Source organism: Columba livia, chromosome 3 (assembly GCF_036013475.1).
Source record: "Columba livia isolate bColLiv1 breed racing homer chromosome 3, bColLiv1.pat.W.v2, whole genome shotgun sequence".
NCBI classification, from domain to species: Eukaryota; Metazoa; Chordata; class Aves; order Columbiformes; family Columbidae; genus Columba; species Columba livia.
Window position 1 is genome coordinate 35,094,207 of NC_088604.1, and position 72,089 is coordinate 35,166,295.

A 72,089-nucleotide genomic window follows, 5' to 3' on the forward strand; every position below is an offset into this window, starting at 1 on the left:
ACAACTTCTACAGTCTTTGCATTTTGTGGAAAGTGTTGATGGGATTATTTGGCTGTATTGGTAATTAAAACCAATCTACGTAGTTCAGTTTAAGTAGTTATCCACAAACAGGTATTTCTTTTGAGACCACAACAAACTGTTTGTGTCTTATGTTCTATCTTCTTCTCTGGCAAGGTCTGATTAATCCCTATTTCCTCTATGATTAGAAATAACAGGGACAACTTTCTCAACAATACTGATGAACAGTAATTACAATGTACCTCCAAAGAGTGCTCATGACATTAACATCAAGATGGTGCAACACAAAGCTGACCTATCTGTATGGTACTAGAATCTGTTGCTTCTGCATAATTTTAACTATCAGTCCAACTGAATATATGTATGATCCATTGTTACTTTTTGTCCAGCTTCACAAATAAAAATCATTCAATTTTGTCCCCTTGTCCTTTTTTACCAACTGCCTGAATTTTTAAATGTTTTTCTGAACTCTTTCCAATTTGTAAATAACTTTGTGGTAATGCAGTAATCAGAGCCACAGTGATGCTTCTGATGCAGTCTGTCCAGGGTTGTTAAAATAAGAGAAGATAGATAAGTCTGAATCTGATCTCTTTGCTAATTCTGGCAGCAAAGGTATTTGAATTAATGTCCCTGCCCTCCTGGCTGAAATGACAGACTTCTTTGTTAGCAGATCATTAATGTGTTATGTAGTTGTGGGTTGTGCATGCTCACAGTTCATCTAGCACATCAAATTCTTCTGTTGAAATAAGCAGTTGAATGCTGCATGTTGCTGGAGCCTTCCACTAAAGCTGAGTGCGAGACAAATGTCAAATGCTGCATGTTGTTAACATTTGAGTTGTTTTCTCATCATTATCAGCAAAAACTGTGAGAACTTTCATGGTAGGCATGAATTTACCCATTTCCAGGGGTTGGAGATGATTTTGAAAGTAATGGGCCTGGATGTTGTGATCATAAATGCTGAGAAAAGAGGTGAACCAGTCTGAGAGACTTCCTTCATCCCAGTGCCTGAGGTTACTTTCCCCGTAGCAGGGTGCATCAAAAGAAATATGCATTTCAGTTGCACTATTTCAGTCCAGCCTCCCACTTTAAAGGAATAAGCCACATTCTTTATCTGCATTGTGGAAGTAGTGACCTCCATCAAAAGAAGGACGAAATAGGTCAGAAGTGAAAAGCAAGATTCATGAGAACTCTCTCAGAGTCCTTAATTGCTTAAAATGGCAATTGCTTTTGGGGACGGCTATGACATACTTATGCCCTTGTGTAACATCATCTATACTTCCCTTGCAGCGTTACTGATTACCCACGTAGTCATTCTTTTTGAATGCTTATGGGTTTTTTTTCTGTCTTCTGTTCTGGTTCTAGTTTGCATTCTCCTAAGGCTGTTATATGTTACTTCCGTTCCAATTTCTCCCATTCACTTATCAATTCCACTGATATTTTATTTCCTTCCTTCTTAAGGTCATTAATAAAGATGGATCATAAGTGCAATCTCTGTGGCACAACAATACATTGTTTGGATACATTTGTAATTCAGAGGGCGGAGGATTAATGACTGGTTACTTAAATTAATTTTGAACTCCACTTCTTCTAGTCATGAAGGGACACTTCATTCCGGTACAAATGTATGGTTTTTTTTACACAATAATAACAATAACTGCATTTACATACTTATAATAGTATTTTCCACATGAGGAACTGCAATGATTACAAATCCATTATTATCAGCACTTTTCATAGATAAGGGAGAAGAAAAAAAGCAAAACCGTAAGCCTTAACTAAATGTCAGTAAGACAGTGGAAGACTCGTAACGAAAACACAAGTTCTTTTTCCTATTAGCTTTTCATCAGCTCAGTTTTACACAATTATTGGAAAAGGTTGCTGGGGAAAGAAGTAGCTGGCTAGTAACAGGTGGAGTAGATAAGGGGTCATAATTATTCCTGAGGAGCAGAGGAAGTGTTCCCATCTATTGGATTTAGTGTCTGAAGGCCTGACCCTGTCTAAGCTTGTTGGACCTTGATTGTGCCTTCTTGGATGTAGTCATCCTCAAAGACTTTCTATCTCTCTGGGCCTACTTTTGTTCCCAGCACGTGATTTCTGGAAAATCAACCCTGTTGTTCGGTGGCTTTTTTTTTCTGTTTGCTTGTTTGTTTTCCCTTTTTCTTTTTTCTGTACTAAATATCATAGTTACATGGGCTTATAGAAGCTGCATATGAAAGCTGTCTGATAAGTAATAAATAAATATTTAGAAGTCACTTCATGTTCTTCTGATTAAGAGTATCATTTAGACTATCCAACTCTAGATCTTGCCATCACTTTTTCAGGGCCAAATTCACAATTGTATGTGGTATCTTTTCTTGCTTTCACTGGGTGTGGTAAAAGAGCCATCAAAGGAGACTTTTAAGAAGTTGCGGTGATCTCAACAGTTATACTCTGTGGTGCAGCATGCCCAACATTAGATCTCCCAACCGTATAAAGATCCCACACAGTCACAGAGACTGGTGAATTGGCAGAAACAAATCCGTATCCTATTTTCTCTGCAGGGTCCTATGATCTGACAATAAACAAATACGGTTTGGTATTTATCTTTTTCTTTTTTTAGACACTGAAACAAGAAGTGTCTGATATCATAGCTATATGTCATATCACAGCTATAATGGTGATTGCTGTTTAATGTCTGCTACACCACTGTTGAAAGGTATATGTTAAAATGATGCACATTATTGCATTATGGCCACCTACTCTTTGAAATACTCTAATAATGCAGTGAACAATGGTAAAATGTCACAACAAGTTGAGGCCCTGATCTGGTATCGTGACCAAGTGCATCTTTCACCCATGCACTTTCTTGAATTTACTACTTTGAGCTGCTCAGTTAAAATTACTTTTACTTGGTTCTTTCTGATAGTGTACGTATTTTCTCTGAAACCTAACAATAGCAAAGTCTTGAGTCAGTCATTTAGGATGAAAGATGTCAAGAACAGATGTTGAGCAAGGTCAATTCTCAGATTTCTTAAACTGGAAGGCATTCACAGGCCGTGTCCCTGTCCACACCCCTTATTTTTGTGAAAAATTAAGCTGGAGTCTCTCAGAGCTTTCTGAGGGAGAGGTGAAAATAGATTCAAGATTCTCTGGCCAAGCTTAAGCTAGTCACATAGAACCCACATGCAGTCTAAGGGCTGTGCAGGGAACATTATGCACAAATTATCATGTGCTGCTTCTTGGGCAGGTTTCAGAAGACCATTCTAGTACAACCATGTCTTTTCTGAACTGGAGCAAGTCCAGGTCCAACTGGACAAGAAGGTGGGCAGAAACTATCGTAGTTTGGAGCTATCTGACTAATTGCCCTTAACTGACCACTTCTGCCAAAGCTTTAATGACAGAAGTAGTAGTAATCCAGCATGACCCGAAGTTGGGAACCTACATAACAGACTTTTCACATGATTTCTTAGCTGGTCTTTTCTAGTTGTTTCCAGCCCACATGAATCTGTAACTCAGTTTGCCCATATATGAAGGAAGCTGCTGGACAGCACCAGCAGGATCTGATGAAATTGATATGTGCAGCTGGGTATTATACTCCTACTGGAGGCAGTACAAGTCATATCATCATGGATTTCCTGTGTGGCCTAATACATACATTGTACTAGCCAGATAACAGAACAAAACACAGGACAACTGCAGCTGAAAAGTCATCCACAGGAGATTAGTAATTATCCAGTATGCAGGTGAGCAATCACCTACTATATGTTATACTCAGTGCCAGCCTGTAGAGGCTGGTCTATAATAGGTCTACAATTATGACTGTTTGAAATGGGTGTAAATAATGTTAAAGTTTTCCTCAAAGATCAGTGCAGCTATTGAGTATCAAAGAAATCCTCAAATGGGAAAGTTCTTAAGGTACAGGAACTGATATCGGGATCTCTGGGGTTGATCTCTAGAGCTGTTTTGGGCATCCTGTATGACTTATGGTATGCTGCTTACTTTCCCAGGCCTTAGTTTTCCAATACAAGATGTGAATATTTCTCAGTCTTACACTGGCGATGAAAACAAAATTTGCAGGTATTTTAAGGGTGTTCTGATGAGATGGGGATGCACAGAAAAGCATCTGGAATTGAAAAGGCACTGACAGAATGAAAATGCATGTTTGGATTGTGTAGCAATTCATCATTGAGATACACAGGCTGCCTTACTACTTCCAAGGGGAGTAATTTAAAATCTGTGAAGCAGATGGTCAGTTGAATCAAAGCCATTCAGTTTTAACTTTGAAACAACATTCAGATTGTCCATTTAAAAATTATATCCATGAAGGCAGTAAGTTAGTAATAAATTATGTTAGGGGACACAGCACAGAACAGGGTGAGTAGAAATGGCATTGCTTGTGAAAGGAAGCAGTTTAGAAAGAATTGACTTCAATTGACTGAGAGTTACACATTTAGACCAAGGTAGCTGCAGACATTTCCCCAATAATCAGCCGAGTGGAAAAAAGATACTTCCAAGAGAGTCTCTCACCTCATCTGCAGACTGAAATTACGTATGGTTAGACAGCCTCCCTACGCTGGCTGCAAAGAGAACGTGGATCACCAGCTTTGTCTGGTGACATTCAGATAGTACAGAGGAGGTAAAATTAACCCTACCCTTCTGTTTTTATTTTTTTTCAATATTAGCCAAAAGCTTAATGCTAGCAGTTATCTCAAACTGTAAGAATGAACAATCAGACATTGCACCACCACATAAGATGTGCTTTTATTATAAAAGAAGCATAATTAACCCTATCTTCTACATAGTGCTCTCTCGTGCAACTGCTAGCTGCTTTTTTGGCAAATAGTTTTTTTGGCAATGGTTTATATCCAGATTAAGCAGCTCTTGTTTGATAGATTTTGAATATTATTTGAGACCAGTTTTCCTTATGCAGCAAAGCAGAAAGAACAAAGAGCAGAATCTCTGATCTTTTCTGGTCTGTTCTCTCTGATGACTAATGACAGAACCTGAGGGAATGTCAGGAAGATGTGCCAGGAGAGGTTTAGATTGGACATTAGGAAAAGGTTCTTCACCCAGAGGGTGGTAGAGCCCTGGAACAGGCTCTCCAGGGAGGCAGTCATGGCCCCAAGCCTGACAGTGTTCAAGAAGCAACTGGACACCACCATCAGACACATGGTATGCATTTTGGGGTTGTCCTGTGCAGGGACAGGATTTGTAGCCTTTTGATCCTTGTGGGTCTCTTCCAACTCAGGACATTCTATGATTCTATGATTCAGAGAGTGGGAGAACAAGGAACATAAATTTATATAAGGGGTAAGAAGACTTATCAGAAGTGATTTCTCTGATTCCCAAGGAAGCAGATGCTGTGAAGAAACAAATCTGCAGGAAAGAAACTTTGTAAGATGAGACACATGCTTTCCAAGTCATAAAGAATGCTGATTAATTCTTGAACAACAAGGGTATGTCTCTCCTGAGTCCTGCGGATTTGTGGAGTTCAAGGTGGAAAGGACCATTGGATTATCCAGCCTGATCTCTTCTTAGCACAGTTTAGAAATTTTCATGCAGTAACCCTACTAATGATCAGAGTAAGTTATGCTTAAACATAATATATTGTACAGCAAGCCTTAGCTTAACTGTCAAAAGCAAGAAAATGTATGCATTTCTTTCCAGAGCTTTTCGCCTCTTCTCTCATTTCTCATCTCTTTTTTGCCAACCTCACACCTCTGTTTCTCCATCCCAGTCTTCTCCCAAACACAGGATCTGCCTCCAATTCATTTTTCTCCTCTGGTCCCAGTTTTGATAAGTCTCTATTCAAATCTGGTATGGCTGGTACCATTACCGAAGCGATCACACACTTCCGTGGTGGTGGTATTCCTGATGCAGTTATGTGGGTGCTTGTGGTGTTGTACACTTGTACTCCACAAAATATACCTTTTGCAAAATATTCCACTTAAAGTAGCTGTGAAGTCTGGCTATTCTTCACATAACTCCCCCATAACCACATGAGATCCAGCCATCTTTCACAGCTTCTCACGAAGTCCTGTTGAGCGATTTCTCGTCATGTTACCTAGATTGCCATGTCCCCTCAGTCCTCCTAACCTCAGGCCAGGATGTAGTCAACAGCCCGATCATTTGCCTGCAGCCTTAACACCATCTCTGCATCAAGCTTATCAGCAACCATTTTATATCACTAATATAATACTCAAAATACATCCTGGTTAGAGCCAATCCCTGAGGTGGTATTCTGAAATGAACAGCTTGAACTCTTCTTATTGACACTTCCTTTTTGAGATCTTCTGATTAGACAGTTTCTAAATCAGTCCTTTGTGTGTGTACATATCTGTGCATTTTACAGACTTTCAGCAAAAAATGGTATCAGACAACAAAAAGAAGCCCAGGTGCGATGGCTCTCATTATTTAAGTGACTGAATGTGTCCAATATGGAAAACAACATTTATTTTCTAAGTCCAGTCACAAAGAATGTATCAAATCCATAAAAGAATAAATGCCATGGGACAAGATCTAACGAAACAAATAATTATTGTTCTGTTAAAAACGAGAAATAATACACACAAATATCAAAGTAGTCAGCAGTGACAAACAAGTAGTATGTCATGGAAATGTAATAGCTAAGTGTGGGAATACTAGACACCTGGTGATTATTCTTGCTGCTAAAAATCTTAATAGTTATTTACCCACTTGTTTTCAGAACAACTTCTCAGTCATTGAGGTGGCTCTGCCATCTAGAACATTTGTTTGATTCTTCTTGTGGACATCTGTAGACTGTAGCAATGCATCAGCAGCCAGGAACAGTCCAGTATTTAGTCTAAGTAAATGGAGTCCATGAAATACTCCACAGAGCTTTCTTCAAATGCACTTTCCACCAAATCAGCTACACTGAACATCTGTCACTAGTTATAACCAATGAGGTACCATCTCTTTTCTTTTACATCAACCCATCATATCAGAGACATTAAACCTCAAACACCAACTCGAGAGGATGGGTTAGTGGTTGCCAAATTTTCAACTAAAAGAGGAAGGCCTTTCTCACATCCATTTACAGAAAACACCACAGGTGATATAAAGATTTTATCAGCATTTGAAAAATCCTTAATGACTCACCTGTGCCTTTACTACACTAGGATTTGCAATACCATTGTCCAGACTGATAAAATCAAATCTTACCATACGATCAGGTATTTAAAATAATAAACAGGATTCTCCTGCTGGTAACTCATTACAAACGATTGACCTCTCTTTCCTTTTGTTTGTCATCCAACATTGTCCTTGTTTTTGTGATTCACATGTCACTTTCGTCATTCAAACTGGAATCACCTTTAGGTGGAGACTTCAGTTCATGTAGTTCTTAAATTCTCTATAGATCTATGACTTCATAATGAATAAGCGTAAGCAAATACATGATGATTGTACCAACAAAACACACACATCTATTTTGTTGAATACTACTAAATGGAGGCTCCTGTATTTTTTTCTAAGGGTATTACAGCCTTTCTTTTTCTGCCCCTCCTCCTTGCTGCTTTTTTCTGGTCTACTTTGTCTTCTCCTGTTCATTTTGCTTTTGCGAGGATTCTATATGGTACCCCAATTTCTTGTCACAGCTGCAGAAATCAAATGACAACCTCTTACAGCATTATTGACTCACTACAACAATCTAATTCTCATCACCCGTAACTCCTATTCATAAAATAATTTATGACTATGTACCTCAAGTGAAGGCAGATGCAGAGCAGATTGATGCAACTTATGCTGCACCTTTCATTTTTTACTAGGTTTGGATTCTAGTGGAACACAAAAGCTCCAAAGCAACAACAAAATAATCAAATCCACCAAAAATGTGTACATGCAAGAAGGAATAAGGCTAAATATAAATATAAATCTTAGATACCTAAAAGTTCAAATTGCTCTATATTTAGTAGAGAAAAAATGAGACCTCCCTGCATGGGATGATCCATTACATTCTAAAATAGGTGTTTGGACTGAATTTCTCCCTTGGAACACCTCTTTTCCTTCACTGTAGAGCAAGCTTTTATGACTAGGTTAGACAAGATACTTAAATTCTAGAGGAATAAAGATAAATTTCAATGATATGGTGTTTTACGTATCTTATTAAGATATCATGCGTGGTGTCTACAGAAAGTTAACGGATTACTAATTTATCAAATTAATAAGCCATATATCTATATCTCACTGGCTTTTATAGCATGTTAACAATCTTGAAAATATTACAAGCAACAGAAGAACTATACCTACTATAAATATACTATTAATATGTACAGTCAGAATGTAAACTGAGAGAGGCTGAACTGTTCTAGTTAGTGCATTTGCATTGCTATAATCTAACTCCAAGAAGAAAGGGACAGCTCAGAGAAACAGCTGCTTCTAACAGCTCCAGGCATACTGCAGATCTAGGATCAGCTTACAAAGAATCCGTCTGAGCAAAAGGTAATGATGGAATCTTAGGGAGCTGGTCAGGACACACCATCCCATAGTTGTTACAGCTAAATGAACCTTCAAAAAAATAAAGTTATCCCTTACAGAGAAAAATATTTTTGGTTATATTTTATATAAGTTTGCAGAGGTGGTAGGTGCCCCATCCCTGGAAACATTTAAGGACAGGCTGGACGGGGCTCTGAGCAACCCAATCCAGCTGAAGATGCCCCTGCTCATTGCAGGGGGGTTGGACTAGATGAGCTTTGGAGGTCCTTCCAACCCAAACTATTCTATGATTCTATTATTATCTCGGTTTTGTGATCTGCATTTTGTACTCAAGAACGGCACCTGGGCAGCTCACACCTCCCTGTGGGAATCGGGAATAACTCCTGCAGCCGTGCCAGCGCCCCGGCCGGCGAGGAACCGACTGCGACCGCCCGTGACTGACTAGCTCTCGGGTAGGAGCCTCCCCTCACCGCGCCCCTCAGGGACGGGAGGCGGGCCGGCCCGCCGGGAAAACACCGCCACGGTCGCTGAGGGAAGCCGTTCCCGCGCTCCCATCACTCCAGATGACAGCGAGAACCCCCCGCTTCCGACAGAGCGGCGCAGCCGCCCTCTGCTCCCAGCTGCGCTCCGGGGCAGCGCGGCCGGGCGGGAGCGGCTGTGACCGTTGGTTGCTCCGCCCGCGCTGAAGCAGCGGCGCCGCGGGCGTTGGGGGTCCCTACGAGGCGGTGAAGGGGCGGGGCAAGGCACTGCTACTGCCGAAACCACTCCTCCCCAATCGGTAGGCGGGCTCTCCTGTTTTTCCCTCCTCTGACCAATCAACGTTCGCTTCCTTCCTTACCCCGTGAGCTGTTGTAGCCAATGGGAAGTGGGTTCTTTGGGCGTCAGTCATATTCAAACCTAGAGCGGCGCGGGCACCGTTGTCCGGTTGGAGCCTCCGTTCCAGCCCCGCAGCAGCAGGAGGGGGCAGCGAAGGTGAGTGCGGCCGGGCCGGGGGACAGCGGGGTGCCCGGCACAGGGGGTGGTGCTGTGTGGCGGCGGAACCCGCGGGGCTTCCTACCGCCGGCCCCGCCCTCCGCGGCCGGGGTCAGCGCTGCCCCGCGCCTCGGCGTAGGCCTGCGGGAGGCGGCGGTGCCTGGGGCGTTCTCACGGGTTCCCCCGTCCCGGCGCGGTGGGCTAGGGGAGCGCTCGGCGGCGGACGGGGCCTGGGGCTCCGGTGGCCTGCTGCCCATGCAGGTGAGGAAACCTGATGGCTCTGTCCTCTCTCTCGTCACCTTTTCTCACCGCCTTCCTCTTCTGTGGCTTTGTTTTTTAACATGACTTTGATGAGGGATTCCGAGAGTGGGGCTGTTTTTTTTTTTGTTTTGTTTTGTTTTGTTTGTCTTCAGTTAGGCTGAGGAGTAACGCTTCTAGAACTAGACATAAAGCAGAAATGTGCTTGGTATGATTTCGTGGAAATTGTTTGGGAAACGGGAAAATGTATGCGGGAAAGGAGAGGGAGAAGGAGAGAAAGATGTTGGAATGTGTACCCCAGCTCTGGCTGGCCCAGGTGATGAAGCAATAGTTATTCCTGAAATGATACCCTAAATTAAAGCTACTCTCAGTGGTGTCCTTTGTTACTGCTTGGCTATATCCTTAATTAAGTCTGCAGCACTCAAAGTTGTGTGTCAGTGGTTTTGTGTGCTGCTCTGTTCTCTGCGGCCTCTGGGTAACTTTCACATGCGGTGTAACCTCCAGTTTGTTTATCCTGCAGTAGCTCACTGCTCCTCTGCTGTTGAGCCTTTCTCTGATTGGCTCCATCTTTGAGTCTTTTTTTGTAGCTACTACTAGAGCTTCTATTTTTCCTATTTATATTCGTAGTTAATGTTGCTCTTTAAAATGGTTGGTTGCTTTGCTTTTTTGTTAGGTGATTTTGTTTCCCTTAAAAGAAAAATCCTGGGTTTTTTTTTTGGATAGCTAATTAATAATCTTTTAACTAGTCTTGTAATCAGGGTGTCATGTGGAACATGAGCTGAAGTTGGAGAGTATTTGAAGGGCTTTGCCACTTGTTTGAATTCAGATTTTGGTGACTGCTTATGGAACAATTTAGCCTGATGCTTCCTGGTACCAGCATTTTTAACATCTGTGTGGAGCAAGCAAAAGTTGCAGGATTTCCCTCACGTTCGTACCATTGCAATTTGCTTTTCAGACTTTAACCCAAAAGCTTGTATCATTTAGCAAGCAGATCTGCTTTCTGCTTTCCCATGGGTTTTGAAAAAACTCATGGGACGTGGTTTAGTGGTAGACTTGGCAGCGTCAGGTTTACTGTTGGACTTGATCTTAAAGGTCTCTTTTAACCTAAATGATTCTATGAAAGCTGGTATCTATTTCTTCAAAGGAGTAAGAAAGACTAGATTCTGCTGTAATATATGTAGAACAATAACTGATAACTGGATGAATGATAGATAATGCCGTGTGTTTCTGAAGATAGTTATGTGTGACATGTTTTTGTTCTTGTCTACCTTGAACCAAGGTGGCAAGGTCTTGAAGGTAGGAACTTCTGAACACTTAAATGTCTGTGTAATGCATCCCAACATTTAGGAAGGGTCTTTAGTAGTACTGCAATGTCTTTTGGCAATGTTGATGTAACTGCACTTGGAGATAGTTCTAATTCCTGTAACTGACAGCATTTGGTGTGCTATGTGCATGCATGTGCCTCTTTGCTCAAATAGTGCAACTATTAAATAATTATCACAGTATCACAGAATGTTTGGGATTGGAAGGGACCTCAGAAGATCATCTAGTCCAATCCCCCTGCCAGAGCAGGAATGCTTAGATGAGGTCACACAGGAACGTGTCCAGGCGGGTTTTGAATGTCTCCAGAAAAGGAGACTCCACAACCTCCCTGGGCAGCCTGTTCCAGTGCTCCGTCACCCTCACTGAGAAGAAGTTTTTTCTCAAAACGAAGCGGAACCTCTTGTGTTCCAGCTTGATCCCATTACCCCTTGTCCTGTCATTGTTTGCCACTGAAAAGAGCCTGGCTCCATCCTCATGGCACTCACCCTTTATATATTTATAGACATTAATAAGGTCCCCCCTTAGCCTCCTTTCTCCAAACTAAAGAGATCCAGCTCCTTCAGCCTTTCTTCATAAGGGAGATGCTCCACTCCCTTAATCATCTTTGTTGCCCTACACTGGACCCTCTCCAGCAGTTCCCTGTCCTTCTTGAACTGAGGGGCCCAGAACTGGACACAATACTCCAGATGTGGTCTCACCAGGGCAGAGTAGAGGGGAAGGAGAACCTCTCTCGATCTACTAACCACCCCCCTTGTAATACACCCCAGGATGCCATTGGCCTTCCTGGCCACAAGGGCACAGTGCTGGCTCATGGTCATCCTGCTGTCCACCAGGATCCCCAGCTCCCTTTCCCCTACACTGCTTTCTAATAGGTCATTCCCCAGCCTGTACTGGAACCTGGGGTTGTTCCTACCCAGATGCAGGACTCTACACTTTCCCTTGTTAAATTTAATCAGGTTATTCCCCACCCAACTCTCCAGCCTGTCCAGATCCTGCTGGATGGCAGCACAGCCTTCTGGTGTGTCAGCCACTCCTCCCAGCTTGGTGCCATCAGCAAACTTGCTGATAGTACACTCTATTCCCTCATCCAAATCACTGATGACTATATTGAATAATACTGACCCCTGAGGCACTCCACTAGATACTGGCCTCCAACTAGACTCTGCACCATTGACTACCACTCTTCTGGCTTCTCTCTTTAAGCCAGTTTGCAACCCACCTCACTACTCTATTGTCCAGACCACATCTCGTCAATTTAGTAACTAGGATGCTATGGGAGACTGTGTCAAACACTTTGCTAAGTCAACGTAGACCACATTCACTGCTCTGCCATCATCCATCTTGTTACATTCTCATAAAAGGCTATGAGGTTGGTCAAGCATGACTTACCCTTGGTAAAGCCATGCTGACTGCCCCTAAATTAACTGGATACATCAGTAGCATAGTGCAAATACTGTAAAAGATGAAGGCTACATTTAAGTTTCCCCTCTTGTTTGTGTGTGGTCTTTCTGCATAGGAAAGGAAGGCACCAGAAAACATACACATGGATAAAGTTTCTGATTTAGGGGTGGTGTTTTTACATCTTTTACACAGTGTAGAGGACTTAACTGAAACTTCTTAAATGTGTAGCCTTCTGACACTAGTAGACACTTTTAATCAGACCATAAGAAGATGGCTAAACAAATATTTAATGTAACAGTTTGTAGCCAAAATGGTCTGGGGGTATAAGGAAAGTATAAGTAATAGGATAACAAATATATTTTACTACGCTTGTCCATTCACTTGGAGGAATAATGCCAGGCAAGCTCTTGGGCACTTGCCTGAATTTTTTCACTGTTCTCTACACCTCCTTAGATAAACAGATGCAATATTTCAGTAGATTCCAGGGTAATAAGAGAATATACCTTTTTGTTCAGTAATTAAAAAGTATTTTCATACTTTCTCAAAAGTTTGAGGAAAAACTGCATTTGTCACCATTCAGAAACTGAACAGATACGTGATTTGCTGTGTTACACTGTTTGTCTTTGGTATCAATAAACGTTGTTGGGTATATTGCACCTGAAATCCTGTGGATAACCGGTACTGCCACTTCATCCATTTACAATATATACTGCTTTTTTTAGTCCCTTGGCTCCTGATGTAGTGGGTCTGTCTGAGGGGTTGAAGTTACCTCATTTATGCTTTTTTTTTAAAGGTTGTTCTCCATCTTCCTGATCTCTGCATACACATTCTCCCTGTTCTTTGCTTCCCTGTCTCTAACCTCACCTCCTGAATGGCTTTTCTAGATCTTAAATGTGCTGCCATGTAGTTGTTGTGGTTAGAAGCTCTGCTTCTATTAAATGCATGTAGAACAGCATGTTCCTATTTTAGGTCTTTGCTGTCTTGTTAGAATTTGAATGGATTTCGCACAGATAAATTTATGGCAAATGCTAACCGTACAATAGATAAAGCTAAAATGAGAGTCTGAATGCTTGCTTACGGTTGAACTTTGACAGGAATAGAAAGATTAGTTGCAAATGCTGACAATATGCAGATGATTATGCCGTGAGTGTATTTTGTATCTGTAAATGTCATAACAAGCTTACACATTTGGACGTGCTCAATCTCAGTAATAAAACAGTACAAAAAAGTTAAAAGACTAACTTGGACTAGTTTTATTGATTTAATGAAACTTTATTTCTGGAATGTCAGGAAGGTGAAGCAAGGTTACAGGGTATGCTGATATTCATTTACTTTTCAATGTCTAACCATTCCATTTTTGATACACAGGAACTTCCTCAGGATGCAGAGCTACATTTCTCGCCTTTCCTGTTTACTAGGGATCATCTGAGATAGTCTGACCCTCATCCACATTATCTTTTGACAAGGAAAGGTTTTCTCTATATAGTACTCGTTGAACCTTGGACAGTTAAGCAGCACACCAGCAATGTAAGTTTGACATGTATTGATGGGAGTTAAGATCAAATTTATGCATAAAATGATTTATTTTTTTTTTTTGGTCCACTACATTTGGCAAGCTATCACTATAAAAAGAAAAATTAAGCTTTTACATTGGTGAGGAAAATAAAAATATTGTGGGTTTGTGTGGTTTTTTTTTTTTTATTTTTTATTTTAATCTACCAGGGAATTTGTAGCAATTACAGTTGTAATGAGAGAGTATGGTATTACTAAGCCTCAGGTAAAATTTGCTTGATCTTCTTGGTACTTCAGGTTTTGGAGAAGCTGACCTCCTCCATACTCTGAGGAAATGAGTACAGTTCTAGGACAGATCTTTAAGGATGTTCTCACCCATAAAGAGGAGACTTGGAGTATTGAGTTCCTGTAGCCCCCCTACTGTATTTATCAAGGCAAAGCTGTAATAGGTACCAAAATCTTCCCTGGGAAGAAGTAAACGTGTTTTGTTCCCCTGTGGAGTAAACAGGTATCATCTTTAGAATGTCATGTGAACAGTCTTTGCTACTGTAATCACCTGTGTTTCACCAAAGCGATCTCTGAAAGATGGGACAGTTTACAGAGGCAGTCTCAGAACAGACTAAGATTTTTTTTTTTTTCCCCTATGCACTTTAGGCTCAATCAGATCTTAAAGGAAGTTCCAAATGAGCACTAAAATTAGAATTTATTCAATGTAAATTTTTTTTAACAAAAATTGGAGAATTCTTTTTTCTTGTCTCAGCTCAGTTAAACAAAAGTTGTTTTTCAGATAGCACTGATGTAGCATGCTGCCTGTAGCTTTCATAGTTTTTTTCTTCTGTATTGTTCTTGCTTACAGCTGTATTTGGGGGGATGCTTCCTTCTAATTTTATTAGACCACTGAAAATATTCCATTTTGTAAATGAAAGAAGGAACCATTTTCAGAGCTTATGAACTCATGTGTTGAACATTTCACCTGACTCCAAGAGTTGTTAAATTGATGTTAAGATCTTTTGATACTGGTAATGTATGTGGTGCTTTTGCCAGACTAAATCTTGGAGTTTAGAGGAAAAAACAAAACAAAACAAAAAAAACCACAACCCACCCGTGTGTTTTGAACCTACTAAATAATGCTTCTGTATAGACAAGAGCAGACTTAATATTCTTGGTGGGGCATTTGTAATACAGCAGAAGAATATTAAATATGCCTACTTCTGCTGTATAAGCAGGTTCTGTAAGCACAGAAGTCTTTCTGGTTTATGGTCTCTGGTTAGAGAAAGCTGATTGTAATATGGTAATTTGTTACACATCACTTACTGGTTAAACTGTATTCAGTGGTTTGTCTTTATTTGTGTAATCTCTTCTAATGAATCCTTTTAGAAAGACATCTAGGCAGTAAAATTTTGCAACAGCAAAGCTTAATGAGAACCAGGACAAGAAACTATTTCAAAGTGTTTGATTTAGAATCTCAGTAGTATAAATAAGTGCATAATACTTAAGTGCTGCTTTAGGGAAGAATAATGTTAAAATTAAGGTATAAATAATAAACTGATATTTTTCAGAGCATATCTCACTGTCTAACTATAAGTATGTTAAATTAAAAATACCATGCCTATTACAGAGAGGAAATAATGCTAAAAGATGGGTTGTAAGTATCTGTTATGTCTTGAAACTTACTATTTCTACTCTAAGTTATACCAGTGATGGAAAAAATTATATTGTTAAAACTTCAAGTGTATAGTATGAAGCTTTCTTTCCCTCTGAAAAATGTTTACGTTTAGAGGAGGTGTGCATGTGGGGTGACACATCTAACATAGTCTAACCCAGCCTTACAGGTGTCATCAAATGAAAGTCTCTCCTTGCCTTTCCTTTCTCTTGTCCATATGGTGATGCAGTTGAGAGAGCAGGAAAAGCATTAAGCAAAAGAGATAAAAGTTCTTGCCCTTTCATGTATTTTTCTGCTGGGGTTTGTCCCTGAGGCAGGTCACCCTGAAGTCTGACAAATGCTTGTTTCATTGCTGTTTATTCAAGAGAAGTGTTAGGAGTGTTTGGCCAGGAGAAGTATCTTAAGCACCTATTCCTGTTCATCTAAGCTGGCTTCTGCCAAGAAGTTTACTTGCATAACTACATTGACAAAGGCTTCATAAAATATTTGTTACATAATGTGGTTGAATCTCAAACTGCAAAATATACGAGAGGGTTTCCCATAGTAATTGCAATTAAGGTGAGCAGTAAGAGGGTTCTTGAGTACCTTCACTGGTTTTTAACCTTGTGTTTGCAGATGGAGGAGGAGGATCTAAGTGAAAGAGGGTTGCCACAAATTGCTTCAATCATGAATAAAGTTAGAGACTTGAAAAACAAATACAGGAATGAAGACAATATCACAGATGAACTTAACTGTACTAAATTTTCAGCTGATACAACAGGTATGTGGCTTTGTTCATCTCTTGTCACTTATGCAACTGATCTTAACTTAGACTAAGAGTGAAAGAAACATTAGCTGAAAGAATTTCTTCAGTATTAGTGATCACAAAATACGTTTTGCATTTCCTTGTATCTTTAGCTAACTGCATTGTTCTAATCTGGTGTAAAAAAAATATAAAAAAAAAAAATCAATCCAAATGACCAGTCCTTTTACATGAAAGCTTATGAAAAGTGCTTTCTTCTGTTCAAGTTTGCTGCAGTTTTAATGGATCTCCCTTCTTATTTTTCTGTCAGATAACTCTGGAACTGTTAATCAAATAATGATGACAACAAATAATCCAGAAGATTGGCTGTGTTTTCTACTTAGACTAGAGAAAAAGGGTATTCCTCAGACAGATGTTGGTCTACTGAACAGACTCATTGGTCGTTATAGTCAGGCAGTGACTGCATTGCCTGCAGAAAAGCATAGTCAAAATGAGAGCTATGCTCGCATCCTTGTGAGATTTGCTGAGTTGAAAGCGTAAGTATACATTTTCAATTTTCAGGATAAGAACTCATTCAGAATTATGAATTTGAATGATGATAAATAAGTTTGTTTTCATTAGTCATTTCTGCAACAAATTATCATTTTGAGTGGGGATGTTTTCATATTGGTTCCTTGAAACTCCGAGCAGCTTTGGCTAGTCATCTGTTGTCTGCACAGTACTTGCAATTTTTTGTATATGCTAAACAACATGATTGTTCAGAGTTATTTCATTTAGAGATGTTAACACACTTTTTTCCTGTGTTTCCTTGTTTCCTGTGTGTAAGGCACATGAGGAAATAGCATGAGACTTTTTTTTTTTTTACTTCAGCTCAGAAGAAGCTGCATAGGTGAAATCCGTTACAACTTTGGGTAACTATAATCTGTGTATTAAACTGTGTATTGTAAATTAGGGTTAGCTTCCTGTGGAGTTCTGTAACTGATTTGGCTGTGAGGTAGACATCTAATCAAACCATGGTGGTCTATCCTTGTCTAGTCTGCTTTCTTCCTTAGCGGGAAAGATGCATCCCAGCTACATTAAATAGCTACCTTATGGTAGGAAGGATGTCTCAGAACATCACTCTAGACTTTCATACTTACAAAATTAGTTTTGTGGTCATTTATTGGTTTACTCAATCCAAATTTTACCAGTGTGCTTGTCCAGATGTTTCCAGACATAATTTGGGAGAGGGTTATAATTTGATTTTTCATAAGTAGTTCTTTTGTCACTTGAAATGCTGTGACATCAAATATTTTGATGAAGAGCTGCAATTTAACACTGCAGCAATCCTTAACGGTTAGTTGAGCAGGTGATCTTCAGTGAATATAGCTAGTATTTTTCTGTTTCTTGTATGTCCTCCCATTTGGATTTTTGGCAGGTGGCTTGGTCTTACAGTCTGATATGGTCTGCTTCTTTGTTTGTACTGTCATTTGCATGGATTTTGCTGCATCAGTGTTTACTAAAAACCACACAATGGAAGCCATCTGTTTAATGTGGAGAAACATGCAGGAGTGAATAATGACCTGCTGTGAATCTTTAGTATCTTGAAGAGGTAAGGTATTTTTGTGAAAGTGGAGTAAAGCATATCTTCCAGAAAGATCTCCTGTGTTTAAAGACACTGGGAGATGGCATCTGTTGCCTCTGTTCAAAGCTTAGTTGCTTTTCTTCAGAACAGCAATTGTCTAACACATGATTCCAGCTCATCCTTTTTGGAATTTCTTTTCCAAAATCATGATTAGATGCTATTATCAATCTCATTGTGTGCAGTAGGAATTGAAGTTCTGAAAGATTATTTCCTACCTCCCAAATAACTTTAAAACTCTTGGATATCTTTCCACTTGATCTTTAGAACACAGTTTAAAGGTGACTACTAGAACTGTGTTCAGTATTCTGTGTGTTGTATTACAGAGAGCAAAATCTAGGGCACTGTCAGTAGTCTGTAATGCTAGAATGCAAGAATATTTTTAGTGGTTTTAGTTGAGGTGTCCCTCTGAAATGTCTTGAGTTGCTTCACTGCTATAGCCTTTAGGAACATTCTTGGGAGAGTAGTTTATCTTGTTTCACTATTAAAATGTACTCTCTATACCTGTAATGTCTTCTGTTCCTGGTAGTCAGCATTACTGTAGAATATACCTAGCTCACCAGGTAGTTCAGATCTTGGTTGTTTTCTACTTCATCAGTCATATGTATCCTGATTTGTTAATGAAAATTATTTTTTACTTTTTAGAAATGTACAAAATCTGACACAGCATCAATCCCAATGGAACTTTGCTATAAGTATCTCCCTAAATGGTAGTCCACCATTTGAAAATTACCCTCAAGAGATTAGCCAGTTCTTAATAATTTAAGCTAATGCTTTCTCGTTCAGAGTGGCATATAATACAAAGTCAATTATTTATGAAACTATAATACATTTATGAACTATATATGTAATCACACCAGAACATGAAATTGCTTTGACTTACCAGATGTAAAAAACCAACAACTGTGTTGCTTGTCTGTAGTTTTTGAACATGAATGTTAATCAGTGAGTGGTTATTTGGATTTTCTTGGTGTTTGATATTTCCCTGGTGTTTCATGCTCACCTTCTCTGTTTCTGGCTGTCATTTTGTCTAGTACTATGTTTTGTCTCTGCTCATTTTTTTTCTTCTGGTAAATAAATCCTGTCATCTCATGACTTCCTTGAGTGTTTCTGATGTATTTTTTTCAGCTATTGCAAGTAAAAGTAGCGCTTGGATGCGTAGGTGCTCTTATACTGCCTTTGGTGGGAGCAGAAAGGTGCTCTTCATTAGAGTTCTGCTTGTTCTCCCAAACGTTCCATCTAACAGAAGTAAGCCAGAGCATCACAAACTTGAGAAGCAGTGACAACAGCAAACTGTTTGATTATAGCGACTCTTGGTACCAACAGTTTTCTTCTGGTCAAAGCTGGGTTATTCCAGTCTTGGCATTGGTCCTGACTTTTCCTGATATCTTCTCTAGCTGCAGCCTGACTATACCAAAACCTTTTGACTTATCGATGATACTGAGGGTGTTTGAAGATCCATTGAATGTGCTGTGAAACAGGCAAAGGTGAACAACCAGCTGCACCCATGATTACCTGTATGGCACATAAACCATGCCAGGCCTGCTTTCATGTAACACTTCTGGCTGTAGCACAGTGCCACCAAGTGTGCGGCACTTGATGCCTGTAGCGAACAGTGGGTCTTGTTCTGCATATTGCTGTCCAAGTTGTTGCCGCTTTCTGTGGGAACCTAAATTGTAACACTCTTTGTTAAAGTGCCTGTTACTGCTTAATTTGTGTTAGTCTGACTCTGCCTGCAGATGGGTTATTCTGTGCCTGTCCTATTGCTTTAGATGACCAGAGATGAGTTTATTAAACTTACTGGAGTTCAGTAACATGCCTAAGCAATGATAGAGACTTTTTTCATTCTTAATTCCACAGAATTCTACTATAAATATGTTCTCGTTAGTTTTCTGTGTTTTTCTGTACTTCTTTTTTAAGCCATTATCGTAAAAGTTTTACCATTCCTGCTTCTAAGTATTACTTCTGCTTACCTATTGAATAAGGATGTAATTTTGCAAGAAATTCCTTATTTCTTGGTTGTGGATTGTGCTAATAAAAGCATTAATAGAATTTTGGGGGGTTGCACTAAATGACCTTTAAAGGTCTCTTCCAACCCAAACTATTCTATGAACTTTTTTTCTTTTTTAATGCTAGAAAAGGGGAGGGAGTTCATTGAAACATAATGTTAATTTATTTCATAGTAATATAGATTTGTGCCTTTTTCTAACTTAACAGGTATTTACTTAAGCTGTTAGATTCTCCAGAATATTTAAATTTTGGTGTACTGTGTGCAAGCATCTATGTCACCTAGTTTGGCAACCTGTGGCTGAATGTAAAACTAGGATTAAAATTTAGTCAAAGTAAAGGAACTATTAAATGTGAACTGTTTTGTTTAGACTTTGTGGCATAATCGGTACGTTTTTGAAGTATACTATGTTTGCTATTGCTGCTATCTGTGTGTCTGCAGAAAAATGACTTAAATCCACCTTGTGCTACAAAATTTAATTGATAAGGCTCTGTTGGCTAGGAGTATGGGGAAAACAGAAAGAATTCCATACATCTTGTAAGGAGTTGATTTTTCCCATAATACTCTTGATAGAGGTAGCTGTTGGGTAAATGCTCTTGTTGTGTTTTAGTTTTCTATAGTTATGGTTTTATAGATGTACCAGCAGAAGCAACTTCCTTCAGTGACCTACATCTCTGCTAAGGGAATCTTGACAATTTGAGTGCAGTTGCAAAAGTTCTTCAATAAAAGAGCTCATAACCTCTAGCAAAATTTTGGAGTTCAATAGTGCTTTAACGTAATGGATTGGAAACATTGTGACCATATTGCTACTGATATATATAACTAATAGTGTATACAATATTTCTTTTGACTCGATTAATATGATACATTTTTCCACACTTGGAGTTTCTAAAGCAATTTCCCTGTCCCCTTGCCTTGCAACCACCTTAGTATAGGAGTGGTTACAGCTATAAGAATGGATATTTTTCTCTGGATGGTGTCAGCATGTAGCCTGGAAGGTGTTATTTGGGTGTTCTGAGGGGAAAATATGTATGTATTTTGAAGAATAATATGAGCAGGGACAAAGAAAGAGTCCTCAGTCGTTGTCTTCAGGTTTGAACACATTCTGGTTCTTGGAAAGTGCCAGCTTGATATCTTTCAATAATTACCTTTTTAAGATTCTCTGGTTATTTGTGCTTCATTAATGGTTCTAAGGCAGAGGAAAAACTTTGCTGGTGGATTGCTTTTCAAGAATTGTCTGAAGCACATGGAACTTGATCCTTGTTAGTCAGGCTTTTTGCTTTGTACAACTATTGTTATACTGTTTTTACAGTCTTCAAGATCCAGAGGAGGCACGGGACCAATTTCATCTGGCCAGACTGAACTGCAAGAAATTTGCTTTTGTGCATGTGGCTTTTGCACAGTTCGAGCTCTCACAAGGTGCGTTGAAAAACGTGGTGTTGCTGTCTGTTATTCTAGATTTTGTTGTTTTAAACTTCTTCTGTTTTTAAACTTCTTCGTAATTTGCAAGGAAACTTGGTAGGTTTTTAATCAGAAAAAGAAAAATCTGGGTTTGCTGTTTCTTTTTGGATTGAAATTTATCAAAAGCATGTTCCTTTTTAAAATATGTGTACAGTTAATATTTTTTTCTTTTTTCAAAATAACTTTCAAACAAGATGAAAATTGGCACTGATTTTTGTTAAGCTTAGATCTTGGTGTCAGATAAGGCTCTTGCTGTGTTGAAAAATTATGCTCAAATTTGGGTGGTAATTTCCCTTTAGATATTTTCAGCTTGCTTGTGGGAGAAATTCTATCTCCTTCTGAAAAGCAACTGTAGATTCTTTGTGTTTTTTCATTAAACCAAAATACACTGTAAATGGGCAATTTGGTCCAATTAAGTTTTCCCTCTTGCTGCTCAGGTTCTTAAGTAGCTAGCAATTGCATTTTCATTGATTCTTTTGTTTCCTGTTCCACCGTATTCCCGAGTATTCATGTGGAGAAGGATGGTATTTTCTGTTGCTTCATAATGACCATGGGCTAACTTTGACAGTATCACCGATGCCATGTTTCAGTCACCTGTGGTGAGGGGGAAGGAGTTCTGTCATTATTCGAAACAGAATGGTAATTTTTGTCATATGGTACCAACTGAGGTGTTTTAGATAAGCCATTCTGATAAGAGTGTTAATGTCTTTTAAAAAAATCTGGTCCCTGTTTTTAAGAGATGCTTGAACTCTGTCCCTGATAGGGATAGTTGCACTGAAAGCAAACTCTCTGAATTAATTTATCCTGTTGTGTGGTGTACTGGATCTGGCTTGGGTTTTACATTTGCATAGCTGAAGTGTTGTTTTGTGGCATTTTTTTGTTTTTGGGTTGTGGGGGTTTTTTTGTGTGTTGTGTTTTTTTTTCCTTATTGAACTCTTTATCTACAAGTTTTTTTCTAGCTTTTGCTCTTCCATTTCTCCTTCTAGACTATTGTAGACTCTATAAATTATGCTGTAATATATCCAGAACAAGAGGTCCTCAATACTTGGTTCTGTAATCTATCTAGAACAGTAGGTCCCGCAATACTTTGGGCCAGTAGTCCACACAGTTGACCTTGGCTTATGTGGCTTCTTTCCTGTTGCGGATAGGGGAGGTGGCCCTGGTACTTGGCAGCAGAGCTGTGCTACCTACCCATAGCCTTGTATTTTTGGGTGTCTTTTTTTACTCTTCTTTCCATGAATGACTTGAGCAGTGATTTATGTCATTCTGTTTATCTCCTCCCTTTAACAGCTTGTTCCATCTGGAAGGACAAGCACATAATGTCAAAACTGTTTTCTTTGAAAGAAGAAGCCTTGGCAGATAAATTTTGAGGTGTTTGTTTGTTTTCCTTCATTATTTTCTGTTTAGTATCATGCAAGCTGTTGCATACTGCCTGGTATGAGAAATTCTCCCCCAAATTAACTACAATAATTGAGTTAAACTGTTCATTCTATACTCTGGATTCTGAATTTGTCTTACCTAGGTATTCTTCTTTATGCTTACTTTTGCTATTCGTAGGCAAAACCACTGCCTGTGGGGAAAAAAAGACGTTCATTGCATGAATTCCTTGTTTTTACTGTATTTTAAGATACAGTTTAGATGTCCCATGATGTACAGCCATTTTATTACAATCAATAAGTAAATACTTTTTTCTCAGATTTTCCAGTTTTTCTTAAGTAATCGGTTTAGTTGTAATAAAATGAATTTGTTACAGGAAAGGCTGTGGAAGTCTCCCTCAGAAATACATGACATGTAAAGTAACTAGTAGAGAAAGGGTGGGGAGGACAAAAATGTGCATATCTGGCAGGTCTTGTTCTAACAGAAACTTTCTGTGTTGAACTTATAAACAGCAGTAAAAAATAGCTAATAATTTGTCTAGTGAGCACTGTATGCTTATTAAAAAAATAACAAAACAGTGATGCTGTGATAATAAAGATATTGTGAAACAAGTGTAATAAACAAAACCTATTGTGTAACTTAAGTAAAATGTAGAAATGTTACTAGTGGTTACCAATGACTAGATTTGTCCTTCTGTCAAAATCACTTGTGAATTTAATTACCTCATAGCTATGGAATATGTTAGTGCAATTGTTTCTTTTACTTTGACAGCAAATAGCCAACCTGAAATAAACACCTAATGCCAAAGAAATCAGACATTCATGATTTGTTTTATCTCCAGTGTATCAGTTATCCTTGAGCTGGTCTGTTTGACGTTTGGTAATGCATATGGTGCTATGGTGTCTCTTCTGGGTGATGTAAAGGGGATTAATGTAACATGTGAGTTTTATATCGTTACTTGGAGTGCTGTTCCTTTTTTGCTGAGTGTGTCCAGTTTAGGGCAGAGGGAAAGGAGGAGTTTTGTGATTTGTTACCTTCTCACCCCAGTAATTTCAGCAATGCTTTGGCGCATCTGCCAGTTGCTTCTGGATTAATCTGTCTTTGCCTTAAGAAGAAAGTTAATTATACTTTTACTTCTGTCTTGGGCAAAATGTGAGCTAAAACTCAAGTGAAAATTCTGAAATTATGGTTGGCAAATAGATTTTGATTTCCTCAGAGATTGTCTTTCCATTTTCAGGTCATGAAAATTCATAATAAAGGTAGCATTCTGTTTTGTTTTTATTTAAATACTGAATACAACTTCATTTCAATGAATCAGATGAAGTGCTGTCTCTTCCTCACTTTTGTTGTGCCTTGGGTAGAGTGCTTGAAGCAAGATTTGCTGTGAATTGCTCAGAACTCATGACCACAAAACCACTTTTGGCTATATCAAATGTCACACCTAGGTGGATCCAAAGAAGGGCAACAAAACTGGTGAAGGGTCTAGAGAACAAGTCCAATGAGGAGTGGCTGAGGTAACTGTTTAGCCTGGAGGAAAGGAGGCTGAGGGGAGACCTTATTGCTGTCTACAACTACCTGAAAGGAGGTTGTAGCACTGAGGGTGCTGGTCTCTTCTCCCAGGCAGCAAGTGATAGGATAAGAGGAAATGGCCTCAAGTTGTGCCAGGGGAGGTTTAGATTTGATATTAAGAAAAAATTCTTCATGGGAAGGGTTGTCAGGCATTGGAACGGGCTGCCCAGGGAAGTGGTGGAGTCACCATCCCAGGAGGTGTTTGTGTAGATATGGTGCTTAGGGACATGGGTTAGTGGTGGACACAGCGGTGTTAGGTTAACAGTTGGACTTGATCTTAAGGGTCTTTTCCAACCTAAACAATTCTATGATGCTGTCATACAGGCTTTTGTATGTGATGAAGTGGACTGATTGAAACTCATGGGTAGATCTGGCTTTACTTTTATGCCTTGGTTCCTCATCTGTTAAGGGAGATGGAACAGTTCATTTTTCATATAGGTGTTTTGGTGTTGTGTTCTTACTCAATGAGGCACGTAATACTAGAAGGAATTGCTTTCATTTTGAGTAGCAAGTGTTGTTGAAGCATTGTGTGGTTAGTAAATAGAGCCAAAGGTAGAATGCTGGATAAGGATTCTTAAAAAGAAAGACTAATCCTATCCACTGTTAAGGATTTGGGAGAAAAATGTCTGATTACATGATTAAAAAACAAAGCATAACAAAGATGCAGAAAATATATTTAGATTATATTGTAGCAAATCTTATTTTGGTCCTTCCTGACTTCGGTGTCCAACATCACCCATATAATATTCTCAAAATATGTCATTTAAGCGTTAGTTCCTAATATATACACCCCATTCCCCCCAGTCTGAACTGCAGGTGACATTGACATCTAACTTCATATACTGGTGGAGTTATGAGTGCTGAAAACATCATAGAGCTCTGAAATACATATATAATAACGTACTTCTTACACTATATAATGTTGTATGTGGCACCTATAAAATCGAAGTGGTTTACATTTTCCTGTTTTGGAACTGCGGAAAAAGGCATTTGGGACTTGAGGGGGCGTTAACAGATGTAACAAAACTTGTGTCATTTTGCCATGATATTCTATAAATTAAGGAAAAGCTTTTGGTTGCAGCAGACTTTTTTTTCTTTATTTGACTCTAATGTTTTTGTTTAACAGCTGTATGTGTACGTGCTTATGTGTAAACTGATTGCTTTCAACATTTTTTTTGTTAAACATGCCCTTCCTCCCCCAGTTCTCTTCAACCTCTGTTTTTGGCATTTAATAACATGTAAAACTGTAACAAAACAAAATCTTTCCTTTTCACTCATCTTTTCTTAAGTGTAGTGCTTTCTGGAGTGATCTGTAGTTTAACAGCTGCTTTTGACCTTTGATTTCTATTAAGTGCCTTAAAGATGTTCCATAATGCATATATAATAAAGTTTGTATCTGTTCAGATCTAAATGGAGGTCCTTAAAGCTCTTCTTTCCTTGCTGATACTACAGAAAAAAAAAGAAAGATTTAGAGTTTGTGTTGTATTTCTGTACAGTTCCCAGAGCACTAAACAAATGATGAGAATGCAGTTCTGTGACTTCATGAAGCATACTTTGTGACCTGGTGTTCAACTTCATATGCAAAATTAGACTGATGTGATTCAGTTGTGACTGACTAGTTCAGGCAATATCCTGAGCATGGATATGTAAGGGGAGGTCAAAGTGCCTAATGAACAATGGCTTCACAGAACAACGAAAAGTGAATATAAGACAGCATGAGTGTGATCATGTCTTTAAAAAAAACACAACATGTTGCCTCAACATAACTTTCTATTTCCTTGATTTCTACTTCTGTGTTCTGTACTACTTAGGAAATATGAAGAAGTGTAAACAGCTTCTTCAGAAAGCTGTGGAGTGCTCTGCTGTTCCACTAGGAATGTTGGAAACTGCTCTACAAAACTTTCATTCACAAAAAAAGCAGTTGCTTTCAGATGAGGAGAAGGAGAACTTTGCAGGTAACTGCCAATTCTTAAATTGTTGATTGGGTTTTTGCATGTTGTAATGCTCAATTAAAAAAAAATATTCTGCAATGTTTGTCCTTTCTATATACAGACTCAATCTGCTAATGTCTAATAAACAGTCATATTTGTCTATATTCTCCATTTTATTCCTTCAGTACTTGGTTCTGTCTTTGATGTGGTGACTTGTGTTTGCAGGAGCTACAGGAGGGTAGACGCTAATTCTGCAGAGGTCATTCCTCTGACTCATTGTGTATTTGTGCTCTGTAGTAGATACTTTTAGCTGAAAGTTGAAGAGTGAGCTACTGGTGGTAGAGAATGGGAACTGGAATGTACAGAGTAAGCTATATGGATAGCTTGCTTTGAGGTGTATCTTTTTGTGACACTTAGCTGCCAGTACTTTACCAGCATATTTCAGTGAAGTCAAATCTAGGAAGAAGAATCCATTTCAACTTTATATTTAATTTACAAATGGGCAAACCCCATCTATTTATCAGTATAAAATTTAAGTGCTTGACTATATCAAAATATAACTGGTACTGGTTGCAGAGTATAACTTCAATAAGGAAACAGTTACCTTGAAGTTTTCAAAAGATAAATTTGTTTGAAGCGAGAAACATGGTTTGTCTTGAGTATTGAGGTACATGCAACTAACTATTGCAAGAGCCATGTCTTAACACTACCATATTTTGCTTTGTATAAGGACAGAATTAATGCAATAGATCTGATTTCATTTCCTTAGGCATGTGTCTTCAGGAATATTATTTGAAATTTGACTGTGTCTTGTTAAATAAAAGAACACTTGTTTCTTTATAAATAACTGCAGTCTACAGTATTACCTAATTAATTCTAATTTCCCTACAGTATCAAGTGCACAAGAGTCGGTACTTCAGAGCATAGCTGGAAGTCGCAGAAACATAATAAAAAAGAATGATTCTGGTGAAAATCCTTCTACTGTTACCAGACTTTTGCTTGGGTAATGGCTTGATTTGTTATTTTATTTCTTAAAAACATCATTTAAACTACACTACAATGTTGTGTGGGGTTTTCTGTGTTTTGTTTTTTCCTTTCTTGCTTTCAGGGAAGAGAAATCAGAGGAGTTCAATGCTCTGCTTAATTGCCACAATCCATTAAGACCACTAAACAAGTCTAACCAGGTAGAACATGTAACATTTTACTTCAAAACCTTAAACTTTTCATACTGCTTTACACATCTGGTAACTTTCAATTTGCTCTTAGGCCTGCCCCTTTGGGAGGGTTCCTGTTAAACTAGTATCTGATGATGATGTGAAGACAACAAGTGTTCCACTTACAGCTAGTGTAATGAGGAGGTATGGTTATTTGGTGTACTGCAGCACAAAAGATTTTCAACCGAATGCTTTTGTTGGATAGTGAAAATATCAGTTAAGAATGTTAAGATTAATCTAAAGATTGACAAATAATCATTACAACTGCACTAGGTATTGCAATAGCCCACTTCTTATCTTACTACTCAGATTCTTTGTATGAGAGCATGCAAAGATCATTTTCTTGTTCTGGCTAATTATTAAGCTCAAACCAGATGGAGACTAAGGCAAAAATAAATGTTGTTCAAAGTAACTTTACGTTTATGTATTCCAGTTCCTAAAATTAGACATCATAGTCTTGTAACTTCCAGAAGAATTTTAAGTCCTCATTTGTAACATAGTCCATATGATAATCATTATATTGAACTAGTTATGCTCGTTGTGAATAACTGTTCAGCAATGGAAGAATTTGCCAACTAAAACAGCACTTTACTACATGTTACCTGACCATAGCATAGCTTGAAAATAAACAGAGAAAAATCTTCCTCTTCATGGCAAATCAAGTCTGTTATGTTTTCTTCCTGTCTTATTGCTGTGTGATATAAATTAATGTAGAAGTGATAAATTTGGGGAGAAATATGTTACCGGAAAGTAAAAACTTCATACTTAGCCTGTCAGAAGTTAGCTGAAGTCCAGTATTTTGAATCTGTGAATGTAGTGAGATAGCTATTTCAAATGATAGTATTGTTCTGTAAGTATTTCAGAATTTAATTTGGAACACACCATTAGGGTTTAGGATCCTGGCCGTAGCTTACTGGTGTTTTCTGTGGGAGACAACCAGTTAAGTCATCTGTCATGTCATAGGATGATGGTGGCATTGTTACAAGTTTGGTGGTGGTGTTTCTCACTTGGTTGTCAGAGTGGACCTGCTATTCTGTTTATTTGAAACTTGTAGTCAAGTCTTCACGCAACTGCCTTTTGTTTAATCTGGTTCACAAAAGCCAATTATTACATTGTGTTGGCATGTGATGTAATTAACAATGTTATGTCAATAGGCAAATATCTGGCTCCAGATGCAGAGCCTTCATCACACCTTGTCCACCCTCAGAATCAAAATCTAGTGGGAGTGATTCACATGACTCAGGAGACCTACAGGTAACTTGAACTTTTTCAAATAGATGTAAGGAACTCTACTTGACTGTCCTGGGGTATTAGAAAGGAAAATAATGCTTTTTTTCAGTTCAAGAAAGAAATAAGGTAGAATATTCCTGTATGTTAAGTAATCAGTTTTAACTAGAAACATTAATTGTGGCTTTTAAATTTGAAAATTGTTATGCATAATCAGGCATTAAAAAAGCTTTCTCTGAACAATATATCTGATGGGAGAAATGGAGGTGTGTTAAAAATCTGTAACAGGATTTATAAAGAGGAGATAATCAGGTTTTATCTTGACTACAGGAGCTCTTTCAGCTGTAGTCACGAGTTTTATCATGGAAAGTACTCTATTCAATGAAGTTTGTTTAATTTACTTCACTTGATTAAGTGCTCTATGGAGCTGTAAATGATAGTTTTTGATAGAGATTAATTTCAAGCTATGCCTTTCATGTCCTGTGTCCTTGTCCCCCCGAAAGAAAATTCAAAAATAGAAAGCATTTAGGTCTTTGTATGGTGGAAATTCAGAGTGTCAATGGATATTTAAAGTAGTATCAGTGACAATTTTCTGTGTACCCTCCATTGTTTTCTGAAGCATGTTTGCTTTGTGATGTGTCAGTCTTTAATTATCATAAAGAAATGTATTTCAGACACTATACTTGGGATCTTCTTCAAGCCTTTTTTAAGATGCCTTTGGCTTTTTTAGGCCTTACAAGAAAAAAATTATTCACAGTCGCACATGTCGGATGAGAACAGTTTAGAAATGGCTACCAATTCAACTATAACTCTTCAAACCAAAATGGATACGAGTCTTGCAATGAAAAGAGAAGGTAACTACATGTGATTTTATTATTATTATTATTATTGTTATTATGATAGTTTGCGTATCTGAATTATTTGTTTCTGCTTTGGTCAGGCTTTTGTCTTTTTCTTGATTTCTTCTTTTAAGTACCTGTTGCCTTTGGTCAGCTTCACTGTCCCATGCACATTTACTTCAAATGTTAAGAAATGCCTAAAGTTATATAAATTTATAACTTGTTGTAATGTAGTGTTACTTCACCTGAGTTTCACCATAGCAGATGCATTCATCTTATTCCCTGGGCAAAGTAAGTTACTTTTATGCTACAGTTACTTTTTAATGAGTTTCCTAAATGTAGGAAAACACTTTTTCAAAAGGCAAATTGTTTACCCCTTTTTGCCCATGCCCTGCCAAACACCCTGAATTATTTTCACTGTTCTTTCCATATACACAGTGTAACCCAGTTTATAAACTTGTACTGCAGGGATCTTTTGTTTATGTCAGTGACTCTTGTACTGGATACATAACTGTTCTTTAGAGGCTTATTACATTTCAGTATCAGTCAAATGCACTGTTACACTTTCGATTACTGTAAATGCTCTTGCTTTAAACACCATGGTGCTTTAGTCTTAACTGTATTGTTCCTTGTACTCCTTGATCATCAGTAAAGATGGCACATGACGATGCTTCTAATTTTTAGAAATTGTATTTTGCAAAGAAATCAAAGTTTTGTTATCATTTGAAAGGCTGAGATTCTCATTGCATTATTAACATACTTTTTTTGGAATTATTTTAAACTTAATTTAGAAACGTTTTTGTTGTATTCCAGAAATAACCTACAGTCCACTCATGACATAGAAATGGGGTGGCATTGAGACCACCTTATATTGTGGTCTTTCTGGGAAATGTTATAGGCAACTCAGATTTACAGCAAGTATCTCAGGTGTGGTAAAATTCACGAGGATATTACTAACGATTTAGCACCAACATGATGGAAAATGGAATACATCTGCTAATCTTTTACTGTTACTTGCCACTTCCGTGTTTTGTCAGAAATCTAGTTCCTTAGATGGCTTTCTTTATGATCCTGCTCAAAAAATCAGGTGAAAATATCTAACAATATTGCAAGAGTTGAATTTAGGATTAAATACATACATACCTGTTTTAAGAAAGAAGAATATTTAATTTTGGAAAATAGTGATTATTTTTTCAACTTCATTGTCCTCCCCAGAGAGATCCTTGCTATTGACTTGCATTAGGAAGAGTTTTGGTTTCATGTCGTGCTTTCCCTATTTGTGCTTCATTCATCCCTCCAGATGAGATGCTGGTTATAGTAACTCAGTCCTTTGGTAGCTGAATTACACTCCTGTTTAGCGTGGGGTACGACTTCCTGGTCATTTGAAAAGAAAACTGAATGCACACATGAAGGAACACTCATAGGCTGTGCTATTTGCGGCCTGCCCCACAATCTTCACTGATTCAATGTCCTATTATCTCTGCAAAAGGAACTGTGCGATGGTGTGTCCCATGTCCCTTTTTGCCTCTGGCTTCTGTCATTACACTGGACTGCAGGTTGCCTATTGTCATAGACAGACTTCTAACTTGAAGTATTGCAATAAGCTTATTTAAATGCTTTATAAACCTGCTCAGTGTCCCAGGATGTAGTACAGATGATGAATATAATTTTGTTCTTGTGTTGGTGAAGGAAACAGTTGTATCTCTGTTACTGTTATAGTAGTATCCTAACATTTTGAAGAAACTTGCTGTGTTATACGCTGAACTGAATATGAATCCCGAAGATTACATTCATGCTTTTTAGTGTCTGATTCTAGTAAGTCAACTGTGTTTACTTATTCTGATATAGAAAATGAGGTAAAATTGTTCTAGAAAGTGTGGAATAAATCTGCCAGAAAGCGTTTCGAGTACTAAATATATCATTCTAATAATTTCTGTATGTTTAGGTTTGTGGTTTTGTTTGTTTTTATTCCAGAAAATAGACCTCAGCATGAGGAGCTGGAGATACTAGAGCCCAGGAGTCTGGAAAGTGAACAGCAACAATATAGTTCTGGTGAAAGCTATAGAAAGCAGTTGGAACAGATTAAACCGAACTGTGTTAATGCAAGGAAAAAATGGCCAATTCAAGAAGTGACACAAAAAAGCTGCTATGGAGAGGTGAAGTAACAGGAATATGATTCTAGCTGTAGCACATTGAAAAAATTGTGTTCTTTGTTGTGTTCCTTGTGTGGAATAATACTTTACTTTGCTCCTATAGGGAAGACAATCGAGCCTTGAACAATCTGGTCATTCTGTTTCAAAAGGATTATCACCACCAGATGCTGTTTCTAAGAAAAATGATCCATTGCAAGTTTGTGGAACACCAAGCACTGCGTATAATGATTATATGGACTGGTAAGCTACTTATTTGAGCTACATACTCATGAATGGTAGTTAGTCTCTGCAAGCCTTCAGCAGTTTTTAACAGGACTTCTTAAACTTTTATGTTCAGAGGGGAAACAAGATTTCTGAGTGCTTCAAGTGCCTGACTTGAAGATTCAGGTTGCATTTAGGGAACTTATTCCCTGTCAGCTTTTCAGCATTTGGAAGTACTCCATCAAATCAAGAAGTCCCTGTTACAGCATTTACCTCTCTCTCATCTTTGCTACATGACACTTCCATTCAAATGGCTTGTTTTTTGTGACTGACAGGTTTATAGATTGATAACTGTATATCTGTCTGGTTGGCATGATGGAAGAGTCTGTGGGGCTTTTATTTAAAAAAAAAAAGTGTAAGGAATGTAGAGGCTTGCGGAATTGAGCACTCAAGTTTGGATAAATAAATGCTAGTATTTCCTGTCTTAAATTAGGCATAACCCCCTGTATGTTGATAAATCTTTCTAATTATATGATTACTTATTATTTTTCTAAGTCTCTCTGGTGAATTGTACAGGTCAAGGCTGTGTGATGAGTAATCACTGTTCCTGTTGGTAGAACCTCTGTCTCTCTAGCTGTAGAATTTAGAATATATGTAGTGATTGAAGCACATTCTTATGATGGAAGTTGACAAAAATGGTCCTTGAACAGATTCTGTTCTTGCTTCTATCGAACTTTGATATGGAAATTAAAAAAAAATTCTCATTACACACCATATGAATAGCACACAGTAAATATGTAGAACTGTTGAGTGCTTTTGTGTTTAGCAAGAACTGTGCCTTTTACTGGTTTTGACTATTTTTTCAAACTTATTTTATTTTCTACCAAAGAAGTCCTAGGTATATAAATTCTTTTCCAGTTCTTTATTTTTTTTCTGCAATACTTGGTCTTTCCACTCATATACAGCATAGTGAAACCTCTCAAAAAACACTCTTATTGCCTTGAAGTTGTCAAATTAGAAAAAAAAATCTCCCTTAATCTAAAAAGGTTTTGAATAAAGAACAATAAGATGAAGAAAACCAACTATGGCTCAGGCTATCTTGCTGTCTTACAGTCAGATGCTCTTGTTATATGGTCCTTTCATTTTTCCAGTTGTGGGGAGTGTCAGTATCTGAAGATGGGCATTTAATTAGATACTGTTTTAAGAAATAGGTCTTAAGTATGTCGTAGTTTAAGTGTACTTCTCAAGGACTTGTAAGTCAAGAAGTTGAAGTGATCTTAATGCTAACTATTGAATGTAGCAGAGGTTTGGGCTTTTGGTAGTCAATAGGGTTTAATTTTAAAGCACTGAAGATTTCAGCTTTGTTAGAATAATCTTAAAAGAAAAAAAACATCAAAGTGCTGATATTGTTCATAACTTTAGTTTCAGAACACCGCTTGTAAAGAACAACTTTCTACCAGGATGTCAAATTTCTACTCCCTACAGCCAGCTCCCATATATCCTACCACATACTCCAGCAACTCCTTTTCAAAATCAAGGTGGCTTGCAGGTAACAATTTTAGGCTGTCTTCTGCCACTTTCCAATATGTATCTTTGTTGGAGACTACTTTAGGTTAAATATATGCATGTATGTCTACATGTGTTTTGTTTTTTTTTAATCTAAAGTTGCTGTTCATCTTTCTGGATGAGTAATGGAAAGCAGTCTGTATTGCTTATTCTCAAAATAACTATTTCTTCATATGTATATCTGAATTTAGGTAAAATAAGTCAGCTCTCAAAAAATCAGTTCAGTTGTGTCAAAATCCTGAAGCCTTTGTCTGAAGTCAAAGCCTTTTTAGATTCTACTTCATGACAAAGGCAAGGACGGGAGTCACTATTTTTGTTCTGCTGTGCTTTTATAGTGGTACTACCCACTATAGTGGAGTATCCAGAGAGAGAATCAGTGTGTTCAAAACCGTAAGAGTCTGAGAGATGTAAAAGAATGAAGAATTACATTCCTTCTCCATTTTGTTAAATTTCACAAATTTTGGTGTATTTGTAGTGACTCGAAATTATGTGAAAGTGGGTTACCTTAGATGGGTTGCACACTAAGGTAGGAATATTCACAATTGTAGATAGAATTGGGGGATATGTTTAAGCTTCCTACCAGAAGAGTAATATTAAATAGGATGAATATTTTTAAAGAAGATTAATATTAAAACTTGGTGGCTATTCTACAGCTGTTCTAAAGCAATACAGGCTGTTTCAGCTTCAAAGCACTGAAGTTTCTTAGCCAGTAGTTAGCTTCAAATAAAATAGTAGGTGATTTGAGTACAGCTCTACGTTGGTTGTATGCTGTGACTGGAAGTGTCTTAGGCTAGTTTCCAACTTTGTCTGTAAAGAGGGAAGTGCCTCTAAGAATCTGAGGAGCCTTATTAAAGATCCTGTTTTTGATTTTCAATGTGAAGAGCATTGGTATCTTTTATAAGAGTCCAGTGATGTTGCATACCAGGTGATGATCACTATACAAACACTTTTGCTATGGGGATCTTTAGCTTTCAAGACAAACATACTTAAGCTATAGCTTTACCACACTTGTTCAAAAAGACCAAGACAGAGATATTAACTTAATAAGAAGTAGAACTACCTTTTTCCACTGCGTATTATACTAATACTTATTTACTTAGCCTTTTCTGTATGTACACAGGTTCCAGCCTCTATGTCTTCACATGAATGTATTTCCATCAAAGGAAGAATTTATACAATATTAAAGCAAATAGGAAGTGGAGGCTCAAGTAAGGTAAGTGCTCTTTTTACCTTTGTGTAAAAGGTATATGTTACTCATTTACACAGTAGGAGTCGCATTGTAAATATGCATGTTGAAGTAATCTAATAAGGATTGCCTAGTACTAATGTGTGCAAAGTGTTGAGTGACCTAGAAAAATCTAGAAACTTGTCATTTTAATGCTGTGTTCAGACTTGCTGTCATGGATGCAGAATATAGTGCACAGATTTTATTTGGTATAATGCTGTTTTATCTGAGTCTGCAGATAGCCAGCAATAATAACTGAAAATGATGCTTCAATTAGTACAGGATTTTAAGCACGGTACTCTTCATATTAGTGGAAAAATAAAGTAAAAACAGTGGGTAGATAAAGGGGAGGTCTCGTAGTAAAGAATAAACAGTGAACAGAAATTCTGATAGATGTAGTCAGAACACTGAACAGAAGTTACAAAAATAGGAAAAAGTGATTATCTAACTCTTGTGAGCATCTGAAAATCTCATTTAAATCAGTAAACAATGGTGGGAGCCCACTTGCTTTTGGTTTCTGCAGGAAGGCCTGAAGGGAGATTATGTATGCTCTTGAAGATAACAATTTCTAGGTTGGAATGAGTAGTAAAACTACTGATAAAATCAGCTCTTCTGTTATAAGAGGTATGCTGCAGTATTACTGTACATCTTAATTTGAGAGGCTATTGTTTAGGGCAATGTGATTACATAGGTGGGAAATGTGTGGTTTGTGAGATTGATTCAAAGTTCCTGAAGTGGACAGGCCATCCCTTATTACTGAAGTCTTTTTTACCTTATGTGAGAAGTGGAGTGTCAATATGACTGAAATGGTAAGCTGCTTTTACAAAGAAAATTTGGGTCATAGGAGCTTGAGAAACAGAAATTTTCTTGTTCAGAAGATAAAGAATTATAACAACCAACAGAAGCAGTTTTGCGTGAATTAGGTTTTTGTCTGCATTCTTCTGTCTCCCACACCTCTATTTCACCTGTATGCTTGTCTGTGAAAACCATGTTACTAGTCAGAGAGACTCATTGACCAGCTTCCATCAGCAAGGACCTCCCAAAAGAAAAGCCTCCTGTGCTGGCAGTGTCCAGCTGTAGAATGAGGCAGGATAGAAGGGGACCTCTGCATGTCACTTGGTCTAATGGTCTGCTTAAAGCAAAACCAAAGGAGAGCAGGTTGCTCGTAGTCTCTTGCAGTTGAGTTTTGGTTATCACCAAGGATGGAGATTTCACAGTCTCTCTGGACAGCCTGTTCCCCTGTTCGACTACATAATGATGAAAAAAGTTTCCAGATATGTACTTGTAATTTTCTTTTTTTGCTATGCTTGCTGCCTCTCATACTTGGATGGTTCCAGAGGGCTCTTTTTCATGCCCTCCCTTTTAAATAGCTGAAGACAGCAATAAGATTCCCCATAGCCTTCTTATCCTAAGGCTGGAGGCTCAGTGCTCTCAGCCTCTTCTCATGGGCCATGTGGTCTAACCTCCAAATCATCTTAGTGTGATGAAATGGATGTGCAGTGGCAGGTCAAACACTTCTCTCTGTGGGAGTTTTTTTTGCATTCTTTACCTTAGGAACACTCCAGACTTGTGGTCAAATACCTCTAGTGAAATATAATGTGGTACCAAGATGGTTTCTGACAGAGGGTTGTAACTTGTGGCTCCTTTCTTAATTTTTCTTCATGCTGACTTAAATAAACTTCTTAAATTTAGTGTTGGTTGTTCATTTTGAAAAAGTAAACTTTTTAAATTCTAGCTGTGGTGAGATGGACCGTAGCAAATCAGAATTAGGATGGAATGAAGTTAACTGATACTGTTTTGCAGGTGTTTCAGGTACTGGATGAAAAGAAGCAGCTGTATGCAGTCAAATATGTGAATCTAGAGGAAGCTGATCAACATACTGTTGAGAGCTATAAGAATGAAATTGCTCATTTGAGTAAACTGCAGCAACATAGTGATAAGATCATCCGCCTTTATGGCTAGTGAGTAAACACTAATTCTTTTAAAACATTATCTTTTGATATAAAGAAGTTGCCTTAAATTTTAACCTAAGTATATTTATTTATTTTTAGTGAAATTACCGATCATCATATCTACATGGTAATGGAGTGTGGAAATATTGATCTCAACAGCTGGCTTAAAAAGAAAAAAAACATTGATCCTTTGGAACGAAAGAGCTATTGGAAAAACATGCTGGAAGCCGTTCACACAATCCATGAATATGGTATTCTTAAATAAAACACTTTTAAGAAATGTGCAAAGAAAAATTTGATCTTGGCTGGATAATGCTTATCTGTACCTTCTATCTGTGCAAGGACTATGGCAATTGAGCAATAAAAAAACCCCATACTAGTAACTTGGATTGACTTTAACCTCTATTTTACAGGCATTATTCACAGTGATCTGAAACCAGCAAACTTTCTGATAGTTGATGGAATGTTAAAACTAATTGACTTTGGCATTGCAAACCAAATGCAACCAGATGTGACAAGCATCATTAAAGATTCTCAGGTAAAATATTTCTGTAAAAATTGATGTACACTTTCTGTAAAGTGCTATAGTACTTCCTCCTGATGTTGGTGAAAGTATTAACTTCAATGAACACTGAAATTTTATGCTGAGTGGCTTTAAATGTATATATAAATATTAATATGGATGAATTTTTGATGTTTTTATTGAACAGAATAAAAACGACCTCAGCCTTAACAGAAACAAATTTTCAAGATTTTCAGTGTTTTGAGGCAAAAATTTAACTTTTTATCAAGTGAGTTAAATTAAGTACATGTTTCATTTAAAAGAATATTTTTACATTTTTATGGCTAGGTTGGCACAATGAATTACATGCCACCTGAAGCAATAAAAGATATGTCTTCCTATGGAGAAAATGGGAAGTCTCGATCTAAGGTAACGAATCTTTTTTTTTCCTGTTCCCTTAATGTTAAGAAGAAAGTAATTGAGTCATATATCTTAAAACTTGGTTTTCTTAAAATCTCCCATTGAAACTAGAACAGAAGGAAATCCATTGTGCCACAATGATGATGGGCAGTGATTGAAGGTTAAGTTTATTCCTCTCAACTACATGAAACATTTTGCAGATAGCGTTTAGAAAAAAATGTAAGTGCTGAATCAATAAGTAAAATTGAAAGCAAAACACATGCACAGCCTGAAGCTGTATCTAAAGTGATAAAAGTAAAAATATTTAAAAATACATTTTTATGGACGATATAAACCAGTCTTCCAGTATTTACAGTGTGAATGGCATTGAACAGCAATGTAGAGTACAGTGAAATGCATGAAGCATTTCAGGTATCAGAGATGTACTGATGACTAATGATATAAAAGTCTTTTGAGCATCTTAAGGGTCCACTGTGGTGTGCATCTCTGGCAAGTCTTTTTTTTGCACAGAAATAGTTCCAGGGCAGAGCCTTCAGGTTTGTGTTTTTTTTTCTGGGAGGGTCTTCCATGGAGCGAATCATTCTTCAGTCACTTGTTGGTTGCCTATTGTGCAGTTTGTGCTTTTGTTTTAGGTTCCTTCTCCCAAAAACTGAGGGAGCTCTTAGGGTACTGCTGGCTGCTACACAGCTACATTTTAGCATTCTGCATAAATAACTCATAAATAAATCTTTTTCTGAAAGCAAGAATATTTGCTTTCTGATATAAACCATTGTTAGTGTGTTTGCTTAAGCAGCAAGATACGATGATGCTTGTGGCAGCGTCATATTTTTAATTCTTTTATGTGAATGGCAGGTTTTGCAAGAAATGAGTGATACCTAATAAGTTATTTTTAAAGATTTTATATGGAGTCTAGTATTTTACAGGACACATTTGAGTTCTGTGCACCCCATTAATTTTTCCATGCTACAGAGTACTGTGTGTTGTAGAACTCTAACTTTACTGGGGCAATGGAATGTGAATGATGAGGAACATGCTGAAGGAAAGCAATTTCACATGGCAGTCAAATCTCAGTTAAGAGGCGAATAGTTTTGTGGAAAGGTTTAAAAAAAAATCCATATTTATATTTACATGCATATAGACGTTCAAAGATTGTGACTTATTGACAGTTGTATGGAAGTATTGCTGTCTAGTGAAACACAATCTTTCTAAAAACAGAATAGAATGTTTTATAGATGGATTTCTTTTTTTCAAGTGCTTCACCTTCAACAGGAGAAGTGGAAACTATTCCTGTAAGGAACAGCCCAGGTGTGGTGGCTGAAATCTTGATCTGAATCCTTTGAACTCAGAGGAACTGAACTATGGCTTCCCACTTTGGGGACATAGCTGCGATGTCTCACTGGTTTTTGAATTGGAGTAATTTAGTATGCTTTTATTTGCTTGTACTCATAAACCTGAAATTAGAATCCTCCTGTTCAACTTAAGGACTAACTAATTTTATTTTTAGTTGAATTAAGTTGATCTTCAAAGATCATCAATAAAAATAGCTTTCTTATAGAATATTACTGAGTGAAACCACATTCACTGTTGTAGTAGATAATGGCATGCTGTCTTGGTGATCATGTGTAATAGTTACTAAGATCTGTTACTCAATGGAAAATAGACACATTAAGTGAAATGACTGTAGAATTGTATGATAAATGGACTGAAGGGACAGTTCCTTAAGTGAGGAGTAATCTTATCTTTTTTTGTTTTTATATTAGATAAGTCCCAAAAGTGATGTGTGGTCATTGGGATGCATTTTGTACTGTATGACATATGGAAGGACTCCATTTCAGCATATAACAAATCCAATTAATAAACTCCACACTATTGTTGATCCTAGTTACGAAATAGAATTTCCAGATATTGCTGAGAAGGATCTTCAAGATGTGCTAAAGGTAATTCTCCCTTAAGATTAATTTTGATGCAAATAATAGCATGTTATGCTTGATTTTTTTTTTTTTTTGCAAATAAATGCTCACTGCTACTTGTAGGAACACGCTTTATTTCAAAACAAAACTTAATGAAGATAGAGCTGCTTCATGTACTTTCCATAGTGAAAGTCTATTTTCAGCTCAGTAGCAAATAAACATGTAAACAGTTAAAGCAGTCTGGCTTAACTCCTCTGGCTGAACAACCCAAAGTAGGTACAGTAGCTTTTGTACTCACTATCCCTTCCCTCACCTGGGATATTTGCCTGGGTTTGAAACTTGGCCTGGGCTTTTACTCACCCTCATGTTCCTCAGCAATTAATGAGCTGAAATGCAGAAACACTTATCCCCTTCACTTTCAAATTTCTGTGTTACTTTGTGTCATTCAGAATAAAAAGATATTGTAGGTTCTGATCCTCACTTCTTTTGACATTGTTGCTTGAGTAAAAACAAGATACAAACTTTACTCTGAAGATAATTGTTAATGAAGGCAGTTAATCTGCTATTGTATTTTGAGTTGAGTCTGAGTATGTAGTTTGGCACTAAGAAATCCTGACATACATTATAAGGTCTTTACGTACCATCACTTTTAATACTTAAGAAAATTATTGCTTTATAGGCAAAGCATTCTTCCTCTTTTTATTTTCATTTGCAGCGCTGTTTAGTAAGAAATCCTAAACAACGGATATCCGTTTCAGAGTTGCTGGTACATCCATATGTTCAAATTCAAAGTCATTGTCAAACAGGTACATTTCTTTTTAAAATACATTTTTATTTAATAGTACTTCTGTTTAAGATGACAAAATGCTTTACTCTTATACATACTTTCTACTTGCTGGCATAAAAATAATTTGTTTGGTGCCCATGTATGTTTCAGAATTGACTTCAGTATTTTAATTCTTAAACTGTTCACTGACTTCTTGTATACTTCTTAAGCAGCACTGGTAATTTATACGTAGCACTATACAACTTAGGCATAATTCTAAATTAACTGCAGGTGTTCCAAATGCAAAAGGAACAACAGAGGAAATGAAACGTATCCTTGGCCAGCTTGTTGGCTTGAATTCTCCCAACTCTATTTCTAGAGCTGCTAGGGTAAGTAGATTTTCTTTTCTGTTTTATATGGTAGTGCATGCTCATGCAAACAGAGATAAGAATGTTTGGTAGTGAAAACTGAAAGGATACATGTATCAGAACTTTAACTATGGCTGGAAAAAATTATACCTTGTAGTGCTTTTGTTTGCAAGCATGCAGAATCTCTGCACATCCCTCTGAATGGGAACAGTTGAAAGGATGATCATAATCTTGGTTTTAGCTTTTTCTTTCTTTTCTGCCTCCCAGTACATCTGTATTGTTTTATTTCCAAACTCTCCACTGCCCCAGAATCTCCCCTCTATAACAGGCCTTGCTGTGCTGCTTTGCTTTTAAGATGCCCCAAGACTGTGGTAGGTCTTGTAATTTAAGAACAGTCATTATGGAGAAATAATGTAAATTGATCTGTCAAGTGTGCACGCTACTGGACTGCAACTGATCTCACTCCTGGAAGCTGCTGAACTATTGCTATTTGTAAATTAGTCCCTGTATGTTGAGGTATTATGATTTCAGCCTCTTGGTTTACTGCCTTGAGAGGGAAGTGTGGTAACTCTTCACCAACTCAGTTCTTCCCACCCTTCTTCCAAAAGAGGTGATGGTGTTCGAATATAAAGGTTAGGTGGAATGCAAATCTGCTTTCATGGGGAGGAAAGCAAATTGAGTTTGCAGAAAGTAAATCTAAAGAAGTTTGCTTAAACTTACACTGTTAGTCATACCTTTTTTTTTTTTTTAAATATGGGGGTGAATGAGCAATTATCCTTTTAACAATATTGTGATGTGTCTGTGTTTGTGGCCACTGTTTTTATCTCATATAAAGCTTGCTCACCTGGAGTATGTAAATATCTCTCTCCTTCCATGCTGGTGTTTCACATCAGAGACAATTAATGAAGTAAACTTGATTTTAAAATCTCTGTTTAAATCTTCTCTACCAACTTGTGAAGCTCTATACCTTTGCTTATGCTGCTAGGTCAGTGTATGTGTTTTCTTTTAGGCACTACATTGCATTACAACTGGTACAACTGTGCTTTCGTAAATGTATATTTTCTAATCTCTGAGAAGGAAATTTTAGTATGGAGTTTGTAGTATTTCAGTATGTGATGACTTATTTCAAGTGGTAATGTTTGTTATAAAGATGTAGTTTGAATCCATGTGCAATACAGCTGTGTTCACCTGAATATCTATGTTTTTATTAACTTTCAGACTTTATATGAACAGTGCAACAGTGGTAAAAGTCTTGATGTATCAGCATTTGCAAAACCTGGAAGTCAAAAAACATGGACAATGAAATGATGTGCTGCTGTTCAGGATGCAACAGAGATGTTTGGTCTGTTCAAAAAATATTTTGTGCTGCTGGCTTTTAAAAGGACACTCAGCATAAAGTTCACATTTACATGTTCTTTGTCTTCTGATAATGCTTGCAGATTATTAAAAATAATTTAATTGGATGCTTTTCACTGTAAGCTGTTTCTCTCTTTGCATGCCACTTGGATTGAACAAAGGGAACAGCTATCTGGTGATTTTTGTTTGGAGTACAAAAACATGTGTGAGAATCTTCAAGCTCTTATCCCCTGAAGCTAAAACAAAAAAGTTCATAAAATGCAAACTGGTGTACACAGAAAACATGCAGTTGTCTCTTGAAATATCTCCTATGATGTGAACACAGTTTTATGCTGTTCCGTGCCTTGCCAATAAATGCCTCTTGTGTCCAGTTTAATCATAACTTAGAAGAGTGCTTAATTCCTTAGTCATCAGCTACAATACTGGTAGATGCATGTAAGTCACTTGGGTTTGGGGCTATTCCTGTGGTTAAGTGACATGGTGGAAGCATCAGTATGGTTCTGAAGAGTTATATGAATAAAATGACATTTGTTCTATTAAAGATGCTACTATAAATCCAATATGCTTTTTTCAAAATAGAAAACATACCAAGATTCATGATGGTCAGAAATCACTAATTTGGATTTTTAAAAGCATTAATACTAAGCACTCTTTAAAATGCACTGAAAGTAGTGGGGCTGTTTCTTACATGATTATTAGTGGACTGATCAGGTTTTGTTTTAACTGAGTTGCATTTCTGGTGCAGGTGTATGAATTTTAAATTTACTAAGTCATTGAAAGACATTAAAATAACATCTAATAGTTTTAAATTAGGGGAAAAAAAAAAATAAAAACCAAAACAAACAAACCCCAACCTTGGCTTCAGTTTCCTGACAGCTGCCATGATGACCTTGGATACTTTCTAAAATGTGGACCTTGTCAGTGCTCTGTCTTGATCAAGAATTTTGAATTAGTCTCTTCTGCCTTTCATTCATGACAGCCCTGCATATAAAGATCCCAGCTTCATAATGAAGTTTATCTATGTGAATTAAGAGAGCGCCACACTCCTTGAACAGTGATGGAAAAAGTTCAAGGTCAGCACTAGAGAAGCTTACCTTGACAATTTCTGCATGTTAAATTACTGAGTTCATGTTTTCTTACCTTGAACACTGAAGTATTTTAAAACCTTTGATAGCTTTTGTATTTTGTGTTTAAGTTTGGATAACTGATTTTGGGAAGAGATGTTGTAATGCTTCAAATGCATTGAGGAGAGAGGTTTGTCTTTCATTGTAAGCCTATATTTAAGTACTTTCCCCCCTCCTTGTTTTCCTTCAGCTTGCCTGGATTCACATTATTTAGTTTTTTTGGTTTGTGTTGGTGTGTTTTGTTTTTGTTTTCTTCTTTTTGATCTCGGAATGGTAGCTTTCATTTCCATGACTCTTGAAAGATTCAGAGGATCAAAAATCTGAGTGGCATGGTGCCACTGGTTACCTGTTTACCCAAACCTGTAGCAGTGCTGTGAAATCTCCATAAAGCCTCTGAAGAATGTCTTCTAGTTTAGACTGCTGGGTTTTACTACCTGACAGAAGTGTGACTGTGCATCCAAGAACTGGAGCGCAAATCAAGTGCCTGGATATTCTTTCTACCTCTGGTGGAGGTGCACGTTCATAGCACTTGTGTCACCTGTCTGCCATCTGGCAGGTGGATTTGCTCAGCTCTCAGTGTGGGAAAACCTGGTGATTCTTGCTGCTGGAGGTTCCTTTAAGCCAACACATCTTGCTGCCTTGGGAAGATGCACATGGAGTCTAGAGAACTCTTAAAAATTACTTTGAGCATTGCAAAACACTGGATAGTTGTTCTGAGGATTTAGATATTGTTCTTGAGAACTTTCAGTTTGACCCTGGAAAAGAGGATTTTTCCACTGCCATTGCCATATGTATTAGCAGGGTGGAGATACCTAGACAAAGATAAAATAAAGCTAAGCTTACCTCGGAGGACTAGTCATATTGTACTGTATGTTCTATACTGCTTTCCTTTAATGTTTGTTACCTTTTATCCTTGGAAGATGCAGCTACTTCTGCAGTGATTCAGATGCAGAGTGGCAGCTGTACTTTGGTTCTTCAGCTCACAACACCTTTTTCCATGCTTGCACACTGAGCAATAGTAGCTTCATTGGTAACCACGATTGTAACGTCTTGATCTGAAGTTAACAGCGAAGAGGCAGCGACTTGTATATACCTGTCTCAACAGTAACAGGAGGGAGAGACCTTATTTCAATGTGTTCTGGCTGTCTTTCCCAACATTGATTTATCAGTTTGACTTTATAGCCCTGCAAGAACTAATGAGAAAGAATAACACACGCTTTGATCTTGAGTGATATGTGAAACTCAGAAGTATTGTACTTTACTAGCTTTGATTTTTAAATAAGGTTTTTTCAAAGCTTGCTAATACAATAAAAGCACCATTTGATAGGTGGGAAACTTTGTTCTTAATTCTCATTCAAAGCAGCAAAACAATTATTCAAATAATTCAGTTAAAAAGATATAAGAAAGAGTAGTATTTCTGTTACTTTATCAGGCCTTTGCTTAATGTCTTTCTAAACTCTAAGCCCCCTCCAGTTTCATATGCCAGTTAGGATTATCCTGCTGTGTCAGAGCAAGTGCTTGTAAAAGAGCATTATTAATTATTCTGGGGTGTTGTGTTCCTGTGTTCAATACCTGCCCTCCTTTCTTTTGGGTGGGCAGATATTATCTGGAATACACAGAGTGAATGATTAGGAGTGGGAACTACTGATACCAGCCCCTCTCCCCTCAGCCTGCTCAGGGAGGAGGGCTGAAGCGGGAGGACAGAATGTGTCCTCGCTCCAGTGATGGGGCACACACAGGAACATCTTCCGTCTTTTAAGGGCAAAATTGGAATAATAAACTTAACTCTTGTTGATCTAATTTATTATTCTGTGAAACAGATTGTGGAGTCTGAGTCATCTGTGGGGCCAGGGGGGAGCTCTCTCCTAGCAGGGGAAAAAAGTTAGAGACTCGTTCCCTGTAATGGTCCTATTCTTTCTGATTTTTCTTTTTTTAATCATAGACTTCAGTACTTCTGTGGAAGCTCAGTGGTATGCCAAGCTAGTGTGTATACACACTAATTGTACTCCTCTTATCTGTTACATAAATGTTGAAGTTATAAATATTGAAGCTACTGAAGAAAAACTGTAAATGTTTTGCACCTTCATGGTCTAGATAGTTTAGGAGATGATGTGACATGGGAAATGAAACACTCTGTCTTTCTCTGAAGATAAAAATGTGTCATCCTCTTCAGAGGAGACCTTGTTAAGAAAATCTTTGCAGAAACATCATTTGTGAAGAGTTATTATTGAAATCTCTCCAAGCTACTTGTTTAGATTACAGATCTTGAAATATTTCTGCATAATTTTTCTGCTGTTATAATTGTTAACTTTTACTATTTTGTTTTTTCTCCTGGTTAGCACTGAATATGCAGAGAAGCAGTGCTACATGTTGTATTTTTCCTGTTGTAGCATATGGTTTACCAATCCTTTCATTCCATGACTGCCAGAGAACCCACAGGAAATATAGCTGTCATGAATGGGAGCTTATGAAAGAGGATTGAGGCTGATGAGAGGCAGTGGGTTGTTATCAGTCATCCCTTTTAAATAAAAATGTTCCATTGTAAATGTAGAATTGATTTGTACTCATTCCCTGCCGTAGTGGTGTGCTACAGGATACCTGCCTACCCTCCGCAGCTGCCACCTACTGGACCTCAATCCACTCCTATTGTGTTTTGGTTTCTTTGTTCATGTAGGGGTTTTTGTTAGTGTTTTTTGGGGGGGGGTGCTTTACAATCATCTCTTTTTTTCAGATTTTGTTGGGATCTGAAAAATGTGTTTGAAGTACAGAATAGCTGTGCATGATTAGCTTTAAAGGGCAGAAAACACCGGTCTTAAATGTTGGCTAACAGAGGTGGTTGCCTGAAGCTTTCTTAAGCTAACAAAATCCCCATCGAGCATTACTGTCACTCTCTGGGCCACAGTTCAGGATACTATATATATATATATATATATATATATGTATAAAATAAGAGAAGGTGGTTGACTAAACCAGAGTGTGTCTGTTTATAAACACTCTTACTGTATAAATGTGTAGTATAATGCTTTATCAGCTAATATTGAGATAGTGCAACTACATAAAGAGTATAAATGTAAATGAGAACACCTTCAGTAAGTTCCCTTCAGTAATTCTTGTTCAAAAAATGAGTTTGGAAAGTTACAGCCTTTAAATCTAATACTGTGGTCCAAAAAACTTTTACTTGGCAGCTAATGCTAAGAAAAGCCCAAATGCAGAAGGGTACCTGTCTTATTTATGCAGGGGTACAGCATTGCTCAGTCCCAGCTGCTGGATGTATAGTTAAACTTCAAAGATGAAGTCTTGAAGTCTGCTGTTGTAGTCTTGGTGTGCCAACACTGAACCAGAGCCCTTGACAAGTGAGACAGAGGCTGTTTGATCACATAACTCCCTGCTCTCAGGACACTTCTCCAAGGAGCAAGACAAGTCTCCCTATGGCCCTGGCAGAGTCAGACTCCCACTTCTCTCCTCGGGCTTTGAAGGTACTCTCAGGTCCTGCTGTGGAACAGGAGGGCATGGTTAAATCCCGAACGCTAGAGAGTACAGAGCAGGGTGTGAGTTAATCTGAAGGTAAGTGGTCAAATTGTCACTTGAGTTTTGGTCCTCCTGTGGGTTTTTGTTCTTTAAGCACCTGATAGTGATTTCATGCCAAATAGATGGCTAGTTCTGGAAGCAGTGATAAGGATCCAATTAAAAGCTAAACAGTTGAAGTAAACTTAAATTCTAGTCCCCCTCTGAAGCCTAGGTTGCTCCTGAGCTCCTCAGCAAGGATCATGGGCTAATCCTTGCAGGCGTCAGTTATGGCAAATAGGAGCTGTTGCCTTTGTGTTGTCTCATAATGCCTTGCTGCTCCCTCAGCTTGCCTGAGTTCTCAGCAGCAAGGATAAAATAAGTACTACATTTTATCACATTTGTATTTTAGACACTCTTGGCAAAGATACATCCTATTTCAGCCAAATGTAAATGGCTAATGCAAAAGTATTCTCTTCCTGCTCAATGTGTATATCACGCCCCAGCTTGGTTACCCATGCCCACCTGCCAAGAGCACAAAGCTGGTCGGTCTGTCAGTGAGCTTGCAGAGTATATCCTTGTTTGCTCACTGCTCCATATAAAGTAAGAGGTAAACCATCTTGCAAGATAAAGGCTGTAAAGAATGGAGCAGGCAGTGTAGTGTGACTGCTTGTGGGATACCAAGGTGTACACCTGTAGGGAAACAGGATCGTTGTACAGCCTGCTCATACACTTTCATGGGAGTTGCTGAAATGAAACCTGAGATAAAAATCTGACTCCTCACCTCAAATCCTCCCCTTGGAAGGTAGAATATCCACAGCTAAACAGTGATGCAAGTCTAAGACGCCAGTTCTAATCAGATGAATTGCTAAAATCCAGGCAGTTTTGCAATGAAAAAGATGACTAATTTAATTGAGGAATAGTGATGCCACTGTTTTGAACCCTTAATAAACACAGGAAAAGGTCAGTGTTTAAGCAGCATCAGCCCATTGGTCTTGACTCTTACAGTACTGTAAAGATTGCTGGCTTGTCTCTACCCACGTAAGGTGCACATGTGGTAAGAGCAAGGAAACTCTGAACAGCTGCATGTTACCAATTAAAAATACAATTAAGTAAATATATTGAAGGAAGTATGAGTGAGGTTCTTGGCATTGATGCTTGCTGTGTGGTCTTGGATAAATTATTTTGAAGCATTCTTTATATTCCTTGTCTTTTCTGTTTACAGCTGGGCAGAAAGCTATTTTGTATCACAAGTCTATACAACGCCTATTGTGTTCGGCGGCTGTGGGGAGGACAGAGCTCTTGATGCTGCTCTTGCAAAGTGGTATTATGTTTTGAAATATTCTTAATAGGGTAAAATTTGTCATCCACACAGTGCTTGGATGTTCATACAAGAGGGGTCTGATTTAGAGGTGCGCAGGCCTGTGCAGCAGATGGCAGCGATGTCCCCTCCACGGTGGCTGAGGACCTCTGGGCACCGCAGCAGCTCCCACGGGGTGGAGACCTCCGGAGCCAAACACCTGGAAGCACTCAGGCAGAGGACAGTCTGGAGCCCACATGTGTCACTTCGCTGATGAACGTACTAACTACTGCACTGTAATGTAAGACACAACTTCCATGGCCGCCTCTGCTGCGTATGATTTGGACATCTCCCGTGGCCTGCGTCCTTCAAGGAACTCTGCTGCTGAGCCAGTTTCCAAACTCACTATGGTTTGGGTACAAGGCAGCCAGCTGCTCCTTTCCGACAAGCCAGCAATGCCTGTTGGCATGGGTGGTGGTGGCCCTGTAGTGCTTCAGTGAGCTTTACAGGTAAAAGTGCCCACAGACAATAAGGTACCTCAGTAACCAGATGAGCAGGAGTTTTCAGTCTTGAGCGGAACTTGGGTGCCTGACTTAAAGGTGACTGTCTGCCTACATCTTTTTTAGTTTGACCTTAGGACTTGTAGTAGAGGTCCCAAACTGCAACAGTAAAAACATTTGCTAACTTGGGTGATGCCTGCTGGGAAATGCAAATGTTAACAGAGAATTGATTTTAGGGAGAGCAGATGAAGATTCAAAGAAATCCTCGTTTTCAGCACATCGTTTGCCCTGAGTTAGGGAACATCCCTCTTGCTCTTGTTTCTCATCTTCCCTGGGAAGAGAAGACTCTGACAAAAATTACCTGCATTGATGTTCAAAAAGGAATGCAGAAGTTATAACGTCAGAGCCTTTCCTCATAACAGATTAGTCCAAGCAACTATTTAAAATTGATATGCCAGTAACAGCTTTTTAGAGTAGTTGGTAAAATGAGCCCCAACAGCCCTCCAGGCCCAGCTGGTATTGACTGAAGGAGCCTAAAGAGAGTTTGCAATAGGTGTGCTGGACTTAACACCACAGAAATGGAAGGTAGTAGATGTGATACTGGTCTTCAGGGATGTCGAGCTTGTGAATTAGATGGTAAAGTATGCTTTCCATAATAAATCAAATGGAAAATATTACATTAGGGTGAAATGAGGGGATACGTGACTGAATAGAAACTACTGAGAGAATCTTTTGCAGAGAATTGATCTTGGATTTTCCAAAAGCTACTACTGTAAGGTCCTTCACTGTCTCTAAGAGAAGCTAAAATACCAAAACAGAACAGAAAAAATTGTTCAGGGGTGAACAGGTGGGAAAAAGCTGTGGAAAAAGTAGTCAGTCATTCCCATCTAAGGAAGATTACCAGCAGTTGAGTCAAGGAGCTGTGGTAATGCTCATTTTCAAGCAATCTTGGGGTTAAATAGCAGATGATTGATACAGAACTAATAGAGCTTCCTTGTGGGAACATATGTGGAAGAATCTTGTTATTGATGAAATGGCAGTGGAAAGTCTACACTGACAGAATGCAAAATGATTAACATGGGAGGACAGGATCCTAATATGCGTATGACACAAGAGGGCCAGAATGGCTTTTTTGGGAAGGTTCTTCTGCATTAGGGGGTTCTTCTGCCCTACTCTTGTACTAAAGGAGCCAATTAAAATATTAATTATTGGGAAAGGAAGAGAACAAAATATTGATGTGCTGCTGTATATGTGTGTTTGGTTGGAATACTGTCTGCAGCCCTTGAAAAGGATCTAGTCAAACTAGAGAATCCAGAGAGAACCAGTGAAGGTGTCCAAAGAGATGGAACAACTTCCGTACAAGACTGTAAGCTGAATGACTCACTCGGGAAACCCTCCAGTCTGGCAGGGCGCTGGAGGGGAGAAATCAGCATTGCACAGGGCTGGGAGCTGATGAAATGATCCGGCAGAATTTTCAATCAGATGGAAGGAAGATACTGGGGTTTAGTATGCAAAATGTAATTGTTGGAAATGAGGCTAGTGGGGGATACTGTGGAAAACGAAGTCATAAGGATGTTCAGAAAGAGATTAGATACATTCAGTGAGGTTAGGATGATCCTTGGCACTGTGGTGTGGATGTAATCTCTGGCTTGGGAATTCCCTTTAAACATCTGATCCCAAGAGTGTGGGATGTTTTGCTAGGGATGAAATTGCTTACCTTGCTTAAAGGGTTTGTATTGGAAAAAGATAACAGATCACACACCCCCTCTTGCTCTGACCCACTGTGGCAACAGTTTGATTCCTTAACTAGAGCCCTATGGCTGGGTTTCTTTGTGTATAGATACTTGATTTCAATCTTGGCACCTGTCAACACGACAGTTTTCGCAAGCAGCATTCAAATACATTTGATTAGATACAGTGTCAACTGAAAAGCAATCATGTTTTAGCAGGTATTTCATGTACTTGCAATGGCCTGACCATATCTCTACAATGTTATCTGGCATCTCACCTTCGCCTTCCACCAAAGCCACTGCCTTGAGTGCTCACACAGGTTCTGTAACTTCCCTGCTGAGATCATCCCTCAGAAGGGCAGCTGGAAGCCAGGATCATGGCAAAGGCTTTTGCTTGGATTTGAGCTGGGAGCAAGGCCACAGAAAATCAAGTTGCAGGGTAGTCAACTTCTGTGCCTTGTGGCAGGAGCAGGTTCCAGTCTCTTTGTTCGAGGTTTGGTCTTCAAGGTTCACCTTTAGGTCCTGCATATGTGCTTGTAACCACACACTGACACAGTTGTCATGGTCACATTTTGCGCAGAACCTGTTGATAACACTGGCAGAAATTCCTGCTGGGAGCTCAGGTTGGTGCAGGTGGCGATGCTCCAATAAACAATTTGACACACTGGTGGTATTTTTTTTTCCTACATGAGCAGGTCTACAACCTGTCCTGCAAAACTCGTTTAACTAGTCCTTCCTCTGCGCAGTTTGCTGTGTGCTCAGCCTTCCCACAGCACCTTGCCTCACTTTGCTATATGCATCAACTTACTCCCTGTTTTAGGGCAACAGCTGGAAGCTTTCCAGTGCTGGTTTCATGGAGAAATGCCAGTTCAGGGAGTTCACACACAAGTGTTCCTGTCAAATTCTTCTGGGTTTCACTTTTGACAGGTGCCTGGTATAATCTGTGTAGACTCCTGCCATAGTTCCTGGCACAATGTCCTGGAGTTTAGGTCCTTTCAGGACTTGGAGTGAGCCTGCTGGAAAATAAGGAGCCCCACAGCATTTGCTGTTGGCTTTGTGGTCTGTCACTATACTGGAGCATTAGATCTTGCTCCTTCAGCCACTAGTCAAGGATGTTTTTGAGTTCAGGTAGGTTCTAGTTCATGGAAGACTAGTGAAAAATAAACTTTCATAGATATTGGACATCCTGCTTTTAGCTATGTTTGGAAACCTGTATTTTCACAGAAGGGGTGTGTATAAGGACTGGTTGTGTAATGAGTTGATTCATAAATGTTGCTCATCCATGAGTTGTGCATCCAAGTGCATCTTCTGTAACAGCTTATTCATCTTACAGTAAACAGGAATCATTATGAGTGGAGCCTTGCTCACTCTTGTTAACCAAAATATTGTATCTTTTTCTCCTACTTTACTACGATTAAAATAGCTTGAAGTCTGTATTGAGATAAGGTACCACAGAAGTTAACTGGTTTTCATCTTAAGCATCTTCTTAGATCATCATAGCCTAATGAAACATTTCCTTTCCCTAAGACAGACCAAGCATAAAAGAAAGATGAAGATATTAACTCAGGACTAGATGAAGCATCCACTTTCTTCTGTAGCAAATATATATTGTAGCTCCTGCTGTGAATTGAGATCTAAAAAAAAAAAAAACAAAACAAAGAAAACAACCCCACCCCCCCAAACCAACCCCCAAACCAACACAACTCAAACAAGCACACAGCAAAACAAACAAAGAAGCCCAACTAGAAACAAGAAGTGCTGTGTGTCTACTGTTCTGCCTTGTGAGCTGTCAAGAACCTCTCTGGGAGGGTGAGAAACTGTTTGGTCCCCTCCTGCTTTCTCCCAGCCTTCCTTCTGCTTGGCCCAGTGAGTCAGGCGTTTTTGTAGAGTGTTTTCCTGACCCACCTACTAACCTGTCTTTGCCCTTTTGCACACCCCAGTTAGCCACAGTCAGAGAAGATGGACTGAAAATGAAACTATTTTGGAAGTCTTACTAGCTGTTTTTTAGAAGGAAATATTAACATTAGGTTGTCTTTTCAGGGAATATTTTTCTGAGTACAACCCCCGGGCTGCAGTTGTGATTGACAAGTGAAAAAACTAGTGATACAAGAACTCTTTCCCCCCCGCACTCTCGCTTTCACCTCCAGTTGCGAAGCTCACAGCACGCAGGTGAAATGCTTTGGCTTTGGTTCTAGGTGCTTGATCTGCTCTTTGTATGATCGGGTGCACTGCAACTTATTTTTAACCCTGCCTAGACCTGAATTACGGATCATGAACTGAGGATAAAGACAGGGTAATGATAAATTTCAGCAGAATGTTGGTTTTGTCGTTAATTAAAACGCTAGCTGTGATACTTAGGCTGTGAAGGAGCTCTAAGAACCTCTTTTCAGCCCACTGAAACTGGTCTTGCTTTGCTCCAAGCTCCTCAGGCTTTTGATTTCTTTCTGAGCAGCAGGATGAAATCCAAATTCACATGATGATCAAGACCAGCATTAGTACTTTATGTTGTCATCTGTTTTAATGGTTCACTTTTTCCCCATTTTATACAGTAAGACGCTGTTGTGCTAAAAGCTGTATGTGAAGATATTTGCAATACATCCTGACCTCCTGACTGTCAGAAGGAAACTTTAGTTTGTTCTGATTTACCATTAATAAACCCAATGTATATCTTGTATCACTTTCTACACTACTATCATTACATAATTTTCTTCTTAAATCTAGACATACTTTTGAGATCAAGCTAACTAGTCTTGCATAGATCAGTACCTTTTCGTCTTTTTAGAAAAATCTTGTTAATATTCAAAAGTGTTACATTCACTCTGAAATGAGTCTACCCCACCTGCAGTTTCACATGCCAGTCGTTCCAGAATTACAGAAGAGCAGATAGTGAAGTGAGAATTAAGGTACATGTAGCCTGATATCTTGTCTGACCGATTCTGGATGCTAAGGAAAGAATGGCCTGTGACAAGCATGAAGTGATACTTCTGAGATGGTGATCAGTGCCACCTATTGAATGCCAATGAAGTTGCCCTTCCAATTCCAAAATGGTGAAGTTGTGCAACATCATGCTGAATTTTTTTTATGTCTGGAATTCACTTTCAGAAAAGCCTTATTCTTAGAACTACTTTTGTTTATCCTGCCACTATTTAATCTGTGATCACCTGTTATTTCTACAATAAGATCTTGCAACCGTTCTATCCTCCTTGCTTATCAAAATGAAAGAAATTGGCTTTTTCTTTTACAGATTAAGGGGCTATTTGGTAGAGAAATGTCCCTCTCCAGGCTGTGTCTCGAACATTTTTCCTCCTATTTTTTTTCAAGGATGCCAGCCTTCCATAATGGTAAAGCATACAGTGATATTTAATCTCTGGTTTAGCCCCTGTGGTCTCTGGACAGCAGTCCTTTCCTCTAGGCACTGCTGCTGCCCAGGGTGGCAGACATGAATGTCACCTGCTGTGCAGAAAGGAGTTGGAAGCCTGAGGAGCTTGGTCTGAGGCAAGACCATAAATCAGTGCCCTCCTCATGCTGCTGGTACAGTGTGGACACAAATCTGCCTTGAGAAGATCATTTCAACTGAGGCCAGGACTGGTATTGGGTGGGTGCTGAGGAACTGACTAGAAGAGAATTCCTCAGCAGAAGGATGTTCTGCTGCATCTTCTATGCCCTGAGCTCAACCATGTGCCCTGGTCATAACAGTGTCTTTTAATTGCTTAATGTTGCTTTTATTCTGTAACTGCTGCTTCCTGGGGGTCTTTGCATTAAAGACTGCCAGCTTTTAATGTGCGTTGCAGCTTTACCAAAATCAGTGTCCAGGTTTGCTTCCTTTGTGGTTATTCAGCTGCCCCAAAGTGTTGTGGCTGGCACAAAGCTGTGCCGGTGCGTGGGGTGGTTTTCTCTTCGTACTGTCTTCAGGTACTGTCCTGGGGTATGTTATCATCAGCAATGATGTTCTAGAGCAATACGTCATTGTCCAGTCAATGTCAAATTGATACTGGCTTTGCTATAAGAGCTGGTGTGCCCGTGTCACCAGTCTCTTCTTTCCACAGGCCTGTATTTTTGGCATAAAACTGGCAGGTCTTGACTACATCTTCAATCCACCTATTTGTTTCAAGCTAGTAGGAAATGTCTTCTTAGATCTCTTTATCTGTATTTATAAAAATTTTATTAGTCAGAGTCCAGGTGCCCTTTAACATGTTTCTACCTGTACTGACAGTTTCCTCATATGCCAGTAAGAGGTTGTTCATAATCTTTTATATTCACAGCTCTCCTTGTTTTTTTATTATTGGTGTGGTTCTGAGTTACAGCTCTTGCAATTGTTGTCAGAGATGAAGAAGATTTTACTGTCACACCACTGTCTCTGGACTATATTTTAGCTCACTTATGATGAATCCTCAGGGAAAAATTTCAGCACTCACCAAATCTCTTCCAGGTTGGCATTTAATTTGCAAAATATATGTGTTGACGTCAAACAAAGCCTTTTCTTGAAGCCATTGATTCCAAGTATTTGTTTGTTTGTGTGTGTGTTTTTGTTGTTGTTCGGAGTCAGGCAACACTGGCCTGCCAATGGACAGGTCTAACATCTGTTATGAATATACACTGTGACCAAGCCTGCTGTTTCTGCTCAAACATGCTGGTTACTGCTGTCTGATGGTGCCTGGTCCACATACTACCAGACCCTTGGGCTGAAACGTGCTGCTGGTGTTTTAGGGGTACGATGACCATGGTCTCCTTCAATGCCTCATAGTTACTGTAATCAGGCTCTTTAACTCCTTTATGAGTATAGTCTTTACTAGGGTTTGTGTCAGCATGTTGGATACTTATGCATGGGAATGCTCTAAAGCAGCTTATTTGGAGGTCCCCATTTCTGACCTTCATTTACTATTTTACGGAAGTTTGTATGCCTCTCTGGTCTGCTAGAAAGCTGTTTCCAATTGACTCCTATTGACCATGATTTCTCTGTATACCTAGGAAAGTTCCTTCTAATAAAGGGTTTGCTGTTGCTCTAGTCTTATATTGCCAGTTCTTTCCACAGCTGCTCGGAAGACTAAGTCATGCTTGAACAACCTGAATGCCTTCTATGATGAAACGACTGGATCTGGGGATGAGGGGAGAGCAAGGGATGACATTTACCTTCACTTTGGCAAGACTTGACACTGCCTCCCAAAATACTCCTGTATCCAAGGCAGGGTGTTAGGGACTGGATGGGTGGATGTGCAGCTAGAAGGTGGGCGAAATGCTGGTTGGAGACTGGGCTCAGAGGGCAGTGGCTAATGGGCTGTGCTTCGCAGACAGTTCTCTACTTGTTGCTGGGGTGTGTCCTGTTCAACACCTTCATCAATGGCCTGGAGGAGGTGATACAATGCATCCTCATCAAATTTGCAGATGATAAATGCTTGAGGGTTGGGCTGCCTTTCCTGGGCAGGCTAGAAAAATGAGCCAACAGGAACCCCATAAAATTCAGCAAAGACAAATGCTGAGTGCTGTCCTGGGGATGAAAAGCCCTGGACACCAGGACAGGCTGGGACTGCCTGGCTGGGGAGCAGCTCTGCAGCAAGATGAGCTTGTATATGAATGTGCATCAGCACCTGCATTGCTCTTCTAACAGACCTCTGCCCATGGAGTGTTTAGCTGAGGTAATTTAGCAGCTATGCTTAGTTAATTTAAGTTTTACATCACTCACCATGATTTGAGTCCTCTCTAGGAGTAGAATAATAGAATCATTTTGGTTGGAAGAGACCTTTAAGATCATGTCCATCTATAACCTAACTCTAGCACTAAACCATGTCCCCTAAGAACCTCATCTGTACATCTTTTAAACATCTCCAGGGATGGTGACTCAACCACTTCCCCAGGCAGCCTGTTCCAATGCCTGACAACCCTTTCTGTGAAGAATTTTTTCCTAATATCCAATCTAAACCTCCTCTGGTACAACTTGAGGCCATTTCCTCCCATCCTATCCACTTGCTACTTGGGAGAAGAGACCAACACCTCCATGCTACAACCTCCAGTCAGGCAGTTGTAGACAGCAATAAGGTCTCCCCCTCAGTCTCCTTTTCTCCAGGCTAAACAGCCTCAGTTCCCTCAGCACACTCTTTGTGCTCCAGGCCCCTCACCAGCTTCATTGCCCTTCTCTGAACTCCCTGCAGCACCTCAATGTCTTTCTTGTAGTGAGAAGCCCAAAACTGGACACAGGATTTAAGGTGGGGCCACACAGTGGCACAATCACTTCTCTAGTACCACTGGCCACATTATTCCTGATACAAGCCAGGATGCTGTTGGCCTTTTTGGCCACCTGGGCACACTGCTGGCTCATGTTCAGCTGGCTGTCAGACAACATCCTCAGATCCCTTTCTGCCAGGCAGCTTTCCAGCCACTCTTCCCCAAGTCTGTAGTACTACCTGGGGTTGTTGTGACCCAGGTGCAGGACCCAGCATTTGGCCTTGATAAACCTCATACAACTGGCCTCAGCCCAATGATCCAGCTGGTCCAGATCCCTCTGTATGGCCTTCCTACCCTCCAGCAGATCAACACTCCCACCCAATTTAGTGTCATCTGCAAACTTACTAAGCGTGCACTCCATCCCCTCATCCAGGTCATTGATTAAACAGATTAAACTATTAAAGTGATTAAACAGAACTGAACCCAATACTGAACCCTGGGGAACATCACTCATGACTGGCAGCCAATAGGATTTGGCTCCGTTCACCACAACTCTTTGGTCCCAGCTATCGAGCCAGTTAGCATGACTTACCCTATGACCTCTGAGCATTAGGCTGAGTCAGGCTCATTTTGTAGTCTTAAAGATGAGGGATTTTTTTTTGTTTTAATGATGTGAACTGGATGTTCAGAGTCTTTACTTCTACTTCACTCTAGCAGCACACCTGGCTCAGAACTCATGCTGGTTTCACAGATCTGCTTTGTACAGTGCCCAGGTTGCACCTTCACCCTTCTAATGTGACACAGACCTCCCTTTCCCTCTGCTTGGTGGCTGTGTCTGCTCTTCTTCCCTGGAGGACTGGGGTGCTGTGTGGCTCATATCCATACTCCTGAACTTGCTTCTGAGCCAGATGAGGGTCATCTCCTGCCTCTCCTGAGCTGTTGCTGGCCCTTGAATTTTCTGAGAAGGGAGTAGTTGGCTCAGGTAAAACCTCTGTCAGGAGAGTTCCCTGGTTGTTTTCAAAAATTGTTGGGCAGGAAAGGGCTGGATTTTGCAGAAGGTCAGGCCAGCCCTGGAGTTGTGGCTGGGAGTTCTTCTGCTAGGGGGAAAAATAATATTTTACAATTGCTGGGACAACGAGTTAACTAGATGGCACATCAGAAAGGGCTCACGTCAGGCAATTCAGAATCAATTGCTGATTTGCAGAGGAAGGCAAACAATGCTGCATCTGGGAAGAGAATCAAGTTTGATGGCATTTGGCCTATGCTTGGGCCCAAAATCCCTCCAATTTTCCTTTTACCCCTTGGAAACATCAGGAAAGTAATGCTACAACCAAAGCTGCTTTTTTTTTTTTCCTACATGAAATTATTTCTTGAAAAAGCTTTCACATCACAGCATGCTCTAGCGCTCCAGAGCAGGCAAGTTCTGGAAAGAGCAGAAGAAGCATCCATGCAGCAAGAAATGCTGTTAAATGAAAGAAAAGATGGTTTTAGCTGTACTGTCTCCAAACATGGCTCCACTACTCTTAGCTGTCAGAGACTTTTGGTCTGGTACTCTTTTAATGTCAAAGCACATTTATTGCTCTGGCATTGCAAAGCATTATTAAGGTGGGCACATGCTGTGTTTGGAGTCTGGGGTTGTAAACCAGAGAGCAGGGACCACATTCATGAGGAAGATAGGGGCTGTCACACGTTTCTGAGGGTTTTGCATCCACTTGAGGGCACCATAGTATGCCTGATAGCAGAGCTTTTGCTAACTGCATGGAGGACTGTTCCCTGCTTTTTAAGGGAAACTTTTAGAAAAAAGCAATTGCTTAGTTTATTTACAACCACCACCATCTTGTAAGAACAACTATTTCTGATCTGTTTTGTCTTTTCCAGGGTTATGGGCATCTTGCTATAGCACACAATCATCATTGTGGGTGAGCTGGACATAAAGTTTCAGTAGGAGAGATCTGTCCTACAAAGCAAGAAAGAGCATGAGAAGATTTAATTTGAGGCTTGGCATGAGACTCTGAAGGGCCCTGGCTGGCAGGGCACCAGGAGAAGAATCAGAAAAAATGGTTTTGAGTCTCAAATCTACTACTGGGTTGTGTGACAAACTGCATGGCCTCTTTGAGCCTCAGTTTCACTAGCTGCACTTCATTATGCTCTAAGCCAATGGCCTAAAATGTAAGGGTGACTGACTATGTTTTCTTTTTTTGTTTGTGGCCTTGTTGAGGACCTTATCTTTCTCAGTGACTTATCTCCTACAGAGCTCCCCTGGAACAGATGAAATTTCACAGGCATAAAGGGCTTTAGGCAGGCTGGCTTTGGTTGAAAGGGTGGGAGAGACTAATGCCTCTTGTCACTGGGTCAGCTGCTTGCTTGCCATATATTTATCTCTCTGAGATTTTAGCTTTGCTGAATGAGGTTGATGATCAGACTGTGAGATTTGGGACTGTCAGTCATTCTGATGAGCTTGTGCCAGTTGGGGTTGATGCACAGCCCACGCTCTCCACAGCGGCTCCGAATCGGACAATTTTTATGAACTGTTTGGAGAAGGAATATTGATAGAAGTAAGTCCCTGGCTCTCTGTGCTGACAACCCAGATGTCCCCCTTTCAGGAACTGTCAAACTGGAAGAGCTGCATGAGGGTCTCTCGCTGTCCTGGTCAGCCCATGGTACCTGGACTGTCTCTTGCTTAACATACTCCAAATCAACGTGTACTTTGAAACCCCAGGGACTGACTCTGCAAGTCATTGTGTCCTTTATCCCCTTCCTCTGTCAGACCAGCTAATCAAGCAATTTTCTGTGAAGGAGTAAGAACTATGAATTGTGGACGCTGATTCCAGGAACATTTCTGAGTTGCCTGTGTAATGCAGTTTGGTACAGATGTCAAAATAAAATGATTCCTGTACACCAGCATCTAAGAGATGACTATTTAACAGGCACCCACACAGTTCAAAAAGGCATTAAGAAATAGGCTTGCCTGTATAGTTTTGTGGGGTGTTTCTGCCACCTTCAGAGGCCTGTAGGTTCCCCTTCAGTTGTCCATGAGCCCTGTGCACTCCCTTCCAGGTGCTGGGTAGTTCAGCTCTGCTTCTTTGTCTTCAGCTCCTTTCCCTATCTGCCTGGTTTCTCCATCCATGCTACCAGGAGGTGTTACCTGCAAATCCTCCTCATTCCTTGTTTTCTTTTGCATATAACCATTAGCTTGGTAACCTGTATTACCTGTATGCCTTATCTTCTCCTTTGCAAATTTTTCACATAAGTTCTTACCTTATTGCAGGTGGTCTTCCTGGACACCATCTCTAATGTGGTAAGATACAGATTCCATTTGTGTCACTGCACAGCCGTCATTGCAAACCTGTTTTGCATTTCTGCTTGTATCTTCTACAGCAGCACTGCCCAAAATAGCCTTGCTCCCGTTTTCATTTTCACATGGAAATCCTGTTCATTCAAACTGACTGAAATGTCTTCATGCAGTGGAAGATAGGGGTGAAGGGGTGAAAGACTTTGTCAATAAACCTAGGTGAGGATACTTGGCATGCCTTTTCTTTTTTTCTGCCCTATGTCTCTTGTGAATATAAACAGAGAAATTATTAGAATTGCATCACTAGAGAGAGGTGTAGCAAGAAGAGATCAGTCATAGGTGATGTCACCTGGGGAAAGCTGCTCTGCTCTAAAAGACAGCGAAGTATATGCTGAAATCTGATTAAAGAGGCCTGGTTGTGCTTAAATAAAAGTATGTGTAGGTGATGATTTTTGTTTTTTTTAAGAAAGCATTGGTGTATTTGCAAAGTTGACTTTAAAGCACTGGTTTCACAGGGTGAAAGAAAGACATTATCAAAGCAATCCTATTTGAGGCTGGGTGTTGAATGGTACTCACTGCGTAGTGGCTTTATATGGTAAACATAGGCATGTCAGACCAGAGATTCACATTTTCCATTAGTTTTATTTGTTGCATAAACAAGACAGGATCATGTGTATTTTTGCTTTTGAAATAGCACATTGAGCACGCACATGCTGCTGCTGGATCCCCATTAAAGGTTAACTATAGCCAGCTGTCATATTGGTCTCTTATCGGTTGTTTTTTATCTGTGAAGTCAACCTGCATATAATTCTCTGTCCTTGGATTTTGCAATTGCATCCGGGTAGTTTGATTTTCCTTTGAGACGGTCAGAGTGAAAATGAATAATAGACTCCCGGAGATCATTGTCAGATCTGCAGTTACCAGGCACATAAGTGCCAGGTATGTGGTCAACACCCTGTCCGCAGCTAATCCATCTGCACGCTCAGGGACTCAGAAGTGTTCCTGGATTTGTCAAATGATGGAGTAAGGAAAAAGAAGGCTTGGAAATAGAGTGACACAGCAAAACTCCATAATACTCTATAAATAGGGAAATATTTTTTTTGTCACTGCTGCTTTTGCTATTTGTATTACCATAAATTGGTACTGTTACCTGTGATATATGTACATGAGCGTATATCCCAGCAAATATCTTAGAAATAATGACATATGGTAATCAGGGTTAATCTGCCTTCCATTTTTACTTTCACATTTAGAAATATTCTGGGGTTTTTGTGATAAATGAGCTAGGATGCACCTGTAAGTTGCTAGATCATGTTTACTTGGTATATGGTTTTGTGACGACTGCAAAGAAGGTCAAGGTCCAGTAGTTCTGTCTGCTTTATGAACACCCAGAGACAAAGAAGAACAGAAAACAGGAGGCAGGAAAGAAAGGGCTAGCACAGAACATTTGATTATAAAGGAAGTTAACGTACATTTTGATGTATCTTCACATACCGTTGTTTCTTTTAGCATTTTAAAATAATAATATCAGTTATGAGCAGCTAGGGCACATCCAAACCCAAGCACTTGTGTGGTTTCTTGTGGGCATCAGTGCTAGAAATGCTTTATTTTTAAGGAAGAATTCTTTTGCTGTTAGAAGAGAAAAATAAAGGGAAAAAAAATCTTCCTGTGTTCCTGTTTTTACCTTCTTTCAGTTTAAAACTTTCACAGTAAACTCTTAACTCATACAGTGAAGAGTTAATTTCTTATTAAACAATAACAATGAACAACAATAACAATTTTTTCCCTGTAGTTTTCTTTTATACGCTTGCTTTGTTTGCTTCCTCTGTTCTTCTCTTTTTCTAAACACCTCCATCTGTTGAGATTTCAGTGTCAGGACTTAATATGTAACAGAATGCACAGAGACCTTGTTCTTAATCTCACCCTTATCCTTTTCAGCACCAATGTGGTTGCGTGACCATGTGGCATCTGAATCACTTTCATGGGTTTACTGCAAACCGTAGAGGTGTAATAAAACAGGACCTGGAGCACCTCAGTGTCACTGCACTGGGGAAGTCATATACTTTGATGACATCAATACTTCTGCAACTCTTTGGTCAGTAATACTTTTCAGAAGAAAGTCTGATCTTCCAGAGATCTCTTATTCTCCTGTTATTTAATGGGGTGGGATTTTCTATGCTCCACTCATTTTTTTTCTGTTCTCTTGTCATTTGAAATGTCATTTGGGGTCTAGACATGTGTTTTTGATGCTATATTAGCAATCTGCTAATCCTCCATGCAGACTGAAACACAAATTCAAACAGAAGGTGAGGAAGGCTAAGGAAACAAAGGGTCCTGGTAAGAGTCTCACTTGAGCTGGTGAGACTCTCCTTCTGCTGAACCAGAGACAAGGTTTTTGGCCATGCCTCAGACCCACTATGCTGTTCTTTTCCACTGATGAGCCAGCTCAATGTAATTTTCTTCTCTCTGCAGATGCTTTCCAAAGCAGATAAGACATTCTGAGGAGTCTGGCAGGTGCAGAAGTGCACAAGACCCAGCAGGAGCACAGAGCTCTGAGAGGGTGGCCTCCCACCACAGGTCAGCTTAGTGTATCTTGTCCCAGTAGCCTGTCCAAACACTGAGCTGGGAACAGGGTTGAGGTACCTCCAACATACTGTGACCGCCATGTGTGTGGTTGTCATCAGCTCTAGTCTCACGTGAGAACAAGTAAAGAGCTGTGCCATTCGTTCACGTTTATGAGATTGTATAAAATAACGATTTGCAGGGTTATGGTGTGGGTACAGAATAGGAGTTTCATATGAAATATTGATATCCAGCAATTTGAGCATTTCCCAGCTCAGCTCTACTTCACAATGAGCTGAGAGGTTTTTAAGGGTCTTGGCCAGTTATGGGAACAGATGTGACCTGTCTGAAAAAGGACAAACCCTCCAGCCCTGTCCAAAGGTGATTCACATCTCCACAACAGATGGTATCAAGTACTGTCTCAATGAAGTGCTAGAGCCTTTCCTTCTTGACCTACTGACCAAGAAGTATACGGGGTAGGAGGAGGGAGGAGAAGGGTGAGAGATTTGGACCACAATGACCCCCACTGTTGGATCTGAGCTATAAAGGTCCTGCAGGTATAAACGCTTCAGTCCCTATGAGTTTGGATGTACCCTCCTGCAGAGCTGCCACAAAGCTCTTACCGTTCTGTCACAGGAATCAGGGAGGGTGAAAGGACTGTTGAGCGCCAGCCTAAACACTCTGCAGACACATATTTCTCTTGGTCTTTTGTTTCTTTATAAGTGTTCACAGAAGCCTTGCAGCTCTACTGACTGATCTGGATTCTTCAACACTCTCAGTTGCTTTCAGATGAATCTCGCCTTTCTGAATACGATTTCAAGCACAGGGCCGGAGTCTCGGGCGTCTGTTCCCTCCAGGGTGGTAGTTCTAGGTATCAGACACACTCCTGAGGATGATGCTCCTCATCCAGGGTAGCTAAAGGAGAAAAAGGTATATCTCTGCTTAGTTTCATAAGGCCAGTTTGAGATGTGTCAATGCAGGCATCTCTGAAAGAAAAATACTTTTGGGTAGCCGCTGAAAGCTAGGAGCAGTCACTGGCATATAGCACGATAAAATCAGCCCTGAATTGTGTGGGTCCTGAAGCAGAACGTGACACTAAGACTAGAGAACACACTTGATTTCTTGCCCACTGTTTTATAATGTGTTTGAAATCAGTACATTGCATACAGTTCAATTTCCATTGCTCTAATGATCTGACGATTTCCTGAAACACTTGAATGGAGTTTCCACTGACCTTAAAATAATATTTTTTTTTTTTAAAAAGTGGTTAAGTGCAGACTTTTATGAGACAAATGGAGCCAGACTTCTCTTTCAAAAATAGGATTTTTGCAAATGTGCTTTCTTCTAAAAATCTCAGAGCTGTTTTTCAGAATGACAGGAATAACATAAATGCCAGAGTAAGCAGCAATTGATCGCATAGTGCTGAAATCTCAATACTGAATGAGTAAAGCGCTCATTTACTGCATACAGAAATAGGTCCAGAAAAAGTTCTGAACGTCTTTCAAACTACCAGTGAATGGCATGGAAGTGCTTGTTCTTTGATTCTGTGTGCAATTCACGTCTTCATCTGAATATCTGCAAATAACATTTATCCTGTCATAATCCGTTCTTGTTAGATGTGCTAAGGTTTATCTTTACCTCCTTTTCCTCCTGTTGGTTTTTAACATGTATTATTTAAAAGTTTCACAATCTTCTACTCTCTCAGCATCCTGGTTCTTCCTGCAGAGAGATTTTTTTTCTTAGCCTTAGTTTCCTAATCTTGTTTGTTCAAATCCATACTGCTCTTCAGCAAGGTTTTCACAGCATTTCTTCTTCACTCCTGTTGGACTCCACGGTCATCAGAAAGCTCTTTCCCCAAAGTACCTTGACAAGAGAGCCTCACACATGGAGACACATTTCCTTTACAATTTCCAACATATACAAGTCTCAACATATTTTCTTCTTCTCTGGTTTTGTCAGTCCAACATATTCCTAAAGGAATGATTGCTCAAAGGTTGGCAGACTCTTGTCCTTCTTGGTATTTAGTGGTGCCAGTTAGGTAAATGTCTAAGACATTGAGTATCAGCTGCTTGTAATACCAGAGAATCCTTAAAACCTGAAGTAATTCAACATCATGCAATTGAAGATGTGCTTAGACTTGGACATACATTTTCTGTGAAGATGTTTAAGCTCCAAAGGTGGAAAGGGTTTTGTTACTCCTCTCAGTTCCAGGGAACCTCTGATGTCCCAGTCCTCAGATGTGGTGGCTTTGTGAACTGCTCTGTCCTTGCCCCTTTGGGAAACAGTAGGAAAATAGTAAGGAAACAGGTCTGCAGTAAGTTCCTGCTACAGCTGTGTCTGAAACCTTCCCAGCCTTACTTCAAATCAGGGGGGAAACCAGCTGCGAGAGAAAGGAGCAGGTATCTCCTTGGCAGGGGTGTGGTAGGAGAAAGTCAAGGTGGGGAGAACATCAGCAGAAGAAAGAAGAAATAGGGCTTTTCTGGGTAAACTGTGGTGAGGAAATATCTGATGAAGAATCTCTCTGGGCTTGGGTGAACACTTGAGGATTTGTACCTACAGGCTCCATAAGCTGTAATCAGTAACTGATTATGAAGAATCAAACCCAAATTATGTAGATTTTTATATCCTTTTTTAAGCCATCTGAGCTCTAAGAAAATCCAGATTTTGAGAAAGAACCGCTTTTTTCCCTTTCCCCCCTCAATTTGAATAGATGGATCTTTAATTTAGGAATCAATGATAGAAAAGTTACCCTGTAGCAAACAGTGAGGGAAGTTTGAGTGTGTTAGTTTTGTCACAGGGAAAACTCAATGCATTAGTCCTATACCCCTGGTAGAAGTTACTCATCCCTCATACACTTCAAAATATATTGGAATTTAGTTCTTTGGACCACAGATTACTTGTTAAGACCTTGCTCATTTTATCATAAATAAAATATATAAAGACAAATCTAAAGAGATACACCACATATCTAATCTGCTATCTAACCTTCACTTGCTAATCTATGGTATTTATAGGATGCTAATCACTAGATTAGATATTTATCTTCAATGATATAAGACAGACTTAAGTTTAATATGATAGTAGGTTCCACACTACATTAAAATGTTTAAAATCTCAAGCAATCTTCTCAGCAGGGAAGAAGGCTGAAGAGAGGAGTCACCTTTTCAGTACCATTCTAGAGATGGCATTGCTAGCCAGGAGCATTTTTTAACTTTGTTTTTTTTTTTTTTTTTAAACTGTGCCCATTTTCTACCTTGCTTTCCAGCACTTTCCACTTGCTGAGCAATAATAAGTGGTATATCTATCTATATTTAAAATGACAGATGGTGCCTGTCCCAGTGCTGATAAAGGTGACTGTACAAACACTGTCTCCTTGATGGGGGAGCCGGAGAAAAACAGCACAATCTGCTATGAGGTCACTTCTGTGGTTTTTGTTGTTGTTGTTGTTTGTTTTTTTTTTTTTTAATAATCTCTGCACCCCACCCCCCAAGATGTGCCCTTATAAAAAACTGCCAATTTACCCTTTTAAAAATTGACCAAGTTTTCTAGTATGAAGAAAGCAAACGATTGATGTTGGGCAGCTTAAAACCTACCCGTGTCTCCAGATTCATGCCCTTTTCCATCCGCTGTTTAAACCCTTACCTTTAATCAAGAGAGAAATGGCTCAGTAGCAGCATGTCTGCTATGGCGTGCATTTGCATACATGGAAATCTATTGCTGTTTTAGATTCATAAGAAGCTGAAGGGCTAAGAAATATGTTCCTGTGTCATTCCATCTTCTGACCAAGGAGCATCACTGAGCTGATTATTAACCTTCTGTACTAATATTTTGGTCTCAAATTTGGCTAAAGCTCAAGATGGCATGTGTTTGCATTCACATTTGCTGAAGTATGGTCATGCATCGTAAAGTCTCCAACAAAATGTCCTTGATCTAAAATGAAGACAAAACACTCTCACTTCTTCAGCCAGTGAGCAGCACCTGCTAAAAAGTCACTTTAAATGTTACTCCAGTGTGTTTGGAAACAAACAACAGCAGCACATTAGTTAAACGTAGATGCCCAGGTTGGATTTTTACAAAGAGGGCTTCTCAGAGCTCCTACTTCACATCAAGATGTGGAGCAGAAGTTCAGAGGCATTTGCCTTTTTTCCTAACTTGGTCACGGGAGGCAAGTTTAAATATGCCTAGTTTCAGTGATGGACAACATTTAACTGCAGACTTTCCTGGGGCAGCTGCCTCTCAATTAATTTGCTTCTTCTATTCAAATGGCTATCACCAAAAAGATGCCGATTTTACCCACTGGCAAAGTTCACCTACTGATCTCCAAGATGAGCTAAATGTGTTTAAACTAACTGGATTTATAATTTACATGCCCTTGCTTCGCATATAAGGGCCAAATTCTAGTTTGGCACGGCATTTTGTGTTGGAGCAAAAGCTAAAGACACTGTATCAGCTTGTTTCAAAGCTGAGCAGGCTTTAACTTGGGCATGATACTTCCCACTATCTGCCTTGCCAAAGTAGGCAGTCGGAATGGTAGCTCTTGGTTCTTCTAGCTGAGAAATGAATACCTTTATTCCTCAAGAAATATGGTGTACACCACAGGACAAAGAGGACGTGGAACTTTTCTAGAAAGATGTTTGTTTTATTACTGGCTCATTTTGTCATCATTAAGGCTGTTAGTGAAGTCAGGTATCCTCAAAAGTACCAGTGACACGAGATTCACCCAACTCCTCCCAGAAAATGAAATGTATAAAACTCCTATAGAAAATCCTGTTCTGAAGTCATAGAGGTGTTTATAGGCCAATTAAATCTTTGTACAAGAGACCACAGAGATAAGAGATCACTAAATCAAGGAATACATGCAGGTATCAGACTAGTGTGACAGGATGACCTCAAAAAGGCTGCTGGCAGCTTCCTAGGAGGGTGTTTCCTTTTTGAAGCCCATATGAAATAATTATGGAAGATTCTTCTCCAGAAATGCCTCTGCCTCCAGTCTCATCTTTTAGGAAAGCAGTAAAGCTCCCATCACTGTTTAGTATTAACTCAATTACTATACACATTGTGCACCAATACGTATAGTCCAACATGTATGTACTTGTAATACAGACACTCTACTGCAAGGACAATGTCAGATTTTCTGCCCCATAGTCAAATTATGATAGTCTTTTAAACAACTCACAACATTGAGCGAACTCTTCCAAAGAGCAGTGCCTTTAAAGTTTCAGAATATGAGTGGCTGCTGATTATACAAAATTATTCAGAGGAAGACTAGGGCTGTCAGAAGAATTGCAGAAGGACTTCATGAAAATCATCAACTAGGTGCCAAATGAGAGATGAAATTCAGTGTATATATGTATGACAAAAGATGCACATAAGATCAAACACTCCTGACTAAGGTGAGAGCCTCTGAACTGATGACTGTCACTTAGGAGTCAAGCCTGGGGGCTGCGACAGTTTCTCAGCAGCTCAGTGTTCAGGAGTGACTTCTGGGAAAGACAAAACAGAACTTCATTTTGTCCCTGTATAAATCCATGCTCTCTTTGAGTCCTAGATACTGTGTCCTGTTCTGATACTTTCCGCACTTCCCCTTAAAGAATATCTTAAAAAAAGATACAGGGCTAAAAAGGGTTCGAAGAAGTGTAAAAAGACGATCAAAGGTATGGCACCACTCTGCAGAAACTACAGTTTTGAAAGCTACATTTCTTTAGTTTGGACGAAAGATGACTGTGGGAATCTTACTGAGATTTATAAAACAAAGCAAGCTATAGAGAGGGTGAACAGGAATTGACTGATTCTCTTTTTTTTTCCCCCGTACAAGAACAAGGGAGCACCCAATCCAGTGAATGTCACATTTGATCAAGTTTTGTCTCACGTACAGCATCCGCAGAGCTCCTTGACATAGGCTGATGTGGATATCCATGTGGTTTCAAGAGCAGACTGCATGAGATCATAGGGTAGAAATTAACTGAGAGTTATTAAATGCATAAAATCACTCTGGTTCAGGAATTCCCTAAGCTGCAAATGACTGAAGGCAAGAAAAGCACTCATGAGAAGAGCGGTATATATCTTACACTCTTCCTGAAGGACTCACGTTTGGCTGCTGCCAAGGTAAGGCCACTTAAGCTCCTATATTATCTGACAAGTCTCTTCAGCCTTCTAAGTATTCTATTTGGCGAATTAACAATATGGGCTAAGAGCAAAAAATGCTACATGCCTGGGACCATCTATGCTTAACAGGCAATTTTTGAAAACCTGAGAAATCCAGGGATTTTAGGAAAAAGCTTGCATTGTGTGTGAATCACCTAGGCAACAAAGATAAAAAGCTATATTAAGTATCTACTACCTGTAAGAGTAATATAGAGGCATGCAAAACAACACTACTCTTGGGAGAGATGGAGCTGGCAGCCTTGCTTGAAGCAGGACAATTTCCAGCAGTGGTGTGAGTATCCACGAGTTGTCTGTAGTAATTTTGTGTGTAGACTTTGGATACTTTTTTTGGTGTCCAAAGAGTGATGCTTATGCCCAAAGAGCAATTCTGACAGTCGCGGAAAGAATATGGTGACAGTGAGTGTCTGTGGGTGTGTGCTTTGTTGATTGAAAAGTATATAAATGCAAAACAGAAAGAATAACACTGAGATGACTGTGTCTTATTGTTCTCAAACCATCATTTAACTAGAAACAGCTAAAACAGATAAAAGTCCATGGGGATTTCTCATATAAGAAACGTATTTTTTATATAGTATACGTTCTTAACATTAAGAAGTAAGAGGCATTGCTACTGTAGCAAAAAGACTGTAGACGCTTGATATCTAGGCACTTGTGGCTTCAACCATTCTATAGGTAAGATTTAGAAAGAAAAAATAATTACTGTCTAATTTATGAACATAGAGCTTAATTTAGCTGCTGGTCCTCCACATTTGGGAAAATCACGCCACACATAGAGCTCATTTCAGACAACTTTGAATCAGGACCACTAGAATCAGTTTCACCTTCAATTCAGTACTGACTTATATTCTAAGTAACCATTCTTTCAGAAAAAGCTGATGATGTGTCCTTAGCAGTTGTACTGAGGCAGTAACCTTTACTTTGTATTTTTGGTAAACAGTCATAAAGCTATTACAATATACCAGGAATTCCAGTTAGAAAAATATAATTTGCTTTTGCCTCTTAGAACTACATACAGTCAAAAGAAATCAACTATGATAAATAGAAATGGTATCCAATACCATATGTTACTGACATCAGGACTCTGCGTATGACTGAAGCAGATCTCAGGAAAAATAAAAGTAGAAAAGGAATCGATTTGATCTGGAGTAGAACTTTAATAAGCACAATTCATAGGAACTGTGAAATGATGACATGAACTATGAGGGTGAAATGATGGCCAACTGTGAAACGGTGCTGATTTCAGTTGAAATAAAAGATTTTTTCCTTGGTGTAGAGGAGTTGCGTTTATCAGAGCTCACCCTTCTACATATTTCTATGCACTTCAGAGCATTAGCTAGTGGGCAAGGTCATTGTATCAATAAAAATGTAGACAGCTTGTTCCTTCTTCACTTATGGTGTCATAATTTTCACTGGGCTTCCCTTCAGGGGCAGGTTGTACATGTCCTATAGCTGGCCTTTGCAAAAATGCCGTGTGCTGGTGGCAGCAGTGCAGAGGCACTGGCACGGTGGCGGGGGTTCAGCCGCTGGCACCGGGGCACGGCGACCAGGGGTGCCCATGCTTCCCCAGCGCTCCAGCAGCCCTGTGCCACAGTGGCAGCTGGCAGCCCCGCCTCGCTGGAACCAGACTGGTGCAAATAAAGTTCAAGGTAACTTTACAGATCAGGGTCATATTGCTTTTCAGCCGTCTGTTTGTATAAAAAGCACACAATGCCTAGCTGTGAGGCAGAAATGCTCTCACCTGCTGTTGATGTATAGCTCCACGCGCACATTTTGCTGCCACGGGGACCTTTGGCTCTATGGCTACCAAGATGCCAGCTGAGAAATTTGGGAAATGTCCATGTGAGACACACGATGCTAAGAGCATCCTGTACCAGATCCTTGACAAAGAGTGTGGGAGTGAGCACCAGAGGCAGCAGCACCATCACAGTGTCCACCGCTCCACGGGAAAGAAGGTTTGCTCTTGTGCGGACAGGAGAAGAGTTGTCCTGAAAACTCCAGAAGCTACGTGCAGAAGAGCTTCTGAAGTGCTCTTGAAGACCTTAACTTTTATTAGAAACTTGCCTTCTTTTTATCATGTGCCTTGGGAGGATCAGCTTGTCCTCCTGCAGCAGAACTGGGCCCCTCTTTTTGTCCTGGGCATGGCACAACAAGGTGTGGATTTTGACCTGAGAGAGATTTCAGCCCCTAGTTTATTGAAAAAAATCCTTCTCAATCAGTCTTTGACAGATTGCAATGAACTGGGCAGCTCATCACTCGGAGCATCTTTAGCAGAAGTTGAAAAGATGAAGAATTTATTGTGGAAATTCTGGGACCTGGATATAAGTGCAAAAGAATATGCCTATCTTAAAGGAATTATTCTTTTTGATTCTGGTAAGTCCTCCTGGAAATCACACAGATGATTATGTGTCTAGAAGGACATTTGGCATTTTCATTTACCTATAGACAGATGTTTAGTTTTAGTCTTTCCTATGAATATAGCTAATTGTCCTCAAAAATCTATATTCCACAATTTAATGATTTTTCTGTCTGAAGTGGTTTATTTAGGTTCCTTGGATGTGTGCAGTAGGTCAGCCAGTGTAAGCCAAAACAACTTATATTAGACAGTTTTTAAGTCATAAAGAATTAGCTGTGTCACTTCAAACTGATTTCCAGTTCAAAGGTAACACAGCAGCCTCACCCACAGTCTAGTGAAGGAGAGACAGCACACGGGTACATGAGTTGAGTATTAAAAGTATTTTAACAAGACTTCCTCTGTAGCAAAAAGACCAGAGAATATAAAATAATCCGCATCATCTGATTTTCATCAGTGAGGCAAAGGCATACTGCATTGAGGTTACACAGCTTTTCTTTATATATTTATCCTTTAGTATCTGTACATTCAAAGCCTGGGACATCAGTCACAAAGTAAACTCAGGCTGGGGATTGCGTCCTCTCACTTCTTGTGCCAAGTTCAGCCTCTTTAGGAAGAAAGGTTGCCTAGGTCAGCATCATGGAGCACATGAGTCATTAAAAGCTGAGCTTAGTCTAAGTCCACTAAAGAAAATTGAAGACTTATTGACTCCAGCCTGCTCTGGCTCAGATCCCTGACTCCTTCCACAGCAATCACTGCTGTTGGCTGTACTGTCAGCAGTGTGTGCTGTACTTGGGACTGCACCAAAGGATACTTGAAAGCTTCAGTTATTCCATGATATTTCTTGTGGTGAATGGTTTATAGGCTGCTCAAAGGCTGTAGTGATTTCATATTTGTTTCCAATAGGATTCAGATTTTGATTCCTGAGATGTAATGTCATCCAGATGTTTGGTATTGTCTTGTGTGTCTATGCCACAGCACCAAACCAGTGGAGTTTGTTTCAGTGCAAGTTATTTTTTCAATTTTTCACAATAAAATCAGGCAAAAAGAAACCACCATTTATATCCAGGGTGATGATAAGGGGAGAAATCCCTCATCTGCAATGCTTTACACAGTTTAACTAGCAGGCATTTTTATTAACTCTGTGGATAAATATGACTTTCCCTTAATGAAGAAGAAAGCAGCAGAAGAAGCAGTGTTGTATACTTTATTTGTGCTAACTCCTGCTGCTTCCCTGGAGTGCTGTATGAAAGGCCCAGCAGCCCTTCATGCTGCTTGCAGACAGTCTCCAGAGCTTCAGGGAGATTCCCTAGTCCTCAGGAGGGATGACCCTTCTCTCTGGAGACACTTTTCTCCATGGGCTGCAGAAGGCAGCTGGGAGAACCTCAGTGAGGTCTGGATTGATTCCACATGAA

The 72,089-nt window shown here is 39.4% G+C and overlaps 2 protein-coding genes across 3 annotated transcripts in view; both read left to right on the forward strand.

The window, feature by feature from the left end:
- Positions 1-9,245: 9,245 nt before the first annotated feature.
- Positions 9,246-42,364, forward strand: TTK (TTK protein kinase). Of its 2 annotated transcripts, none has more exons than XM_065056389.1 (23): positions 9,246-9,423; positions 13,774-13,932; positions 16,196-16,340; positions 16,633-16,858; positions 21,264-21,370; positions 26,170-26,313; positions 27,181-27,292; positions 27,398-27,473; positions 27,556-27,647; positions 28,658-28,757; positions 29,461-29,584; positions 31,544-31,725; positions 31,826-31,962; positions 33,346-33,472; positions 34,610-34,702; positions 36,518-36,675; positions 36,766-36,917; positions 37,080-37,204; positions 37,517-37,597; positions 39,349-39,525; positions 40,214-40,304; positions 40,556-40,653; positions 41,851-42,364. In XM_065056389.1, exons 3-23 carry the CDS (start codon positions 16,196-16,198, stop codon positions 41,938-41,940), a joined length of 2,637 nt encoding a protein of 878 aa, XP_064912461.1. In that variant the 5' UTR covers positions 9,246-9,423; positions 13,774-13,932; the 3' UTR covers positions 41,941-42,364. The 2 variants fall into 2 exon arrangements, with proteins under 2 accessions (XP_064912461.1, XP_064912462.1); XM_065056390.1 differs by lacking the exon at positions 9,246-9,423 and adding an exon at positions 9,546-9,684.
- A 27,484-nt stretch (positions 42,365-69,848) lies between these two features.
- LOC102089189 (nuclear receptor subfamily 0 group B member 2) overlaps positions 69,849-72,089 on the forward strand; it is a 5,181-nt gene continuing 2,940 nt past the window's right edge. Inside the window, exon 1 of the mRNA XM_005506862.3 lies at positions 69,849-70,694. Within this exon, the coding sequence (XP_005506919.2) occupies positions 70,121-70,694 (574 nt within the window). The 5' untranslated portion in view covers positions 69,849-70,120. The remainder of the gene's footprint in view (positions 70,695-72,089) is intronic.

Coding starts and splice junctions, on each gene's coding strand:
- TTK (XM_065056389.1), top strand. CDS start 16,196: ATGGAGGAGGAGGATCTAAGTGAAAGAGGGTTGCCACAAATTGCTTCA. Junction 27,293..27,397: donor GTTACCAGACTTTTGCTTGG/GTAATGGCTTGA, acceptor TCTTGCTTTCAG/GGAAGAGAAATCAGAGGAGT. Junction 33,473..34,609: donor AAAATCAAGGTGGCTTGCAG/GTAACAATTTTA, acceptor GTATGTACACAG/GTTCCAGCCTCTATGTCTTC.